This window comes from Propithecus coquereli, unplaced genomic scaffold (assembly GCF_000956105.1).
Source record: "Propithecus coquereli isolate 6110/MARCELLA unplaced genomic scaffold, Pcoq_1.0 Scaffold66, whole genome shotgun sequence".
In the NCBI taxonomy this organism is placed as follows: domain Eukaryota; kingdom Metazoa; phylum Chordata; class Mammalia; order Primates; family Indriidae; genus Propithecus; species Propithecus coquereli.
This window is the reverse complement of record NW_012152618.1, coordinates 7786490-7857645: the sequence shown is the minus strand read 5'-3', so window position 1 is coordinate 7857645 and position 71156 is coordinate 7786490. Positions and strand designations below refer to the sequence as shown.

Genomic DNA, 71156 nt, shown 5'->3' with positions numbered 1-71156 from the left:
GTAGTAGGTCCTGGATATGTAGTTGTTAAATTAATTAGTTGATGCTGTTTTGCAGAGGAACAGAGAGGTCCAGTGACTTGCCTCAGGTCAAACAGCCGGTAAGAGACAGAAATAGAACTCAAACTGAGACTCCCCCAACCCCCGCAACCTATTGTCCACATGCTTAAGTATCAAGCTATACTGCCTCTTGAAAAAAATAAGAATCTGCCTTTTCAGCTCATCCTAAAATTTAGAAACATTTTCATGTCATATTAGTTCTCTTAAGTTATACTGCAGCCCACAAGAGAGGAAGCCCAGGCACTGTTATTAGGCCCATTTTACAGATAAGCAAACAGGCAGACCCGGGCAGTCTGACTCAGGGGAGGTGCAGGTTGACCCTGGTGGGGGGCAGTGAGGGGCTGACCAAGCTAGACGCCCCCTGCCTGCCCCACTGCCTGCATCAGCCTCGCTGCTCCTTCTGATGGGAAGAGGACCCAGTGGACTCTTGGCCATTCTGACCCTGCTCCTCTGCCTGTCCCCTCCAACCCCAAGGACCCTAGGTCTGCTCAGAGGAAGCAGGAGGACCTGACCATGTTGCCCCACTGCTAAGGAGGAGCAGTTCCTCTGGGGAGACTCGGAGTGAGATCTAAGGGGGAGGCCGGGCCACCTCCAGATGTCTGGCCTTATGGGGGGAGAGGCAGCTTCAGTCGTCACGTCTCCTGCAGTGCACAGTCACTGTCACCCTCCTCGCTCCTTGCTCCCAAATGTGGTGCAGCCAGCATTTCCCCACCGCCTCCCGGAGGTCCCTAGCCCTGTCCTCCCAGCACACAGCTCAGCTGTATCTGAAAGAGACACGGTGGAGAGGGACCTCCTGCTTACCTTCCACTCCAGTCCCAGAACAAGGGCAGCCTCTTCCCCAGCTAGGCCATGGAGGCCCTATTTATAACTAAGGGGTGGAGATGGAGCCGTTCCCAGGCCACTCTGCGCACAGGCTGGAGGAGGGGGCTTGCATCACTTGACCAGACCGCAGGCTGGCCAGGGGGACGGACGCCAGAAGCCACTCTCGCCCTGGGACCCCTTCCAGGACGTCACGCTGATCGATGCACGGTTTCACTGCTGAACAGAACGAGCCAGTGCAGGGCTGGGTTACACATTTACTGACGTTTGCTGGAGCGAAGGCCACTGTTACCGGACACTAGAGGAGCATCCCCCGAGTGGTGTGGCCACCTGAGGCCAACCGCCCAGGCCTTCTGACCAAGCCCCCCTTGTGGTGTGCTTTTGAGAGGCCACAAGGACGGCCAGCTGGGGGGAGGAGGGAGCCGGGACAGGAGAAAGAGCCGTGCTCATGCAACCTGGGGCCACTTCTGACCCTGTCGCTTGCCCCTGGGGAATGTGACCTTGAGCAGCTCCAAACAGCCATTAGGTGCCTACCCTCTGTGAAGGCCTCTAATAGGCACTGGGAGAAACACACCACCGAGTGAAAAGCACCTTCTGGAAGCTTCCAATTTAGCTGTGGAGACAGATAAACTCCAACAACAGTGCAGCCAGATTGAAAGGCACAAATAAAATGCCTTCAGGTTGCAGAAAGGAGCAAACCGTGAAAGCTGGGGCAGGGCTGAGGGGGAATGTCATTGGAGCCACACTTTTTTTTTTTGTACATGAATGCACATAGCATCTTTATTTTTTTTATTTCTGCATATTATGGGGGTACAAATGTTTAGGTTACGTTGCCCTTGCCCCCGCCCCCCCAGTCAGAACTTCAAGCGTGTCCATCCCCAGACGGTGCACATCACGCTCATTATGTCTGTATATACCCACCCCCTCCTCTCCCCTCCCATCTGCCCAACGCCAGATAAATGTTATTCCTATATGTGCACTTAGGCGTTGATCGGTGAAACCAATTTGCTGGTGAGTACATGTGGTGCTTATTTTTCCATTCTTGGGATACCTCACTTAGTAGAATGGGCTCCAACTCTATCCAGGATGACACAAGAGGTTGGAGCCACACTTTGGAGCATAAGTAAGTTGACTTAGAAGTTGCAGGAGGGCTTTTCGGGGGAGAGGCTGTGGTGGTGGCCGCAAAGACCTGGCCAAATTGCTGCCGCCGGCCTATGCCTGCCACCCACGGGGACGACGGCAAGGTTGAGCTGTCACAGCTGTCTTTCCTACCAAGCCTCCAGGACCCAGAGCTCCAGGCCAAACTCTCAAGGAGCTGGGGCTGACACACATGGGGAAACCTGCTTGGCACCCAGGTCCAGGGTGCGGGGCCCTGATAACAGAAGCCCTTGAACACCATGCCAGGAGGCGGGCATGGAGGCCTCCTGCGGAGGGACTGATGGAAACAATGAATGAATGGAATAATGTCTTTTGCGGCAACTTGGATGGAACTGGAGAGCATTATCCTAAGTGAACTATCTCAGGAAAGGAACAACAAACACCTCTGTACTCACAAGTGGGAGCTAAGTGACAGGTGCACATGGTCACACAGAGCCGCGAATCGGGCGGTGGGGGCTCAGAAGAGGGGAGAGCGGGAAGGGGATGAGGGATCGAAACTTACCTGTCGGATACAACGCGTACTATTCAGGGGATGGGTGCACCAAAAGCCCCGACCTCACCACTGTACCACTCATCCACGTATCAAAAAACCACTCGTACCCCCTAAATCTATTGAAATAAAATAAATAAATAAAAGCACTTAAAAAAGAGTTCCAGGGTTGCGGTCCTCATCCAGCCCTCCTGGCCTGGGGGTCTACAGCATGAGAGGGAGAGGGTGACAAAAACAGAGATATCAGTGAGATTTGTTCACAGAGCCGGTGACAGCACCAAGGAGAATCTTCGTATGCACCAATTGGGCTGTGACAAATACGTAAGTACCCTTGTCTATCCCTTACTCTAAATCTTCATTTAAAAAAGATCATTATATCTCACATGGGCCTGTGAATTCTGTAATATGTTTTTTAAATGACTTTGTTCATATAGGCAAGGCTTTCCTGTCTGGGGCCCCACATAGCTTGGAGACCCTCCTAAGTGCCCCTCGTCTGAGTTGGTTCGTTGGGACCCCAGAGGCCTGGGTCCTGCGCCTGGCTCCGCCACCAGCTAGTTGTTTGAGGATCGGCAAATTGTTCCACCACAGTAACAAGCAGCCCTGGACACAGAAGGGGGACGTGAGGATCTAACATTCCTCAAGCACTTACTGTGTGCCCAGCGTTCCAATATTTCAGCTCTTTAAAGCCTCAGAGTTTATTCCATTCATTCACTGTTCCTGGTGCTCAGTATATATCAGGGAACAAAACAAAGGTCCTTGTCCTCGGGGCACTTTCATTGTGCCTGGGCCCCATGCTTCTGGCCTTGGAATGATCACCCCATTCAACAGCAAAGATAATAAAGAACTGATAAGGTAACATGCTGGAAGGTGGTGTCAAAGAAAATAAAATTTCAGGACCCTCTGAATTTATTATGTCAAGGAGGAGGCTCAGCCCTGGAGACTGGGTCGGGTAGTATGTTTGCAACTTCTGCTTTTTAGGTTATAAACACTCTTCCTCATTGTTCTTGTTCCATAAATGACTAGAAGAGACCGAGACCAGACTCCCCCCTTCCAGTCACTGATCTTTGCTATAGATTAGCTACCTCCTTTATTGTCCTGTACCTAACTCAGACCAGAAGGTGCCCAACACCCCGTGACTGTCACATCTTCTTCAGTGCGGAATGTTACCTGTGTCTTTCTCGAAGGAAAAAGACCGCCTCGACCAATCAGATTGTTCTAACTACGCATTAAGCCTTACATAGAAAGATGCTGAAGTTCTGTTAAATGTCTCTAAATTTTGTCCACATAAACGGCCCCAAACTTCTACACTTGGGAACACCGACTTCCACTCTTTGGAATCTGTGATTCCCGAGTGGCCTGTCCCCAAACTTTTCGCTTGAATAAACTCTCTTTAGATTAGATTCTGACCCTTTTGATTATTTTAGATTGACAGTGGTAAGTGCTGTGGAAATTGAATAAGGACAGGAACATGGGAAGGGAGGAGGACAGGGGACTCCTCAAAATCATAAAAGGATTGGTCCCGACGTTACTGAGAAGGCAGCAGGTGAACAAAATCGTGAGGAAGTTAGCTATGCCAGCAACCAGGCAGAGGAGAGAGATGCAAAGACGTGTCTGTGTGTGATTGTGGGGGGTGTCTGTGGGTGTGTGTCCCCATCTATGTACCCCAAACACAAACACAGACACACACAGAAAGGAGAGAGGAAGAACATATGTCAAAAAAATAAGTGTGAGATATTGAATAGCAGGATTATGGGGAACATTTATTTTCTTCTTTGTGTTGTTGAGATAGTTTCCCCAAGTATCGTTTTTTTCTTTAACAATGACTCTGGTTACTCGTGCAACATAAAAATTATTTTTTTAAATATAGATAAATGGACAGTCACAGAGAGTGTGAGATGTGAAGGGCTGATGGGAAAGAAGAGGACTGGACTGCAGCTCATGAGAGTTTCGTTGTTTGTTTGTTTGTTTGTTTTCTTTAGAGACAGGGTCTCGTTCTGTCACCCGGGCTAGAGTCCTGTGGCATCATCACAGCTCACAGAAACCTCAAACTCCCAGGCTCAAGCAACCCTCCTGCCTCAGTCTCCCACGTAGCTGGAACTACAGGCATGTGCCACTATGCCCGGCTAGTTTTTAAAATTTTCTGTAGAGATGGCATCTCACTATGTTGCCCAGGCTGGTCTCAAACTCCTGGGCTCAAGTGATCCTCCTGCCTCAGCTTCCCCAATAGCTAGACTACAGGTATGCGCCACCAAACCAGGCTAATTTTTCTATTTAGTAGAGATGGGGTCTTGCGCTTGCTCAGCTGGTCTTGAACCTCCTGAGCTCAAGCAATCCTCCTACCTCAGCCTCCCAGAGTGCCGGGATTATAGATGTGAGCCACCATGCCCGGCCCCCCGGGTACATTTTTAACACAAACTGGAACGACGAAGTCGCATGAAGGCAATCCAAAGGCAATGAGACTTACTGAGGAAAGCCAGCAGAGGCTCCTCCCAATCTCTTCCCAGCTGCTCTGTGGGGGCTGTCCCCAGGTTCCCCGTCCCTGCACTGCCCAGGAAAGGGGGTGAGCCAGGAGGGGGCAGAGGCCCACCCTCCTCCTGCTTGCCTTCAAAGCCAGGTCCTGCTCTTCTTCCCTTGTTGGGTTCTGGTGCAAGAGTGTGCCCTTCCCCCCAGACACCGTTTCTCTACAGTGTGTCCCCAAGCTCCATTCTGGCTGGTTAGCTCCCCGGGCCTTGCTGTCAAAGGCTAGTATCATCGCCTAGTTTTTGTTCCTCTGACATTTATCTCACGTTTATTGCCCACCTGTGGTGTGCCGTGCTCGCTAGCCACTGAACAGTCCCTCTCAGCCTACTGGGGACTCGCTTTCTTTAGTAAACTGATGGAACCACAGACCCATTCCCCAAAGAACACACAAACGCACTCTCGCATGCAATTTCACTCACAACTGCAGTGGTTTCACGCATCCCTGGAGGTCCATGGGTGTGCAGTTGAGAACTCCTGCACTGGACAGAGAGTTGAACAGGCATTTTCCCCCTCAGGAAAAGGTGTGTGTGCATGGGTGGTGGTGGCGTGTGTGTGCATGGTTTGTGCATGCATGCGAGTGATTGTGAAGTGGTGTGTGTGCTATAGTCTGGATGTTTGTACCCCCAAACCTCACGTTGAAATTTGATTCCAATGTTGAGGTGGGGGCCTAATGAGAAGTTCTTGAGTCTTGGGAACAGATCCTTCAGGAATAGATTAATGTCCTTCCAGGGGTGGGGGCGAGTGACTTCTCTGTTATTTCCCAAGAGAGCTGGTTGTTACAAGAGCCTGGCTTCTCTCCCCAAATGCTCTTGCTTCCTCTCTGACCACGTGATCTCTGCACACAGCGGCTCCTGTTCACCTTCCGCCATGAGTGGAAGTGTCCTGAGATTGTCACCAGAAGCAGATATTGGCACCATGCTTCTCGTACAGCCTGCAGAACTGTGAGCCAAATAAACCTCTTTTCTTTATAAATTGTCCAGCCTTAGGTATTCCTTTATGGAGACACTAAATGGACTAAATGTGTATGTGGTATATGTGTATAGTTTGTGCATGCATGCATATGTGTTGTGATGCGTGTGGTATGTGTGTGTGTGTGTGCATGTGTGTGGTGGAGGTGGTATACTGAGTGTACTAACTCATGTTTCCCGGCCATGCCCTGGTGCTCTTCTGTGGGGACACACACCTGTCCTGGGTGGCTGACCTAGACATGTGGGGCTCCCAGCTGCTCCCTCCTTCCTCTCCATAAACTAAAGGGGGTTAGACACACGTTGCCTGATTCCTTCCTCTGTCCTCTAGGCCTTCCCTGTCACCGAATGTCCCAGTGGCTTGCTCTCTCCTCTGGTCCTGGTCCCTCCTGTGCATCCTCATCCAGGACACATGGGCTCCCCAGCTCACCCCTGGATCAATTCCTTCCCGCACTGGCTGGCTCGCTCCCTGGGGCCCTCAGATCAAAGTTGTCCTCCCCAACCTCCCCTTTGCCATCCCCGCCTGCTCCTTGGGCCCAGTTCACCCCCCCTGGTCTGTTACCTTCTGCAAACTGTGTGCCCTTCAGTAGTGCTCCCTTCTTTCAAGTTCTCCGGCCCCGAGAGTTCATTCACACCGTGATACATCTTTCAGGACATTTGAGAGCAGTTCATCGGAGATTACAACACAGGTTAAAGTTCATTGCAAACTTTTTGCAAGGGGAGAGGCCTCTGAGAAAGCCAAATTTCCTTTAATAATGGCATATTATGGAGGAGAAAGTAAGGAAATAATCATTACTAGATTGGACCCAATAAAGAATGTCTGCTTAAATTTTTTGCAAGATTGGTTGGAAGTCCTCAGACTACTTCCAAAGCTATCAGCTGGGTGGATCTTCTCTATAAGACTTTTTTTTTTATTTCAGCAGATTATGGGGGTACAGATGTTTAGGTTATGTATGTTGCCCTTGCCCCCACCCAAGTCCGAACTTCAAGCGTGTCCATCCCCTGGATGGGGCGCATTGCACTCTTTGTGTTTGCATATACCCGTCCCCTCTTCCCCCGCTCCCGTCTCCCCCCTGCCCGACATCCAATAAATGTTATTCTTATATGTGCACTTACGTGTTGATCAGTTAATACCAATTTGATGGTGAGTACATGTGGTGCTTGTTTTTCCATTCTTGGGATACTTCCCTTAGTAGAATGCGTTCCAGCTCTTTCCAGAATACAAGAGGTGCTATATCACCATTGTTTCTTAAAGCTGAATAGTACTCCATGGTATACATATACCACATTTTATTAATCCACTCATGTATTGATGGACACTTGGGTTGTTTCCACATCTTTGCAATTGTGAATTGTGCTGCTAAAAACATTCGGGTGCAGGTGTCTTTTTCATAGAGTGTCTTTTGTTCTTTTGGGTAGATGCCCAGCAATGGGATTCCTGGATCAAATGGTAGCTCTACTTGTATCTCTTTAAGGTATCTCCATATTGCTTTCCACAGAGGTTGCACTAGTTTGCAGTCCCACCAACAGTGCATGAGTGTTCCTATCTCTCCGCATCCACGCCAACATTTATTGTTTTGGGACTTTTTGATAAAGATCAGTCTCACTGGAGATAAGTGATATCTCATTGTGGTTTTGATTTGCATTTCCCTGATGATTAGAGATCTTGAGCATTTTTTCATATGTTTTTTGGCCATTATTCTGTCTTCTTTTGAAAAGTTTCTGTTCATGTCCTTTGCCCACTTTTTGATAGGGTTCTTTGATTTTTTCTTGTTGATTTTCCTGAGTTCTAAGTAGATTCTAGTTATCAGCCCTTTATCGGATTTGTAGCATGCAAAAATTTTCTCCCATTCTGTAGATTGTATGTTTGCTCTTGTGACAGTTTCTTTGGCTGTGCGGAAGCTTAAGTTTGATCAGGTCCCATTTATTTATTTTGGTTGTTGCTGTGATTGCCTTTGGGGCCTTCTTCATAAATTCTTTGCCTAGGCCAATGTCTAGAAGAGTATTTCCAACATTTTCCTCTAGAATTCTAATAGTTTCACTCCTTAGGTTTAAATCTGTTACCCAGCGTGAGTTGATTTTTGTGAGAGGTGAAAGGTGTGGATCATGATTTAGTCTTCTACATCTGTAAGACTTTTAAGCCCATTAAAATAAATCAGAACATTACTAGAGCATTTTCATCAATAATGTAAATTATTCCCCAAAGGGGCAGCCATTCAAATAGAGCCCGGACTTTTGACCCAGCCCAGATGTAGGACAGTTTTCTTTCCAATAGGTGCTATTTCTTATGCATTCATTCCATCTGTGGAAGTCAGGGACAGAATTTATCTGTTGAACGAAAAGTCAATGCTCTGCAGAGAAACTAAGTAAGGCTTCACTCAGGATGGGGTCCGTGAAGCCAGACAAGGCTAGAGTCAGCAGGGTCCCCGTGCGACGTCTTGGTCAGTCAGGGGCCCTCAGGCTGGTCTCATCCGGGGATATTCTACTCTGTGGTTACTGAGATGAGACTTGGTCTAAACTGGAACTCCTACTTTCCAATCTCCGGTACACTCGCCTAGTCACAAGACAAACACACACAAACTCCCACTCTAAAGCAAAACCAAACCAAGCCAAGAAAGTAGATTATTTATGTACATATATGATGCAGTCTAACTTGGAATCATCTGTAAGGAAAGAACAAAGTGTAAACGAAAGAATGGGGTTTTCATTTTTGCTTCCAGGGCAAAACTAGTTGTTTCAAAGGGGACTCGTCTCTGCCCAGATGAGAGCTGCTGTCCCACAGTGTGCCTTGTGGGAGGCATGTGACCACTGGGCATCATTTACTGGAAAGCAGTGGGAGGGGAGGAGCCCTCTGTCCCGCATCCTACGTTGGGTCCCTGAAGTTCTAAGTTTTTCTTGTCTGATGAGGACACGTCCTACCATTTCTGAGTCCTCATTGCTGTCCATCTGCACCAGGAGGGCTGGGACAGGCCATTCGGACCTCTCAGTTTGTAGAACGGGCTCTTTAGGGAAAAGTCTATTTCTTTCTAATAAACAGCTCTCAAATACAAACAGAATTTTCTCAGTTGGCTCACCTCAGCTTTAGACTTCTAGTAAATAAAACAAAAGAGCCCCACCCAGCTCCCCTGTTTCACCAAGGGGAAACTGTTCCTTCTTTTTTTAATAAAATGTTTATTGTATTTATTTAAGGTACACAACACTATGTTTTGATATACCTATAGATAGTAAAATGGTTACAATTGTCCAGCAAATTAACATATTCATCTCACATAGTTACGTATTTTTTGTATGTGGCAAGAACACCTAAAATCTACTCTTTCAGCACAAATCCCAAGTACAATATTGTTGAGTATAGTTCGCATGGTGCACATCCGGTCTCTAGACTTGTTCATCCTACATATCTGCTACTCTGTATCCTTTGATCTGCATCTCCCAGTTCCTCGCCTTCGCCACTCCCAGGAACCACTGTTTTATTCTGTACTTCCGTGTGTTCACTTTCTATTTTTTAGATCTCACGTATAAGTGAGATCCTGCAGTGCTTTTCTTTCTGTGTCTGGCTTGCTTCACTTAGCATAGTGTCCTCCAGGTTCAACCACGTTGTGGCGAGTGGCACATTTTATTTCCATGCTTCTTTCTTAAGGCTGGATAGTATCGCGCTGTGTATATTATACTGGGCGCTACATCTTCTTCCTCCATTCATCATTTGGCAGAGATAGGTTGTTTTCCTATCTTGGCTACTGGGAATAATGGGTTAGCAAAAGAGATCTGTGGAGGGAAAAGGGACAGCTTTATTTTCTGTTTTTTAAAAAATCTGCAGATTGGGGAGGCACTGCCTGAATTCAGTACAAGTGAAAGTGTGCCCTCTGAAGAACAAAGAGAAGGTTAGAGGCTTTATGAAAAGGAGAAATGTTACATATTTTTATAATGCTTTGAGAAATTTTCTTGGCAATAGTAAGGTTTTGGGGAGCGGTGGGCAAAAGCATCCTGAGAGTTGCAGCAGGCTGTTTCGGTAGCCATTAGATAAAGCCGGTTCCCAGTTCCTGCGGTCGGTGTCAGCTGCCAGGCTTGCAGAGAGTTACACTGTGGGAGCAATGATGTGTGCCCTTTGCTCCCTGACTTAATGACTCTGTTTCAGTTGGGAGTGACAAGACTGACCCAATTTCTATGATCAACTTTCACAGGAAGGTGCTGACTTCATCTCCTTTGGGTGAATACCCAGAAGTCTGTCCCTTCTGTTGAACCCTTTTAGACACCACGTGATGCCTTCGGCAGTGCCCTGGGGACTGCTGTTGACTCAGATATAGTCAAGCATGGGCTGGAGGAGAGCAAGGATCTGAGAAAACAAAGTTCTGGGAAATTCTGTGATGAGAGCATGTTTCAGAATTTACAGCCACACTACTGGCTTCTCTGTCACCAGCTGCAGTTGTAGAAATGGGTTGTTCGCCTGTCAATTTCAACATTAGCTGCTATAATCAGTGAATCCAGATTCTTGTTCTTGTGGAAAGTGGTGATAAACTTCATGCCTAACACTGCTGGATGCTCACACACACACACACACACACACACACACACACAAACACACATACTTCTGATCCCTTTCTCCTTTTGTCCACCCCCACACAGAAATTGAGAAATGAAATACTCACTTTCCTATTCTCCTCTGTAGTCATTAGTGGTCAGGGAAGATAGTTCTGGCCAATGAGACATAAATGGAAATCTGGGAGGGCTTCTGCTGTCCCTTTATTGGCAGAGTCAGTGGCTCAGACTCAACCCCTTCTTCCTCCTTCAAATGTTGATGCAATGGCAGGAGACGGACCAGCCGTCTTGCAACCATGAGGCAACAAATGTAAGGACCAAAAGCCAACAAGCTAAGAATGATAGAAAACACCCGGGCTTTTGATTGGCATACAGAGCTATTTAAACTAGTATCGATGATTGATTATCTACCTCTGGACTTCTGCTTGTTTGAGCACTATTAGCATTTTCAGGCAATTGTGTGCAACTGAAAACATTCCTAAGTAACACAACCTTTATTCTCACTCAGACGCCAGAAGAACATTATTCAAGAATTCAATTCCATTATGTACAGTATATTTCCTGTTGAATTTCAACCTTTTTATAATGAGTTTTGCTTTTATGTTTGTTTTAGTTGCTTTTGTTTTTTAGGGGAGTCATCAAAGTACAGAGTGTAACATTTGCCCTGTTAAGTCCAGAGCTTGTCTGCTGTCCCCAGATGGGTTAATGACTCCAGGCCATGACTGGGCAACAAGGCTAATGTCATGCCTTGCTTAGCTATTAGCTTTTACTTTATTGTCTAACGTGCTCCATCCGTAATTAACCCTGTGATGTGGGTCTGGGTGATTTTTTTTTGCTTCCTTTTTCAGTAAGCTGGGAAAATAATTATCTTCTCTCTATCCAATCCTAAGAGGTTTTATGGTTCTTAAGTCTGCAGGGTGTCAAGCTCCTCTAAGAAAACCATATATGACCCCAGTGATATATACAGAGCTTTTTGTAACTAGGTAAAAAGAAAAACTTTTCTAACATGCATTCCAGGAGCTCTCTCTTTATGGTGGTCCATGGTCAATCCTGACAAGTAAAGGATAGTTTTATGAAAGAAATAATAGAATGAGTGTTCATCTACTCCAGGGATCGACAAACTGCAGCCCATGGGCCAAATCTGGACTGCCATCTGTTTGTGTAAATAAAGTTTTATTGCAACACAGTCGAGCTCACTAGTTTATGAATAGTCTATGGATGCTTTCATGCTACAGCAGTTGAGTTGAGTAGCTGCAACAGAGAATGTGCAAGTAAAGCTGAAAATATTTATTACCTGGCCCTTTACAGAAAAAGGTATGATCCCTAATCTGTTCCATTAATTCAGATTGTCAATGACGGAGGTGCTAGATATATGCTTGGATATTGTCCTTTCATTCAGAACTTAGCTTTAGAAACATCCACTGTATTTATAGCACTTATATAATGTATAATTTTATTATTACATTTCTATGTGAAGGGATGATTATCCAGGGAATTCAGAACATAACGACACCAAAATAGACAACATGTTTTATTAAATTCGTAATGAATATTATAGGCAGAAATAGTCCACCTACCTATCTGGACAATGGTTGGAATTGCACATTACAAACTTTGTCACAAACTAAAAATCAATTTAAAAGACTATTGTTGGCAAAATTTAGCCTGGGACATTGGAGTTGCCATAGGGAAAGAAACAAAACAAAAGGAAACTTTGGATCTAGCCAAAAAAGAAAATTCTCAGTGGCAGAAACTATAATCAGGAAAATTTGATGAGGACAAAAACTAATTGATTAATCAGATCTTTGTTATAAATGGATAAGAATTTATCCTGATGGAAATTACTTTCAAGGAATAAAAATGGAAAACATTTCATTAATTAACTTTTAGAAAAATAAAAATGATTTAACTAGACTGTATAAAAATTGATTAAGAGATTAAATTGGCTTAATGGATTTTATGCCAGAAAATAATTTTCCAATTAAAATTCATCATTAGTCACATAAATCTGAGTAAAATATTCTTATACAAAATGACACATTCTTGGGCATCCACAGTTTGTTGGGGCAGTGCCTCCCTGGTTCAGGGGTGGCCCTGGACCAGCCTGGGATACTATTTCTGTGTCAGTAGAGTGAGGCCCCATGAATGCAGAGCCAGAAAGTACTGTTTTCAAATCTGTTTTTTCCATTGAGACCTATTCTCACTTACGCTACTGCAGCAATGTGTCACTGATCCAAACTCTGCGTGTTTGCTTTGGCACTCATGGTTGGGGACAGTCAACAGCAAACAGTTCTGCTCACTGTTTAATAAGTTTAGATAAGAAATGGCTGTCCAAATGGAAAAATGTTGTCACCCTTTTCCCACCGAAGCCCCACAGTTGCAATGATATAAATGCTGTCCTTGTGGGCCAGAGATGCTATCTCTTGTGAAATTGAGTATCAGAAATAATATTGAGTTGATGTTCAGTTCGTCTTCTATGGGAGACATTGCAAAGAAATTTGGAAAGAGAAATATCAGTTAGTGCTTTTCTACTGCAAAGGAGACAGAGATGAGAATTCAGAGTGGAGCGGGGAGGCCAGGCCCGGCAGGACTGCTAGGAAAGGCTGCCAGCCAGAGCCCTCAGTCACCTCCAGGGCCTCCTGCCAGCCATTGCACAGGCACTAAACGACTGAACATCCTGTCTGCACATTGGTAGGCGGAGAAGTACCCACATCCATTGCTTTGTTCATATTAATGATAAGAAGGACTGGCTGCCTTATAAATGGTTCACCGGCAAATGGTAAAGCTAATTGGACATAAGCACTTAGCCTAATATATCACACTACTGATAAGGTGGGAGAGGGCTCTATCTGGTTTGCACTTACAATGTTTGAAAAGAAAACAAGAAATTAGCTGGATGGACTACTTATACCACTTTATTATATGCTTAATCAACAGTACCGAGTCCAATGGGTGAATGAGTATCTCCTATTATCGTTTCCAAACATCCGTGCTCCATAATTCAGTCTTTTATGTTTGTTATTGAAACTGAGAGAATCGGGTGGTTCCAGCCCCAGTGTCTTCATCTCATTCTTCCTCCTGTCTGCAGGTTTGTCTCAACCCCATGGCAGGACCTCGATGAGGAGAGCCAGACACTGTATCTCCCCCCACTTCCCTTCTCACCCACACTGTTCCCTCAAGTCTCCCAGTGCTTCCCAAGAAGACTCCTGGGCTAACAGGGTGAGGAATAGGAATCTGGGTAAGAAATCTGGAAGTTCTCTGTCTCCTTTTCTCCTAAGGGGTCATGGGAATGGTGACTTTCTGGAGTCAAGGTTGCTATCTCTGTTATCTACCCCAAGAATGATGAATGGTGCAATGTTCGGGTGAGGTGGCAGGAAATTAGCAGCCCAGTGGCCCTTGGAGAGCCCCCAAATCACACCAGTTGTGCTCAGGGTTGACCCTGATGCCTAGAAAGCACTCTCTCTCCTCCTAGAGTCCAGACTGGAGGAAAACACGCTCAGCTCAGCTCCCTGCAGCAGACATCATGACCCTTCTTTGCCAGGAATTGCTTCTTTTACCCCTGTTTGGGCTCCCCCCCACCAAGCCAGGGCAGGGAAACTGTCTCACAATACCAAGTCTCATGGCAAACTGTGCACACGGGGTGCCTTCCCCGGGGAGGCATACATGCACTCGCCCTCACGGGGTTATTCCGTGACTGTGACCTAAAACCATCAATCGGACTCAACAAATGTTTACTGAGCACATATAAACAGACCACAGTTACAGGGGAGATTAGAAATTAAGAGAGAAAATACCCTGTATAGCTTTATACCACTAAGTATGAAAACCTAAGTGATGTGCACTATTTCTAGCAAAATTTAAATAAGAAATACAGGCTTAAGAAAAAATAGAAACCTAAGTAAGTAACTAAGGAGGACACACAAAGTTTAGTCGAAGTTCTACCTCCTCGAAAGACCCTATGCCTAAATGGAAAAACAGTAAGTTTTAATCACTTCTAAGGAATCAATAATTCTCATCTTTTGTGAATAATTATTGGGCACCTACTCTGTATAAGGTGCTGACCCAGTCTGGGAACCACAAAATATCCAAAGTTTTCCTGCCTTCAAGGGTGTTAGTCACATTGAACAGGTACTATCTATACACGTGAAGATATCACCAGCAAAATAATAGCTGCAATAATAAAATGCTGCCACCTACTAAGGACTTTTGATGTACAGATTACCCTCCAAGCATTTTATATCTATGAGCTCATGTGCATTCTTTGTAACAGGGTAAGCAGCGCGGCCAGAGAAAGGGGAAAAGGTTAGTGTGTACTCTCGGCACATGCATTTATTTCACTCTTGCATTATAATCTCTTTCATTAAGTTCAGGGAACATATGACACATTTTTATATTCCCTGCAATCCCCAGTAGAAAACTTCCCGTCTCTGGGTGGTAGTGAGGGCTGAATTAGTTAACATACGAAAGCATTTGGAACAGAGCCCAGCACACAGTGAGCCTGTGCAAGCATTAGCTGCTGTCACTCCAGAAAGCTCTGCCAGGAACATAGTTGTCCCCGGGGGATCGGGGAAAGAGAGTCAGGTACCCATGGGGCTAACTTGGCTAGGCTAACGACAAACAAAAATGCAAACGTGACCTGACCCTCCACCCCAACACCAACCCCCAAGCATAAAGCTTCTGCCTGGTACAGTGTCTCCACCACCCGGCCCACCGGGCTCCACCCTGCCCTTTGGCCCCTCTCTCCACTCCCGCCCTGGACTTTCATCCACACTCAGCAAATAGCCTCCAGCCTTAGCTCCGGGGTAGTGTTCCCAGCACTAGTGCACACTGAAAGGACAAATGCAACTTAAAAACAAGTGGCTTAATTCTCCAGTTTGAAAGTGAGGGAAGAGGTTCCCTCCCCTCCTTTCTCAGAGCTTGGGAGACTTGTGATTATAAGTACTTTCTTCTCTCTTTGAAATATATACAAAATCCTTCTGAAGACTAGACAGGACTGTCTTTCTCAAGGACCTGGGGTGCAAACATTCAGGGAGATGGCGTCCGCCTGTCCTGGCTTCCGTGGGAGGGTAGGAGTCTTTCTCCCTTGGGCTCCCAGCTCCAAGCTGCAAAACTGCCTCCCGGGACAAAGATGTGGGAAGTTTGTTTTTCCTCTGGATAAAGCCGATGGACTAACACCAATGGTCATCCCAATTGCCAGGTAAAGTTAGGATGAACTATGTGCGACCAAGGGTGTTGTAGAGTCCTCTTACTTGAGGACTAATTATATGTAACAGAGGGAATGGCCTGGGCGGGGGAAAAAACCCGGCATAAATATTTTCTGTCTCTTTAACACATCCTGCACTCCTTTTCGAGAACTAAAGGCTGCATCCCTGCCTGAGGCCAGTGGTTGGGAGGGGCTGGGTCAGTCTTTTGTTATTGCCCAGGCCTGGTAAAGGGAGGTCCTGGGTGGAGGTCAGGAGATTGTCTTCAGCAGAGTTGGGACTACGAGAATCTCCAACTGTAGTTGAACAACAATTGCCTGAAGTTGAGAACCCATCCTTTAAAAGCTCTGTGTTTCTGCTTGTTATTAGGACGATGGCATTTCAGACAGGAGTCTCCATACTCCTCCTTTGCCAGCAAAGTAATAAAATGTCTCTTTCCTTCCTCCTCAAACCACTTGTCCTTGTTCTTCTTATTCAGCCTCATGGACAAGTGGCTGAGCTTCCGGTAACAGATTTGGCGTCCCTGGTTTGGGCCATTGGCTTCCCGACAGAATGGCACCCTGTGACATGTGAAGCCATGGGTAGGAGCATCACCTTTTCGGGTAAGAAAGAAAGGGATTCATTCCCAAGCACGTGCTGGGGTGCGATTGGCTCCTAGGAGCCCCACTTCTTTCTGGATGGATGGACGCATCTCCAACCAACCTGAACTGATTTCAGGGGAAGGAAATGGAGTTGGGAAGCCTTGCAACAGCCACAGCCATTTATAAGTAAAGCCCCCTCGGGACGCCAAGACCCTGTTTCCACCCATTTTGGGGGGGCTTTCGGACCTCCCTGTTGGTTTAGAGGTGCCATTTGCAGGTGGAAATGTAGCTGTTTAGGGGAACTTGGGGACCTGGTTTGGATGGAGCTCATTTGCGGTTCCCAGGGAACTGGGGGGTTGGGAGATGTTGGTTCTCTTGTCGGAGGAATTTCGTTCCCATTGGTCCTCTGTGGATTAGGAGATGCTGGTTCTCAGTTGAGAATTAGAAATGGTTAAGATGATAAATGTCAAATTGTGTGTGTTTTACCATAATTTATACATATAAATGATATCTATATATCTCTATAGAGACAGATAGATAGGTAGATAGATATAGATATAGATACAGATATAGATATAGATATATGGATCATCCCTATGTACAGGGCAAGACTACTTCCAGGGAAGAATTTAATTCACACCTGGTAAATCTAATTGGCCGTGTTTACCTTCTTAACAAAAGACAGAGGCGCCCTGGAGGAGAGCATCTCTAATCAGATAGATCATTTCCTCAGCAATTGCCCACTGATCACTTTGTGGGTCTCCCACCCTCTTGCGGGAGAGTGTTGCCGACATCACAACTGGCCAGCAGGACGCCTCCTCCACAGACTTCACCAAAGCCTTCCTCCACCGCCTCCCGGGTGGTAGGAATACTCTCACCCTGACTGTCAGGAGAAGGGGGCAGAGTGTGGTTTCTCCTTCCTCCTCCTTTTCTCTCCTTCTTAGAGTGGATTAACAACCCTGCTCCACCTTCCAAGGTGTCATTAGTTATCTCTAGAAGGGTTGTCAACTTCTCTTCAAACCCTCAAGCTAAATGATTTCCAATTCGTGTTTAATATTTTTACCTTATTGTTTTTAAATTACTGTGAAAACTAATACACCATCTTTTGTAAAAACTTGATACAGAAGTACGCAAAGTGGTATTCTTATTCTCCTCCTGCCCACCCCCTGCCCAACCTCACTTGAAGGAGTCCTGTTCTCCTTTTAGCAGCTGGGCCCTGCCTGGCTAATCTGGTGGTCCCTCTGGATCCACCTGCCACCTGCTCTGTCCGCTGGGAGGCTGGTGTATGTGGATGGTGGATGGTGTCATGGGGCTCCATGGCTTCAACTTCACAGCCTCTCCTTCCCCTTAAGGTGGCCTCAGGTGACTGCATCCTCCCCACCAGGTCTGCAGGGCTATAGGTTCTGGAGGGGCCATGCTGCACCCAGTCCCAGAAAACCACTCAATCTATGGTGGTTTTCCTGCCCACACCCTTGTAAATTGTTCATCTCTTAAACCTTCCTCAAATTGTCCCATTCAAATATACTGCCTGTTTCTTTTCAGAACCCAGACTACTATTTAAAAGAGAACTGTCCCACCCTACATTTGCAGAGGGAGTTTGGAAAATTGTGTCAAATCTCAAAGAAAGATAACATCCTAAATCCAAAGAGTTTGCATGTCTTACTGTCACTCTTGATGCAATTGAGAAAACACGGGTTGTTTAATAACACTCAGCTCTTAAAATCATTTTCTGTTTCCAAGCTTGTGAAACAAGTTTGTTTCTTTACATGTAAATTTTTAAGACAAAGTTTTGTTGACTTCGATTTTTTTTTTTAACTCAATTGACTTCTTTTCATTTTGGTCTTGATCGTAAGAATTATTTCAAACATTTTTGTATCCCCAGTGTTGTCACAACATCTGGAGCATGAACATAGTTCTCAAATAAAAATGGGGACTGAGCAAGGAAGAAATATGTTACTCTGGGTGTTCAGGTTTTGATTAAATATCTCCTCTACCCTAATTTATGTTTCCTAAATAGCCACTTGCTGCTATCCTATCTAATGCAATTCTTCGAGCAGTACTTTGCGGCAAAATATCAAACTCCTGAAGCTCAGTTTCCTGATGGGCTGGGCTTCAGTCCCTTAAAAAGATAGAGGTGGACACAAATGGATGCTTCCCTGGAGTCTGTAGTAGGCGTGTAACAAAGGGAATGGCCTGGGGGAAAATGCTCAGAGGATCCTCCCCCTCCATGGGAGAGGAGGAGCGCGGGGCCTAGCTGGCCTCAGACGATGTGGCTGAAGTTTCTCCACATTCATTTTCCAACCTGAGTAGAAGTGAAAGTTTGGAAAATTAAACTGAGAGACTCCACAATGACGTCTGCTTTCCCGAAGCATTGGCGCAACGTATATTCAGCAAATGTGCATCAGGCTCCTGCTCTGCCAGGGCTGAGCTGGGCGCAGGACCCGACGCTGAGACGCAGCCATGGCTGCGTCTACAATGAGCCCTGTAGGCGAGGTCAGCGAGGGGCTCTGTGGGCCACGCCCGGCAGCTGACCACCTATGGCTGGGGTCATGGACTTCCCAAGGAACAGGACCCGGGGGTTGGAAGGATGGCCAGGCAGTACCCCCTGGGAAGGTGCTCCCTCTCCCTCAGACGGTAGCAGGGTGCAGGGGAGCAGGGCTGCAAGGTGAGCACTAGCTCTAGCGCTGGAGGAGGCTGAACCCTTTCAGTGCATTTCTTACTCTGGGGCATTTTTGCTTTATTCAATAAATGACAGTGCAGTTCTCTGACTACCTAGCAACTAAAATGAGCCTTTAAATAAAAAGACTGATTCTTCCAAAGCCTAGGGGAGGCCCAGGCAGAAGGGCTGGACCTCTGCCTGGAGAGGCGTTTGTAACAGGAGTGGAATAACAGCATAAGTCCTGGAGCTGGGAGTGGGTCGGGCACTGAGCAAACCCTTCATGACTCTGAACAGCTCTGGATTTTAATTCAAGGGCCTTTTCCCAGTTGCTGGGGCATCTGAAGGGGACATTTCAGAAATCTGGGCTGGCGATCATTTCCCTGCTGAGGCGTCACCAGAAATGGATGGCCCTCACATTGTCACACCTGCCTCCCTTCGTTGCCCTTTTTAGTCACTCTGAAACAGAGCTGTCTGGCCGGGCAGCGGGCAGCAGGACTCTCGCTGGCAGCTCCGCCATCTCCAGCAGAGAATCGTCTGGACAGGCCAGCACGAGGGTTCCAAAGTCCTTCACTGTGGGGACAAAGAGACACAAGAGAACAAGAGCCTTTATGGGAGTGGGGGAGTGAGCTCAGGGGGGCCGTGAGAGCGGTGTCTGAGGGACAGGCACGGGGTGCAGAGAGGACGGGGGAAGGGGAGGCGTAGCAGCCCCTGACCCCATGCGTGTGCTGGACTCTGCGAGCCGCTGTTTCCATAAATCTCACCACAGCCCGGGAGGCAGCTCTCATTACCCTGATTCACACCTTGGAAACGGGTGCAGCCCACGCACAAGTAACTCGCCCAAGATCACCCCAGGCAAAACTGGGAGTTTGCCTTAGTATCTTCCAGCTGCTATAACAAAACACCACAGCCTGGGTGGTTTATGAACAACAGAAACTTACTGCTCCCAGTTCTGAAGGCTGGAAGTCCAACATGAAGGCGTCAGCAGATTGGTGTCTGGGGAGGGCCCGATTCCTGGCTCTGTGTCCTCACGTGGCGGAAGGGAGGAGGAGCCCTGTGGGGCCTAATCTTAAATAAAGCGATAATCCCCGTCACGAGGGCTCCCCCCTCATGACCTAATCACTCCCCAAAGGCCCCACCTCCTAATTTCATCACCATAGGAGTTAGAGTTTCAACATATAAATTGTGGGGCGGGGTGGAGGGACCCAAGCATTTAGTCCATAGCAGAGTTGAACCCAAACATGTCCAACTCTGATGTCTACATCTCCCCTGTAAAATACTATGCAGGACATACTGGACAGAAAGTGTCAGAGACTAAGCAAACATTCCTGGGAACCGTGCGGTTTTATAAAAATACATATCATGGTCTTTTAACTGTACCCATTAACTCAAGACCCCTTGCCTAGAGGATTACATAGAAACCATTGTAAAGTGCTTCAAGTGGTGGCTGATACTTTTATTAACTGCCTCCATCCTCTGACCTTCATTTTTTTCTCAAATGTGAGGTCTTATTTGTAGGGTCTTAACATGGCAAGGAACTTTTTTAATACGATGTCTGGAGAGGAGAGGCACATGTGCTCTAGAGAAGGCGTGGATGTCCTCTGTTAGTTCCCCTGTATCAGGAGTCAGGTTGGATGGAATCCGGCCCCCCACCTGCTTTTGTAAATAAAGTTTTATTGTGCCATAGCCATGCCCGTTCGTTTGCATGGCCTCTGTGGCTGCTTTGGTGCTACAAGAGCAAAGTTGAGCAGGTGCAGCACAGACTGCATGGCCCACAAAGCAGCAAGTCGTTACTATCCAGCCCTCTACAGGAAAAGTTGCCAGCCCTGCTCTCAATCAAAATGGGATTTTGCAAGACCCATGCAAGCTGCATTCACATAACACGTCCTATTAGGACTCCCCAAGCTCCCTTCCAATTGCAAAAGTCAGCCATCAGGAGCTGTGACTCAAGGCCACACAGCACACTCTGTCCATGCCACCTCCTGGACGCATTAGGTTTCTCACCATTTTTCCTTGCGAAGCAACCCTCTCTCCCCTGGGTGTCTCCAGTGCCCTCAGCAGATGTGCCACCTCTGCCCGGAACCAGCCGGGCCCCAGAGCTGCCTCTGGGTCTGCAGGAGCCCTGAGTGGGCAGCGGGCTCTCTCTGCAGTTTGCCATCAGGGCGTGTCCCATTTCAGGCTCACAGGGAGGTGCCTGCAAACAGGTGGAGGCGAGGGCCGCGCAGCCCAGGGGCCCTCGGAGCTGCTCCTTCTGGACGGCACACGCAGTCGCTCCTCCGCGTCCTTTCCCTCCACGGCCCACCCAAGCCCGCCGGCCAGGGAGCAGCCATGCCTTACCTCCACCGGGCCCCCGGGCCCCAGCCACACCCGGTCCCCAGGGATGCCCGGCTCACCCACTCTTCAGGCCAGAGCTTCGAGCAACTGAGGCAGGAGTGCCTGCGGAAAGGCACCCTGTTTGAAGATGCAGACTTCCCGGCCAACAACTCCTCCCTCTTCTACAGTGAGAGGCCCCAGGTCCCCTTCGTGTGGAAACGGCCAGGGGTGAGTGGAGCGAGTAGGGTGGGGGCCCAGGGGACGCTGAGGCTCGCTGGCCTGGGGAGAGGGCCGCAAGCTCCTGGGGAGGAGAAAGCGGAAAGAGGGGCTGGGAGGGGCGGGCTGTACCCTCAGTTTGACCGAGGCTCGGCGTCCGAGCCTACCGTTGAAAGCTTTGCAGTTTGGAGGCAGGAAATGATGTGCGGGCCTGGGATACTCTGGGGTGGGTGCCCGGGGCATCTGCTGTTCTCCCCACCCTGCGCCAAGCTCTCTGACTCCCACCGAGCCCAGGGACCTGGAGTCAGAGAGGGTCTTGTCAGTAGGCAAAGAGCAGGAGTCAAAGCTTTATCCCAAAGGACACCTCTCGGTTCAGAGACTGCCCCTCCCCCTGCCTGTGTGACGGCGCTGCGGTCGCATATGTGCAGTGCTCTGTAGCTTCTGGCCCAGAACCAAGGATGCTCAGTGTGGGCAGATGCTTGACTCAGCGAGTTCCCAGCAAATGTGTGATGAGTGGCATACAAGGGAAGCAGGATGCTCTCCCAAGAGCGATGCATCCCCCGTTCCTAGAGGAGAATCGGGGTGGGTGCCGCCCGCCCCCGGCAGTCTGGAGGTTACGGGCCTCAAGAGTCACCAGCTGGTGCCTGGGACACTATATCAATATTTGCGGTATGGATTAGTCAAAGCTCTACCCCTGACCCGGAGCTGGCTGGCTCCCTTCCTCTGGGTGGGTACTGGCCTGGGAGTGGCTCCTGTGGGGACAGGTGGTTTATGGGCCAGGAGGGGCAGTGCAGAGGGTGCTGGAGCCACAGGTGAGACCCTGAGTTCTGGTCCCATCCTGCTGCTAATTTGTCTCAAGACTCCAGTCACATCACTTAACTCCCCTGAACCTCAGTCTCCACACCTGTAAAATGGGAACTATAATGACTAACGTAGGTCAATGTCCAGTACACAGAAGGTTTTCAATAAATGACCACTATGGTCATTACTGCTATTACTCTTATTATTACCATCATTATTATTAGCTCTAAATCCCATCTTCCTTATAAGTAGCAAAGGATTCACCATAGCTACTTCCTCTCTAGCTCCTGAAAATAAAATAATGCTGATGTTTTAAATGCATAACATGTTCATTTTTAAAATGTGCATACACAAAACCTCTGGGCTCTTCTGGGACAAGGCCAAAGTAAACATAAGCTGTTATGCATGAGATGGTAAGGTCTTTAGGCTGTCTCCTGTTGTAGGCAGTGTGGGGTGTGTGCATGTGTGTGCATGTACTTGTGTGTTTGCATTCGACCAAGTGTGTGCGTGCATATGTGCATGTATGTGACTGCATGTGCATGTGCGTGCACACGTGTGTGCGCAGCTACATGCACATGCACACATTCACCTACCAGGTAATTGATCCTCACATACGGCTAGAACATCAAGTCCCAACAAGGTGCCCTACACGTGGGGGAAATCGCAATAAGCATTCAGCTGCCCTAGTGGGGCTGCAGTGGAAGCTCCCGGGCACATTTCTCGCGATAACCTAAAGCCTCTACAATGGGTTTTGATTCTCTGCGTATGGCTGGTAGCAGTGTGAGGTCAGGACACTGGCAGATCGTGTGGGGGTTGCACTTTATTGGCAGGATTAGTAGATCATGCTCTGCTAAGTAAGAAAAAGAACATTTCCAAAATAAAAACAGTTACAGTACACAAAATAGTCACCCCTAAGGGGCACTGTCCACACCCCTTAGGTCTTCCTGGGCATATTTCCATCCCTCAGCCCATGCACAAATGGCACGTGGGCAGCTGCCCCAGGCTGCAGGCTGTGGGTGCATTTGTAACTGAGATTCCCGCAGTTGCAGTCAGGAGCACTGGAAAACAGAGTTGATCCCCTTGGCCCCAGGCAGGCAGAGCCTAGTTGCCTCTGGCCACTGGCAGCTTTTTCGTTTACCCCAGGGTGCCATGCAAATATCGATGCATGGCATTGATGGGGGCTTTCTATGGGGGCTTGACAGGAAAAGGGTGGAAGCACCTACTTAGGGGCTGGGGTCAGTGACTTCGATGCTCGTGTCTCTTATTTTAAATGGAAATTGTCTTGGACTGTAGAACTTCTGCATGCAGCAAAGTGCACCTGTGTGTGTAGGTTCAGCAAGCAGCCAGGTCTCTGGGAGCTCCCAGCCAGTGCTCCTCAGGCCTGCATCCTGGCCTTGCTCTGACTCCTCGCCTGTGACTGTAGGCCCTCGTCTCCCAGCCTCCCCTGCTGAGGTCACCTCGCTCTTCCTGGGAATCGCCCATGACCTCTCCCAGCCAAGAGGAGGGCTGCACCTCCAGGAATCTGCCCAGTGATGCTCTCCCTCTCCTGCTTAGGCAGTGCCTGGCCTCAGGGGACAGTGGCCACGTACCTGTGAATAGTGATGACAGGAGACACAGGAGCTGTGACCTGGCAATTCCATTCTGTGCCTGGGGTTCAGGAAAACAGAGTCAGAGCCGCCACTAATGAGCATCAAGGGCTCCCGGAGAATGCTGGCCAGTTTCCACATTGAGGGCTGGCAAATCTGATTAACTTGCAGTAACTGCTGTGATCCATTAGTGATGTCTGCCATGGGCACATGACGTTGCCCTGGGAATGCAGATGCCCTGGGTCGGCTGCTCCCAAGCCTGTCATTGAGAGTCAGTGTCAAGGGCATAGTGGATAAAATTCTCGTGCTAGAGGAGCGTACAGTCTACTCAGAGTGAAATAAAATGCAGGAGTGAGAGCCACACGCACACAGCACGCAGCATGCTGCGGAGGACAAGACAGGTCTCCACTCAAACCTCGCCACTCCTGGTCAGCCGTGTGGCCTCCCTGTCCTTCCCCCATCTCTTCCGGTACCTTCTAATAGGTCCCCCTTCTGATAGGAAAACCTCACCCTCTTGCAGAGACCAGAAGCCTCCGCTCAGGCTGGGAAGGCAAACGGGCTCTGAGCACACAGGGAGATCTCTGCACAGAGGAGCCTGGCGCTTACTCATCCCAGCACTTTCCCGTAACCATGTACCATCTTTTCCAACGTGGTGGAGGGAAAAAATAAAAAGCTGCCCAAAAAGAAAAGTAAGTACTCCAGAGTCACCTGGACACTGGAATTTTAAAAATTTGAACGGCAAGTTATTAGTATGTATTAAAGCAGGTTCATGGGTAGGCGCAGTGACTCATGCTTGTAACCAATCCCAGCACTTTGGGAGGCTGAGGGGGAGGATCGCTTGAGGCTAGTAGTTTCAGACCAGCCTAGGGAGACACCGTCTCTACAAAACAATAAAAAAATTTTTAAAAGCAGATTCATACTTTACTTTATCAATCTGAACCTTTAAAATGGTTTAATGTTAGAGGTTCAAAAACTAAGTCTCAAAGGATTCAGGAAACTTGGGGACACTTATTTATGAAACCTATTGCTGTTGGGGGCCTACAGGGGCACAGCCCTGTTCAGGCACCAGAGGCAGCAGCTGACCTGGGGATAGAGGGTCTGGGCCCCAATTTGATGCCGTCCTGCCCTGCCTGGTCCGTGGGGAGCTGCCCCTGGTTCTGCAGTGTCCCAAGTCTGAGGGGCCATCACCAGATGATTCAGCCCTCCTTCCGAGAAATCCCGCTGGCTTCCTTGCCGCTAACTGGTCCCCCTGCCTGCAGATGCAGCTGGTCAAGCCACCTCCCTACTGCCTCCAAGGGTTCAAGCCACCCCCTCTGCTCAGCACCCTGGGCGGGCTCAGCACTGCTGAGGAAGGAAGCACAGGCTCCCAGCAAGCCCCGGCCTCGAGTGCAGCCTGGGGCTCCGTCCTCGGGGAGAGGGGACACCCCTACAGCATTCCGTGTCCCCCCATGCACACTCCCTTGATCTGAAAGGCTCTTCCGTGCCTGTGAAACTTCAACTCCATGGCCCCCCCAGCAAAACCTTCTTTGTTCCCCAAGCACACTCAGTTGTCTACCTCGGCCCTGCCGCCGTTGTGATATAACACTCTGTGTGTCCGCTGGTCCCCTTTTCAGAGCCTACCTCCTCCGCAAGGGCAGGGGGCTCATTTATCCCATTCCCACGGCATCGTCAGCTTCACCACCCCGTCTGGCACCCTCGGAGCAATGATGACGGCCAACAGTTTCTTGGCCTGGCAACATGTGTGCCTGCCAGGATCACCTCCTTACCCAGGTGCCCCTGAGAGCTGGGTGTTATTATTATCCCCTCCTACCAAAGGTGACACTCGGGCCCAGAGGTTAACGTCACACTGCTAGTCACAGCGGGCAGCAGTGCCGGTTCCGACCCAGGCTGTCTGCCCCTTTGCACTCCCTGGTGACCTGTGTCCCGGCTGGGTGCGGAGCTGCTCCCACTGGCCCTGCAAGCAGAGGGTGGTGGTTGGCAGAGCTGGGCTCCTCCTCTGCTTCTGTTCCTTCGGGCAGGGAGGGGCACCTCCACCCACCTGAGCACAGTGCTCCCTGCAGCTGGCTAAGCCTCTCTGACCCGTTCATCAGGGTGCTCTTAGCGTCACATCCGAGGGAGAGAAGGGGCTGCAGGGTGGTCCCGTGAAGGCCTCAGTCAAGCACAGGGGCACCCTGGAGCTGGGATGGTCCCTCAGAGTTGTCCGGAGGTGGGGTGACAGGGCCTCTGTGTTTGTAGACCTATGGATGTGTCATTGGATTCGGATACAGATGCCCTTGAGACGTGTGACCTTGAACAAGGTCGCTTTCTCAGCAAGTTCCAAAGAGTCTAGTGCTCCCAGCAGTGGGGACGCACCTTCCTCTCTGAAGGGGTCTGAGAGGTGAATCACAGCAGCCACCACAGGGACTCAGTTTGCTCTTCCATAAAATGGGGGCAATAGTGCACCTTACCTGTGGTGTCACTGTGGGGATCAACTGTGTTACCACACGCAGAGCACTCAGCCAAGAGCCTGGCATGTAAATAATAAGAAGTGTTAGTCCTTGTTCTTTCTGCTGCTATAATTTCAGACTAACACTATTTTCTCCCCATCACTCTAGAGGGCCTGCCCTTGTAGTCTGGCCTCACCTGGTTTCAGGTGTAACTCTGTAGCCCACAACTTATGTGCTTTTTGTCAAAGGTAGAATTCTCCAAGATAAAAGCTGGACGTGCAGACCAGGGTGGAGGGCACCCCTGTCTCCACTCCAGAGATCTCCACTCCTGGGACCAGGGTCACCGAGACCCGCCCAAGGACTTCAGAGTCTCAGGTCCCCACTCCGAGAGGCTGTCTGTCTTCTTCACCACTGACCCTCCAGCATTGCCCTGAACGCTGGGTGAGACCTTAAGCCACAGGTCCCTGCACCACGTCCCTCCTGCAAAGGGGCCCGGCCACCCGGCCCATGCCTCATCCCACAGCTCTAGCTGGGGCTGGACACTGCCTTTATTGGTCTTAACTTCGGTCTACCATGCTGCTGCCCTTCCCAGGGATTCATTTTCAGAATCTGTTCTGCCCTTTCCTTTGTCTGCACCTGAGACTGTCCCCTCAGTCTGGTCCGCCTTCCCTCACCCCCATCTGTTTCCTGTTCAGGGGAGCTGGGGGCTCTGCATTGTGTCTGTGACGTCTGGAGCAAAGGGGCAGGGGTGGGCGTGGAGCTTCTTCTTGCAGTGCGGACGTGCAGGGTCTCTGGTCGGCGGTGCGGGGGTGGCAGGGTAATCGAAAGTGTTGCCCGACTCCCTCCACAAAGCCCCGCTGCTCAGCATTTTCACACGCCTGTCTCAGCAGCCCCTGGGACCATGGGTGGGGCGGCCCTGTCCCCAGCACTGCCTTTTTGTCAAACACAGCTGTGCCTGGCAGGAGGGCGGGTGGAGCACAAGCCAGGGCACATCAGAGGGTGATGGGCAGCCAGACTTGCCCTCAAGGGAGCCCAGGGCGGGCAAGGAGCACACGGCGGGGCGTGACTCAGAGTTCCAGGGAGGGTGACAGATGCTGGCAGGGGTCCAGGGAGGGTGACTGGCAAAACATGGAGAGAAGGTGAGGTCACCACCAGGCCTCATGCAGGGGGCTGTGTACCTGAGTGCAGGTGAGTGCACAGAAAGAGGGAGGGTGTGTCGGGTGGGGGTCTCCAGGCCTATGGGGAGACAGCCACGTGTTTGCCGGGCCTCCCTGTCTGCACCCCTCTGCTTTCTGCCCTGCAATTCCTCCCTGCTCCTCAGCCTAAACCCAGGACACCTCCCCCCGAAGATGCCCCCATGGCCCCCTGGCAGCCCTGTGCACACTGTGGCACAAGGCCATGACGTCTCCTGCACAGGGGACTCCCTGCTCCCAGGGTTGCTCCCCCGACCCCACGAGGGGCTGTTGGCTGCTCCAGGACAGCTTCAGCGTCCCCATAGCCACCGCAGAGCTGGGCACATGCGGGGACCAGCACATAGCCATAGACTGCACCACCTGGCATCTCGGAGCTTCTTAGAAATACGGCTTTTCCCTTTCTAAATGGCTTACTGTACTTAGTAGGGGGAAGTCTTTGTCTTTGGCTGAGTCCCTGATGATGAACAAGGTAAACAGAACAGGCCCTAAGAGCAAACGTTCCGGGATGCTTGGCCCGTAGCCTCTGCTCCAGGAAAACCGCCTGCCTCCCCCGTGGCTCCCAGGGTCCCCCAGGGTCCCCAGGCAGCAGTCTGGGTTCACTTCAGGTTTGTCAAGACCCCTGTGATTGAGACCCTCTGATCATCCTGTACAGGACTGTGGGTAACCTCTATCTGCACCCCCAAAACAACATTTCACAGGAACAAACATACATTCAGGCCCCGTACACACATGCAGGACACACACACACAAACAATGCACATAAGCGCACATGCAACCAACATATATAATGTATGGAACATGTGCATGGGCACATGCATACTACACACCCAGGCAAGTCACAGTCATCTCACACACGTGGGACCACACGCTGGTCAACATACACTGCTGCACGGCACCCTGGTGTCTAACCCCCGCCCCCCATGGCACAACTGTCCCGCACATGCGTGCTCATTCCCCCCATGAGGGGCACACGCGTGCTCTGCTTTACAGAAACGCTGACCCACAGAGATGGCAGTCACACTCCAGGCACCTCCCCAGTTTATACCAGATGGCTAATTTGTGTTCACTTGGTGAGAATTTCGGAGTCTTCTCCTTCTGTATTTTTCTCCTAGTTGGATGCAATTTGATAAAACTCTCCTGCACTAAACAACCAATTGGAAGACGGGGGCTGGGAGGTGGTAGCAGCTGCAGTCACACCTGGCGCAGCTGGTGCAGCTGTCGGGGCCAGGCCAGCAGGAGACTGGGGGAGGGGAGGGACACAGCGGATATGAAGGAGGTGGCTTCCACAAGCACAGCCTGTCCCCAGGGGTTGGCACAGCCTGCTGGGCAGGGATCTGCAGCTTTTGGAGCTCACTTGACGCCCACTTCAGGATGAGTAGCATTGGCAGTGAGGCATTGCTTGTCAGGGTGATTCCAGTGGTAGGTGCCAGGCAATCGAGACAAGGAGGGCTTTGAGGACTCAGGATTCCCTTTGGGGAAGAGGCTCCAACACACATTCTGCAACAAGCCTAGCATGTCGGAGCTGGGGACAGAGGAGGAAACAGCCCTGAGAAGTTAAATGGCCTGCTCAGAGCCCCTCTGCTGAGCGGGGCAGGCTACCGCTGGGACTCTGGGGGTCCCCTCACATTTTCCCGGTTTGCAGTGTCCCTCCAAGCCACATGCAGACATCGTGCTAGCCCAGGCTGAGGGAGAACAGCAGCGTGCCTGGTTGTGCAGGTGGGAGAGGGTCCGCATGGGCGACCTTGGCACCAAGGCGCTGCCTCCCTACCCTCACTGCCTTTCCTGCCGCATTGGAGAGTAGGTCATTCAGTGAAAAGACCCTAAGGCTACCTGGAGCTGAGGGCAGGAGTGGGAGGACATGTGAGTCTCACAGAGGAGGGGCTGGCATCTGGGACGTCCTACCTCTGCCAGGCGGGGTTCGCGGTACGTCCAACGGCACAACGCTCTTCAGAAGCCCTCCTGACGCAGCTTGCTTGGATGTGGTAGAAACCAGTGTATCCATGCAGGCCTCTCCAGCGGGTGCTCTGGGTGTCTGTCACTCCACAGGCTGCCACACCTGGGAGGCGCACAGACAGCACCTTCGTTTAGCACTTCAGCTCTTTGTCCTGGGGACCCCTTGGCTTCAGAGAAATCTCTGTCCTCCCTTCGATCCTTTGGGACAGGAGACCCGGGAAGCAAGGTCCCGAGAAGCTTGAGGAAGACAGTTCAGGGCAGGGGTCTCTTGGGGGAGGTCGTGCAACTTAAGCTCCCTGCCCGGTGTGGGCCCAGATACTGCTGGGGACGTCCCACCTCCAGCCCGGGCCCTGCGCAGTCTCGGTGTCTGGACACAGGTGGGAAGAGCCCCTGTCTTACCTGCATCCGCTGATCCAGTTCAGTCAGGCACCTGCCGAGCACCAGAGCTGGCATCAGTGTTGCATGGGCAGCTGTTTCCTCTCCCTGGACCTTCACACACCCCCGCCAGCCCCTTGTTTAGGTCTCCGCTCACAATCTGCTTCCCCCCCAGTGGCCTCCCCCACTGCCTACGCCGGCTGAAACAGCACCCCCCACCCCACGGCTTCCCATCCTAGCGCTTCTAGCGCCTGGTTGTGGTCTGCTCCCTGGGCCACGTGGAGTTCGCAGCAGCTGCGCAAGGGAGGGGAGTTTCTCTCTGTTCTTCATTCCTGTAGCCCAACGCCAGGAGTGGAGCTTAGCACCTCGAAAAAATGGGAAGAATGTATGAACTGTGTAGGGTTGCTTTCTGACACTTTTTTGTTTAGTGTTTTATACTTATCCCTCCATAGTATATATGTAGATATTAATACGTATTGGTGATTATGTTAATACAGGTATATGAAATGTGTACTACATAATAAATATATATAATGCACTTAGGTAAGGCTATATGAGAGATATGTGCATATCTCTCTCTGCATATGGTATAGATATATAAACTTTTACCAAAATGCATATCTAAAAAAATAAAGAAGCTGGGTGGATGGGGAAGAGGGGTGTGTCTAACCCCAGGCCCCAGCCCGTGGTGGGTGCATTACTCACCTCATGTTAAGAGGAGGAATTGGAAGCCCATGGAAGTCACAAAGCTCACAGGTGGGGGAGCCAGGATTCGAACACTCAGCCCGACTCCCAGCCCAGTGCCCAAGTGAGGGCAGGAGTCCTCAGTACATGGCCAATGTCCCCCTTTGCGGCCAGGCGTGGCGCGAGGCTCTTTGGCCAGAGGACCACACTGGGTGCTGCTGGGGAGGCAGAACCTCTCCCCACGGGATGGGATTTATTAGAGACGAGCCCAGGCTTGTCCCAGTCATAGGGCCACGGGGCCTTTCCCCTCCACGTGGTCCTCCTCAGGGAAGAAAGCCCAGCACAGGGAGGAAGTCCTCTGCTCTGGGAAAGAAGAGCGACCCTGAGCCTGCCTCCTCCTGTTGGCCCACGGGGTGAAAGGCCTCGTTCTCATCACACTCTTGTTCCTCCAGGAAATCGTGAAAAACCCAGAATTCATTCTTGGAGGGGCCACCAGGACTGATATCTGCCAGGGGGAACTTGGTGAGTGTGAGGGGATGGGACATGGCCAGAGGGAGGTTGGGGCTGGCGGGATGGGACAGTCACAGCAGCACGGGGTCCCTGAGAACCCGCGGGGCACAGGGGTGGGGGAGACAGCACTGCCACCACCTTCCGCTTCCTCCCTCCCTCCCCAGCCTGCCGCCTGCCCCCTCTGAAGGGAGCCCAGTCAGTGGCCCCAAGCTCGTTGTGTGCTTGTTCCTCTAAAGGCAGATGTGCCTGTGATCTGGAGCTCGTAGCCCGTGGTTTACAAAGGACAGTGACACCCAGCAGCGTGGGTCTGGCCTTCCTACACCATGATGGTAGCTGACGCCTACACACATGAACTCAGTCACCTGCCAGGCACTCTCCTAAGCACGCATTGCCCTGTCTCATCTCCCCAGCCACCCTCCTGATGTCACGGATGAGAAAATGGAGGCTACGGAAGGCTAAGGAACTTGTCCAAGTTCACGGAAGTGATTGAACCTGGATAGTCTGGCTGCAGAGACTGTGCTCCTAACCACCATACACACTGCGCCTAGGGGCTCATACCCCAGCCGCCCAATCAATCTCCCTCCTGCTGTTGACCTGAAATGTCCCAGAGCCAGTCAAATTGGGTCCTGCATTTTAGGGTGTAATCCTGTTGGGCTGGATTTACCTTTATCCCACCTATGCAAATAGAGAGAAACTGCCTTAAACACACACACACACACACACACACACACACACACACACAGTGAGATCAGCCAAGAGAGCAAACTGCTGCAAGCGTGTGCAGACCCCAACTTGTTTACAGCTGAGGTTATCACTGTGGTCTAATGATTCAGGCAGTTCATGGTGGAACCTCCACTCTGAGTCACTGAGCCACTCTAAACACAGAATCCCAAAGTCACACACCTAGATCGATGACAGCTAATTAAATAGCCAGATATAGATGGATGGGCAGATGACAGTGGTGAGTGGTCAGATGGATAGATACATAAAGAGATGACAGATAAATAGACACGTGACGGGTAGGAAGGTGGTTACATGGTGATAGATTAATAGAGGTGGCTGATAGACGATAGGATTACAGTTGAGCAACACAGGCTTGAACTGCACAGGTCCACTTACACACAAGGATTTTTTCAACCAAATGCAGATTGAGAATATAGTATTCATGGGGTGTGAAACCTGTGGACACGGAGGGCCGACTGTTGCTATCTGCGGGTTCTGCAGGGCCGACCATGAGACTTGAGGATGAGCAGATTTGGGTGTCCTCGGAGGTCCTACAACCAGTCCCCCGTGTATACCGAGGGAAGGCTGTGTATATTCTAGGTATAACTTAGACTTTTCAAAAACGTCACATGCAGATGGTCTGCCTTTACTGAGGTTGAGCCTTCCCTAGGAGATTCTCCCGCCGCTTCCTGCCTATCCTGCACCTCCCCTGCCCCTGGTCCCGCCGCCCAGTCCGCCATTGCTGCTCAGTGGGAAACCGTTGCACCCACGGGCTCCTTTGCCTTTCAAGGTTTGGCTTGTCACATTGGTGTAACATGTATTTGGAGTTATAATCTTATATTTAACCTTAGTGGATGGTCGATGGTAAATATTATTTTGTTACACTTTTATTGCACCCAAATACTGCACATAGCATATATTATGAAGGATAACAGTAAAACGAGCAGCTGCGCTCTGTGCCACCCATGACAAGAATTAGAACTTGGCCAACACCGTTGGGTGCTGCTCCTGCTAGTGCCGACGCCGAGCACCACGCCGGCCTGCAGAGGGAGGGCACTTCTCCCGGCACAGCTGGGGAGGCCAGCCCCACCCCGCCATCCAGGCCCAACAGAGAGAAAAGCAATTTTATTTGGTCGCTGAGTTTTTCCATTTCTTTTAAATTGTATAAATAACATTGACTTCTGAATCTTCCCCTCCGAAAGCTCAGCAAGTTTCTGGCTGGATAGACACGAGATGTTGTGCTCTCAGGCCAGGAAAACACACACATTGTCCTCAATTGGGCAAAGCTGACACTCGGAAGAGAGGGTGGAAGAGATCAGCCCACAGCAGGGGTCACTCTGTTAGACTCCCTCAGGCTGAAAGCAGAGACTGCGTCCTTCCTCATCTTTGCCTTCTTGAACAAATGGCCCTGCAAGCCTCCAGCAGTGTCCCTTCCTCATAGCATCTCCCAAAGCTGACCCCAGGCTTCCCCAAACCAGCTGGTGCATTAGAAACGACTCCTCCTGTATCCCAGCTCAGGTTGGGGTGCCATGTGCCCTGTTGGTGACACCCTTGGGAAAGCCAGAAACAGAGCAGTTCAGGAGCAGCTTTCCCGACGTCATTCCCTGATCAGTCTCTCTTGCCTGTGAACAACCAGAAACGGGTCATATTACAATGCCCCAAGTCCAGCAGCACACAGTATTTTCCAGAAATGTGACCTCTGAGGAAGCCAGGCTGAGTACGATGGGTTCTTAGGTTCCAGGGATGTTGACGTTTCTACTGAAAACAAATACCATCCGGATAAAGCTGAGGGGTCTTGTCGGGCACATGGATGCTGCCAAACATCTGCTCACACGTATTTCACAGGCAGCGCCTGAAACGCTGTGAGTGAGGCACACACAGAGGCCGGGTCCATCCATTCTCCACACGGGTAAGCGTGGCAGGACACAGGTGACATGCCATTCGATGTTTGGCCTCACGTTTCAGTTTTCCTGAGGTCAGACATGTGTCCATGTGAAGACACAGCTGGGGAGTTCCGTAGGCGACTCGCTCAATCTTGAAAACGAAGATAATTTAAAGCACGTGAAGCTACCGCTCTATAACCAAACCGAGTCTGGGCTGCAGAGAGGTGCGCTCCCCAGGCCCGACAGGGGCCGTTTCTGAGCACCCCCTCCAAGCATCGCAGAACCGGCTGGGGCTGCAGCTCTGCGACACCTGCTCACCCAGCCCGCTCTGGCGCTCGCGTGCACAGCGTGCTGCCCCAGACGGAGAGTCGCTGGGACTCCGCAGAGCTGGCGCGTGGCGGAGCTGTGTGTCGGAACCCGACCTGAGCATATCTGTAACAGTGCCAAGAAGGCCACAGCTGTTCCTGACAGACGGGGCAGGAGGAGAGCAGGCCAGGGAGGCGGAAAGGGAGGACAGAGGTATTTGTTGGTATTCTGTCCGTTTTTAAAAACGCAGAAAAGATGTGGCCACATCTGGAACTCCCCCCATCCCCTCTGGCACAGAGCTTTCCCATTTCCTGTGAATTAGCAATGAAAACTGGGATTTCCGGCTTTCCCCCTGCAGGAGACTGCTGGCTGCTGGCCGCCATTGCCTCCCTCACGCTGAACCAAAGAGCACTGGCCAGAGTCATGCCCCCGGACCAAAGCTTCGGCCCCGGTTATGCCGGGATATTCCATTTCCAGGTAAGAGGGAGCCGGGGCCAGTGGTTTTACTCCTCTGGGGCCTGGTGTGACACCAGGTGCGTCTGTACCCGGTAACCCTGGAGACAACGTGACCGCATCTGAGCGAGAGCTAGGTCCTAACCCCGCTGAAACCAGGCTTTCTCGTGGAATCGCATCTATATGCACTAGAAAAGCATTCAAGGCATTGGAGGGCAACTCCTTCTGGAAAGTGTAGCGCAAAACTTTAAGGGATGCTTTGGCAAGTCTGGGGGTCCATGCATTAAGTGTTTCATTACTTGGAATTTCTTGTGCTTTAAGTATCAGTTACCTAAAACAGTTATACCTCTGGGGAACTGGATGATTTCTCATAAACAGGGAGGTTCTCCCTATGGAAAGAAATGTCAGTGTGGAGATCTTGAGGGAGTTTGGCAAATGAAAACTGAGAGAAACGCAGAGACCACATCTGCTGCAGTCCTGTGTGGCCTGCAGCCGAGCCTTGTCCCCGGGAAACTGTTTCCATGTCCCTACCCTCCCCCTCCCATCTGCTCTGTCCTGCATCACCCCCTGCCCAACCAGACAGACAGGCCTCTCCCGACACTCAGGCCACTGCTCAGGGCCAGCCCTGCGCCTGCATCCCCAGCGCCCTCACTCTGATGCACGGATGTACTCTCAGGTCCAGTAACCCACAGCACCGGAGCGTTCCTAAAGCAGAGCTGGCAACGTGCAGCTCAGGGGGTTCATGTCCACTCACAGGGTCAGGGCCTCCTGTGCTGGCCGCAGACAGACCTGCCTTGGGGCCGGGGGGGTGGGGGATGGAAATTCTACTCCCAGGGACCTGCCACCACCTGGCTCTCTCCCCTCTATGCCTCCGACTTCTTTCCACGCCACAGCCTTGGCTTTATGGCTTCCCCAGGCTCTGTCCCATCACTGGTCCTCTTGAACACACCAGGGAGGTAGGGTTGGGGATATTTGAACTCAGCACATCCAACAGAACTGCTAAATCACAACCACCACCATCTGATCTTGGGCTTCCCAAGGGAACCGTGTCCTCTGCCCCATGGAATGTCACAGCTGGGAGGGGCCTTAGCAATCCCCAGATACAGCCCCCTCATGTGACCTCTGGGGACGCTGAGTCCCAGAAAGGGGAAGTGGATGATCCAAGGTCACAAAACAGTAAGTAGCCAAACCAGGCCCAGCACCCAGGAGTTCTGGCTATGGCGTCCTTGTGGTGCTCCCCTGTGGTGCTCCCCTGTGCTGCCAGTGCTCAGGCTGGGGCTGGCCTGGCTGGTGACTGTAGGTCCCACACTGGTGACACTCCACCCTCTTCCCACCTCAGCCTCATGGGAAGTGGAACATTGGAAATAAATCTGCCTCTTTCACACTCCTCTCCTGTCCCTCAGCCACAGGACAGGTGTGTGGGTGCCGGAAGCTAGCAGAGCGTCTGGGCTCTGGACCCATTTCTCCTGAGCTGGCCCCTGGTGAGGAAGGCCAGTCGGAGGCTCATCCCACCCCTCCCCTGCTCAGGAAGCCTGAAGCCCGGGCCTGGCCATTTGACACCTGTCCCAACAGAGCCTCTGCTCAACTTGAAGCAGCAAACGGCCCTGAGAGCCTGAAGTGACCAGGTATCAGGAGGCGAGGTGGCCAGTGAAGCCCCTGAGTGGGGTCCAGCTTGGGCAGGGGCAGGAATCTTCCTTAAAACATATACACACAACCTCAGCCATGCCCGGGCTGGCCGGGTCGGCTCGGGATTAAACCCTGGTGTAGAGAGATAGGTGCTCAGGGTGCCACCGCAAAGCTGTAACTCATGGCTACTGGAGCCGCTGTGCCCGCCCTCCTCTTGACCTTCTCTTCCTTCTTACTCCTCGAGGTTACCTCTCTCAGGTAAGTGAGCCAGAGGAGGAGGCAGGTCCCTGTAGGATACAAGGAAGCGCAGAGAAACTACACATGATCCTTAACTTATTCCTGCCTCCTCTCCTGTTCCCTGCAGACCACACACAGGCTCACACACGTATACCTGTGCTTAGACAATACACACATGTGCATACACATGCACACATGTATGCAAACATATGTGCACTCTCATGCACACACTTGTACATGTGGGAACAAATACACACACTTGCATACTTGCAATGTATAAATGGACATGAACAACACACATACATGTGCACACCTGCACACACTGGTGCATACATGTGTCCACACATATGTAATCACGCACACTCACACTCCCTTTATGGCACCACATCTGGCATGCAGGGAATACCGAGTCCACCTGCCTCTCTTTATGTGAATGTCCAAAAAGTCAGTCTTAGGGGCTCCACCGATGGGCCAGGAGGAAATAAAGGTTAAGGAACATCAGAGCGAGATCCTGAGACTGGGAGGGAGAGAATAACAGAGAACTGGGCTGCACAAGAGCAAACCAAACCCTACACTATCATCCTCCTCCCTGCCTACTAAGTCTTCCTTGTGAAGAAGAAAAATTCATTCAAAGCACCATGGAGTGTCTTCATGTGACTCCTATCCTACTCCCCACTCCACGCCCCCGCTGTGACGGGTTGACAGAGTCTTCGAGCTGTTGTCAGTGGTGAATAGAGTGCGCAGCACATGGTTTGGTGGACAAAGTGCAGGTGGCCCCATCATGGAACCCACGTGTGATCTTCCTCAAGACTATAAGGGCAGTTTGGTTGTGGGGGTGGAGGGGAAACAACAGGATGAACACTTACAAACGGAGCCTGGACCTCCCATGTGACTGACTCCCCCATAATTTCTGTCTCCACCTTGGGCAACAGTTCTGGCAGCACAGCGAGTGGCTGGACGTGGTGATCGATGACCGACTGCCCACCTTCAGGGACCGCTTGGTTTTCCTCCACTCTGCCGACCACAATGAGTTCTGGAGCGCCCTGCTGGAAAAAGCCTATGCCAAGTCAGTGCCAGCTATCCTTAACCCCACCTTGGGCGGGCCTCCCAGCACAGCGCAGGGGACATGAATAGGGCATCTACGGAGTGGGGAAGCTGAGGCTCTGGGTTTGCCCGTGAGGCGCAGCAGGGCCCACCCGCCTGGGGGTCTGGGCGTGGGGAGGGGTTGGAGGTGGAAAAGGAGTAGCCAGAACAGCTTGACTGTTGTGGCCTAGATGTGCCCACCTTTAGGCACAGTGGCCACACATGTCTCCCTGAGTCACAAATCTGGCCTTGGAAGAGCTGGGGGGCCCAGCAGAGGGGAATTCCGGCTGTGCCAACCACGCTTGGTGCTGCGACTTTCTGCCAGATACTGGCGTGGCTCAAACATCTGGCCTGTTACCCATGTGGATACAGAGACAACAGTTGTCCCCCTACAAGATGCTCCTTTTTTTTACTTTTAAAAAATTGTGATAAAATATACATGACATAAATTTTACCATTTTAACCATTTTTAAGTGTGTAGTTCAGTGGCATAAAGTGCACTCACATTGTGCAGCCATCAGCACCACCCATCTCCAGAACTTTTTCATCTTGCAAAACTGAAACTCTGTCCCCATTAACCAATAACTTCCTATTCCCCCTCCCCCAGCCCCTGGCAACGCCATTCTACTTTCTGTCTCTATAACTTGACCCGTCTAGGAACCTCATATGAGTGCAATGGAGACATTCACTTGTAATCACCAACCAATGACCGCAGCTCCCTCAGGCTCTCAATTTCCAGCCCACCAGCTTGTCAGCAAAAGGCCACAGTGGCCTGAATTTCATCCTCAAATGATGGCAGAGCTCCTAGGAGCCACTCTGGGGCGCAGCCTGGATCTTAAAGCCATGGGAATCCTGTTCTCAGGGACAGAAGCAAGGATGATCTTACTCCTACCTCCAGGTGGGACCATAAAAGTTGCAAAATAAAGTGAAGGTGGACTGCCATTAAATCAATCCTGAAATCGACAGGACAGAGTTAGGGCCATCAAAGAAGAACCAGAGATGGTTCCCTTTGCCTCCTGTCCCACCCAGGGCTGTGCAGACACCATCAGAGCCACCAGGCAGGCTTGAGGTGGGCAAAGAACACTCTTTCCAGGTACAGGGGTCGGACCCAAGCCCAGCTCTGCCCCTTGGTGAGTCCTCCAGTCATCAGGATGCACGAAAGGCAAGAGAAACTACACATCATCCAGTTTCTAAATATAAACGAAGAAACATACACACTCTAAACATAAAGAAAATCTTTATTTTGATTTGGGGGTCATTAAAAAGGACCAAACATGGTTGGGAGAACACCCCACCAAAAAAGACATGCAGATGGTATGACAGTTTCATGTGTCAACTTGACTGGGCTAAGGGCTGCACAGACAGCTGGTGAAACACTATGTCTGCATGTGTCTGTGAGGATGTTTCTGGAAGAGATAAGCATTTGAATCTGCAGATTGAGCAAAGAAGAGTGCCCTCACGTATGTAGGCATCATCCAATCCATTGAAGGCCTAAATAGAAGAAAAAGGCAAAGAACGGGCAAATTCACTCTCTCTGCTTGAGCTGGTACCTCCAAGCTCTCCTGTTCCTGGACACTGGAGCCCCTGATTCTCAAGCCTTTGGACTCAGACTGGGACTTGCATCATCAACCCCCCGAATCCTCAGGCCTTCAGGCTCAAACTGAAGCAGACCACCGGCTTTCCTCTTCTCCAGCTTGCAGATGGCAGAGTGTGAGGTTTCTCAGTCTCCATAACCACGTGAGCCAGCCCTGTAATCAATTTCCTTTTCTATGTATCTACATATTCTATTCGTTCTGTTTCCCTGGAGAATCTGACTAATACAGATGGCAAATAGGTACAAGAAAAGATGCTCAACGTCCTTTGTCATTAGGGAACTGCAGATTAAAACAATGAAATATCACTGCTTACCTGCAGTACCAACTGCTGATGAGGCCGTGGGGCAACAGGAACTCTCGTCCACTGCTGGTGGAATGCAAAATGGTTCAGCCACCTTAGAAGATAATTCAGCAGTTTCATACAAAACTAAACATAGTCTTACCATATGATCCAGCAACTGTACTCCTTGGTATGTACCCAAAATTAGTTGGGTAAAAACTTGCGTCTACACAAAACCTACACATGAATGTTTATGGCACTGTTGTCCATAGTTGTCAAAAACAGGAAGCAGCCAAGATGTCCTTTGAGATGCATAAATAGAGAAACCATGGTACATGCATACAGTGGAATATTATTCAATGAAAAGAAGAAATGATGACTCTTAAATGCATATTGCTAAGAAATAAAGAACCAAGCTGAAAAGGCTCTATGCCATATGACTCCAATTATATGACATAATGGAAAAAGCAGAACTATTGAGATGGTAAGAAAGATCAGTGGTTGCCAAGGATTAACAGGGAAGAAAGAATAGAAAGAGGGATAAATAGGTGGAGAACTGGGGATGTTTTTAAGGTAGCGAGACTATTCTCTATGATACCGTAACGGTCAATATATGACACCATGCATTTATCAGACCCATAGCACTTTACAGCACAGAGAATGAACCTTAATGTATGCACAATTTTTAAATCATCTAGGAAGACGGGGACTCCCTAGGTGTAAAGAAACAATCTAACTGTATTACAAATGTGTGAAACAACCTCACTGAAGGGTGGGAGAGAAAGGTGCTGACTTTAGTAACTTTGGAAATGAATGGGGGCTGTAAGACTAAAGGCAAAAGAAATTGTACATGAGCATTGTGCTCTTGTGCTCTAGTTGATAAAGTTGTTTCTCTTAGGGGAACAAGGGAACAATTCCAATACAATCATACATGAATTGGACAATCAAGCAAGCGGATGGTGGAGCAGATTTCTCACTGTTAGAGTGGGAGGTTGCAGACAGGCAAGGGGAGGAGGCCAGAATGATGCACGTGATGATGCACGAGAGGCGGAGGCACCAGCAAGAACTTGGTGTGGCTTAATAGACATGTGACATACAGACATATGCATATGCACATGGGTTATCATACACACATATGTCTCTTTGCTTTGCCAGCCGAGAGGACCTAGAAGTAAGGACAGCTCCATAGCAACAAGCACACCTACCTCTCAGGTCTTGGTTTCTAAGATCACTCTCCTTCTTCTTGGAGAGAAGGCTGATTCTAGGACAGGGACAGGAAAGACATAAAATGAGACTAGAGCATCTTACAGTGCCAGAAAGTGAGAACTCACACACACAGCATGCACACACACACAGCACACACACACACAGAGCACACAGTGCACACACACAGCACACACACACAGCACACAGTGCACACACACACAGCACACACACACGCAGCACACACACAGATGGGGTTATGTCAAGGGGACACAGGAGCCAACTGAAGGAGCTTCAAACAGCCAAAGCTAGAACAATTTGACCAACAAAATAAATAAAGCAGTAGGGGATTATGAACCCAAGTAGAAAATAAATACCAATAAGTTTACATTGATTTAAATAAGTGATTGAATAAATGGAGGAGAAGGGACAAATGTCCTGTGCAGAATAATCCCAAATAAATGATGTATACATTCCATCCTCAGGGAGGGGGAGCATAATTCCCCATCCCCTAAACGTGGGCCACACAAAGTGATCTCCTTCCCAGGGGTACAGTGTGGAAAGGGGAACGGGGAGCAACTTTTCAGTGGAGAATCTGACAAACACAGCCCTAGCCAGGTGATCAAGGCCAACATCAACAGTGGAAAGTCATGTGGATAGGATGTACCACTGATGTGGTACGATGAGGAGGCACTTTACATCTTTGGTCTTCCTCCCCCAAATGGATAGCCATGAGAAAAATGTCAGACGAATTCCAAAAGAGGGCATCCTGCAACATGCCTAATGGGACTCCTTGAAACTGTCAAGGTCATTGAAAACAAACAAGGTCTGAGAAACTGTCCAGCCATGAAGAGTCTAAGGGGACAAGACGACTTCGTGCAATATGGTGTCCGGCGTGGGATCCTGGAACAGAAAAAGGACCTTGGGCAAAAACAAGGAAACCTGAATAAACTATGAACATTAGCTGATAATAATGTATCGGCTCAGTCATTGTAACAAATGTAACCGTACTAAGGTAAGATGTTAAAGGGAAAGGAAATTGGGTGACAGGTTATGAGAACGCCGTACCATTTTTCCATAAATCTCAAGCTGTTCTAAATTGAAAAGTTTATTTAAAAATTCAAAAAGAGCGCATATATATTAAAAAACCAAAATGCATGTGAATAAAAGAGATGACTGTGAACAAAAATGAGTGGCTGGGAGTATGTGAGACCAGAAAGGAACAAAAAGGCCCTTGACTCTAACATCGTCATCGTGGCCAGCCCCATTCCATGTGAGACGACAGGGTGGGACACGTGCGTTAAACCTCACAGCATGTTCATTTGCTCGACTGTAGTAATCATTTCATTCTGTGTATGCATATCAAAACAGATTATACACCTTAAATACATACAATTAAAAAATAAAGAATTGTGGCTCACACCTGCAATCCCAGTGCTCTGGGAGGCCAAGGCGAGAGGATCGCTTGAGTTGAGGAGTTCAAGACCAGCCTGAATAAGAGTGAGAGTTCGTCTCTACAAAAAATAGAAAAATTAGCCGGGCATGGTGGCACATGCCTATAGTCCCAGCTACTCGGGAGGCTGAGCCAGCATGATTGCTTGAGCTCAGGAGTTTTGAGCTACAATGACACCACTGCACTCTAGCCGGGACAACAGAGCAGAAATGTCTCCACAAAAAAGAAAAAAAGGAGTTGTAATAAATAAATAAATTCATAAATATGAAGAGCACACCAAATAGGTAGATAGATAGATACATACATACATACATAAAATAAATCTCACAGCAGTCCTGGGAGGGAGAGCACAACTGCCAGCCCCATTTTGCAAAGAGGAAAACTGAGGCACTGAATAAGGCGACTTGGCCCAAGGTCTTTCAGCCTATAAGTGACAGCCCTAGGATTCGAATCTGCAGCCCATCAGAGCCCAGCTTCCTGCTGTGTACCAGCACACTGCAGGGCCTCCCTCAAAGGGAGCTCTGGGTCTTTCACTTCCTCAGAGCACCAAGCAAACCCTGATCCTTTCTCTCCTCCCTGTTCCTTCTGCACCTTCACTGGGGAACGGTTTGGGCTCGGTTGGAAAAACGTGTCTGCAGGGCGTGCCCTGGTGGCCTGCCCCGGCCCTGCCGCAGCCCCGGCTCTGTTGCCGCCCCTGCAGGCTGAACGGGAGCTATGAGGCCCTGAAGGGCGGCAGTGCCATTGAGGCCATGGAAGACTTCACTGGCGGTGTGGCCGAGACCTTCCTGACTAAAGAGGCCCCAGAGAACTTCTATGAGATTCTAGAGAAGGCCTTGCACAGGGGCTCGCTGCTGAGCTGCTCCATCGATGTAAGTGCTAGCTGGCGCACTCCAGGCAGGGTCTGCCCTGGTGCCCTGGCCACACCCGAGGAGGGGAGTAACCATTGGGGGGGGCATGTCTATTTCTTTTAATTAAAACACAAATGTTTATTTACTGTTTTTCGAATCACAAAGGTAAGATATGGGCAAATCCTGAGACATCTAAAGGCACGTTTTTATCTCCCCCCACCACTTCCTGTGCGGCTGCCCCTCCGGGGCCACCCCTGACACTGGGACCACCTGGCCCGACCTGGCACAGCCCCCTCCGTGCTCATGCGGACACACATACACACACACAGGGGAGGTTGCTTTGATTTTACTAAAATGCAATCTCACTGTACAGTTTTCTGAAAGGTGGTTTTTTTTCACTTCATATACCATGAAAAAAATCTATCAAATCAGTAGATAGAAATCTAACAGTATTTTTTTTTTTCAAATTTCTCTATGCATACAAACGCACATATAATTTCACCTCCCTCTGTTTTTTTGAAATCTATTCAAGTTTTCTGTTTCCTGTTGGATTAACCTTGGGGGGGGGGTCTATTTTTTTGGACGGGGACTTGCTGTATGTCACTGCTAAACCTCCGAGGGGAGTCCCGTGAACCGGATTTACGTAGCCGTGCACATGGCCATCGTCTGAGGGAGATGAGGGTGCAGGATGTGACGTGACCAGCGTGGGGCTTGGGCTGGTCAGGTCGTGGGGCCTGACTTGCACATGCTCTTGATGCTGCCCTTTTGACGTTTTAGACCAGAAATGCCACAGAGTCTGAAGCCCGGACGCCTTTTGGTCTCATCAAGGGTCATGCCTACACCGTGACAGGAATTGACCAGGTAGGCGAAATACACCCCATTGCAGGGGACAGGGAGGGACTTGACAATGCGGGTCCCTCAGGCACTTATTTAGTGCCTGGCAGTTTAAATGTCTGTCTTCCAGACACTTCGGTGACTATCTCATCTAAAGGAGGCAGGCTGGAAATCAAAACAGCAAGAGAAAGGGAAAGAGAGAAACCATGTGCTTCTACCACAGCACCAGACTTGTTTAGCAGGCTTGGGAGCCTGGTCTTTGTTTTGTTTTTTTGTTTTGGTTTTTTTAGTTCTTTTCTTGCCCAATTCCACATCAGTCCTATGCTAGTCAGGATTTGTCAGAGAAATAGAACCACTAGGAGGAGATAGAGAGAGCTGACTCTTGAACAGCATGGGTCTGAACTGCACAGGTCCACTTAGAGGTGGATGTTCTTCCGCCTCTGCCACCCCTGAGACAGCAAGACCAACCCTCGTCTTCCTCCTCAGCCTGCTCAACTTGAAGATGAGGAGGATGAAGACCTTTATGATGATCCACTTCTAATTAATGAATAGGAAACATATTTTCTCTTCCTTATGATTTTTGTAATACCATTTTCTTTTTCCTAGCTTACTTTATTGTAAGAATACAGTGTATAATACACATAACATATAAAGTATGTGTTAATCGACTAGTTATCATTAAGGCTTCCAGTCAACAATAGACTATTAGTAGTTAAGATTTGGGGAAGCCAAAAATTATACACAGATTTTTCAACTGTGCAGGCGGTCAGCACCCCTGACCCCCACATTGTTCGAGGGCCAACTGTGATGGACTTACTACATGGCATTGGCTCACGCCATTGCAGAGGCTGAGCAGTCCCGTGATCTGAAGTCTGCAGGCTGGAGACCCAGAGAGCCCATGGCATAGCTCCAGTCTAAGTCTGAAGGGAACAACTGGGGACCAGGGTCACTACAGCAGAAGTCCCAGCCTGTGGTCCGGAGAAGACCAATGTCCCAGCTGGAGAGTGACTTCTCCTTCCCTCGGCCCTTTTGTTCTGTTCAGGTCTTCGGCAGATGGGATGGGCCCACCCACACTGGGAAGGGCAACCTGCTCTACTCAGTCTGCCAATTTAAATCTCATCTCACCCAGAAACACCCTTGCAGACACAACCAGAACGATCTTTAAGCAAATATCTGGGCACCCTGTGGCCCAGTCAAGTTGACACATAAAATTAGCACTCACAAGTCCCATTCTCTGCAGCTGAAGCCTGGGGTGGAACTAATCCCTGGGGCCACCCAGACCCCACACAGCACCACCTTGACCTCTAGCAAGTGGCTGGTTAGAAGGGGAGATCTTTGGGGGGACATGAGGGAGAGAGGAGGGAAGAGAATGGGAGGAAAAAGGAAGACAAGAAGCCTGAGCTTCCCCCTCCCAGGCCCAAGCTCAGCAAAGCACAGAGGCCCTCCTCTTCCCTCTCCACCCTGGCCTGGCAAGTCTTCGTCCAGTCTGCAGAGGGCACAGGCGCCTCTGGCCTTCTGTCCCCACCCACATTTTGAGTGACATACTCCGAATGCATGGGGAGCAAAGAGCACAGAAGGGAGGCCCTGTCCTCACTGGGGCCAAGGTGTGAGCTGCAGCTGGATTCTTTGGGATCCTTTAGAATTTCAGCTATTTGTACTGGAATATTTCCTTTCTTCTTCCTTCCCTGTCCATAGATGCCTTCCCACTCACTCACTTGAGTGGGCGTGTGATTTTTCCTGTTAGATTTTCTAAATATCATTCCAAGTAACAATAGAAACCTCCCATCATCTTGGTTTAATTGCCTTTGTTTTCTCTCCACCTGCAAGAAACTTACCTTCCCTGAACACTTCAAACCAATGAGCCTCTTAGCTGGTGAACCATAAGCCACACCTTGGACTCTGCAGAGTTGATATTACTCAAATTATTTTTACACATCAAAAATACAATTTATGCCCAATGCATGAGGATAAAGTGTTCTGTTAGCTAAAGTTTCTGGTTAGTGGATGAATAAAAGTCTTTTATTTTCATTCTTTCTCCTCCCAAACCTTTCTCATTGGCCCTCTTGCCTGCTCTGGGGCAGAGCATGAAGGTACCCTGCCTCCCGGGTTATCCATTCAGACAGCAGGGATCTTCACAGACACCTGAAACTAAGAGAATATTGAATTTAGAAGACTTCGAAACTACTTTTATTTATTGTTTTTAAAATTCCCAGCATGTGTTTATTTTCTTATCATTCACCTGTGAGTAGGACACTAGGATGAAGGAAGTTCCATGATAGTTCCACGCACTTTTGAGGACTACCCTTTACTACTGAGTGAACTATATACTGGGGATACGTAGATAAATAAGACTTGGCCCTGCCTCTGGGGAGACCCCAGTCTAGTGAGAAAACTCTTTTGTTTGAAGATTCATGTGGACTAATTTCTTGCTAATTACAATCCTACTTTATTCCTCAGATATGGCACAACCAATCTGGGGTGATGTTAATAATATAATATCATTGGCAACGCTTGCATTTATATTCAACAAAGATTAGCAAGTTCCAAGGGCTACTTAAGAATTGATGAACGTTTGTGTATCTCCAGCAGTGTTTTCGTTTTAGCCAACAGGGTTTTGGTAAGGCCAGCCCTGGATGGAGACGAACCACCCTGGATGACTGTGGCCAAACCTCCACCATATTTGTCCTTTCACATGTCCCTCATGCTTTTTCCCTTCCAGGTAAACTTCCGAGGCCAGAAAATTGAGCTCATCAGAGTCCGGAACCCTTGGGGCCAGGTGGAGTGGAACGGGTCATGGAGTGACAGGTCAGTGGCCCCATCCTGTCTCTCTGGCTGGTTCCCAGCTCGTGGGGGGCCAGGGCTGGCCTACGCAGACATGTGAGGGAGGAGTGGCTTGTCTGCAATTCTCCCCAGCCTCTGATTCAGGGTCCTGTCCTGCTTCGGGGTGGCCTTACTTCCTCCCCTTTCAGCCCTCGGGGCCCACCTTGCAGCCAACCTTGATTCTCAAGAAAGACTTTTGCAACAGCTCCCTAACCTTCTTTAACCTTCACAGACTTGTGTTTATGTCCATCAGTGTACTGCCTCCCGGGGCGATATTCTATATCCCCATGATACCGTGAAAGGCTTTATCGCCAGGCACAAGTAGCTCCAGTAGTCAGTGTGTGTTCACATATGTACATGTGTGTGTGTGTTTTGGGTGGGTGGAGTGGCCATGAGTATTTCGGAGGTGAGAACTCCTGCAATACTGCCAGGCAGGTAGGGCTCTCTCTGACGGTCACTGACCATTGGCTGAGGCTCCGCAGCCCAGCAGAGAAGTGGCGGCGGTGGGATTGGAAATGTCCATTACAGAGCCACTAACCAGGGCCATTTGCTTGGCTCCCAATTATAAAGAAAGGTCTGCCTTTTCTGTGTATGCCCCCTCACCCCAGCCCTGGTCCCTTGGTAAGTGGCCCAGGTGGCTGGGAACTGCAGATGTTTGGGTGGGTGTGTGGCAGGGCCCACCCAGGGCTGTCACGCCTCCCCTACTGCCTTGGGCCCCTGCAGTCCCTCCCTGCCCCACCCAGGGCTCCTGCGATTCTGGGGAGGTGTCTGAAGCAAGTCTAGAACTTGGGTAAAACTGAGCCGGTGTCTGTCCCCAGTCCAGACAAAGCCACCAGGTCACCAAACATGGGCACAACCCCATCTTATTGACCGAACCTGCTGTGAGGGCAGTGCACACAGGCACGCACTTTTCAGGCTGCCACCATCCCCATCGAGGCTCTTGTCCCGCCATGCCCAGCCTTGGCCTCAGCTTCCACCTCAGAACCAAAGTGCACTGGCAGAGACGGATTCAGACCAGAGCTGGGTCAAAGGAGGGAAGAGATCGGTCTCCGTCTCCTGGCAGAAGTGGAAAGGACAGAAATGCTGAAACCAAGACCAATGGGACTACATCGTGTCGTAAGACATGTGGTGGCCCTCGATTTCGAGACAGCAGTCTATAAAAGAAAAAAGGGTCACCATTTTCTCTTCTTTGCTGGAATTCACACAGAGGTAGACATGAAGAAAGTGCATTTGGACTGGGAGTCAAACTGGCAAGAAGCTTGTTTCCCACCCACGAGGCTTCCGGGCTGCTGGTCACACGCAAGCAGGGCAAAGGCACCGTGTGGCCAACGAAGCTGCCACCTTGGTTGTAGCACCACAACAGCGGTGACGTAATTTGAACTATTTGGAGACAACTCTGGGGGTTATAGAAAATGCAGAGAACTTTGAGTCACAGCTCCTGAGTTTGGAGGGCGATGGGTGGCCACTCACTTGTTGGCCCTTCCTTGAGCAGGTGTCCACGGCCTACCCGAGCCCCCTTGTCAGGACAAGTGTGCCCGGCTCACGGAACCCTACCTGACTTCCTAAAGAGGCCACGTAAAGAAGGTGCCTTGACATAAAACGTCAAGCATGGGCAAATACTAGGTATTGTTGTCACTTTTCACAGTGTCGGCTTATACACTGAGAGAACAGGTGTCAGGCACTGCTCCAGGTCACCTAGCAAGTTGGAGGCTAAGGTACAAAAGTCAGTCAATTTGTGTCTTCCAGCTGGGCTCTTCTGCTACTCCACCGGCATTCAATGCCTTGCGATTGTCCCATGACAATCTATGTAGGTGGTTCAAATGGTTCCAAGGGATCTTTTTTCCATCAGCAGCACTAGGACATGTATTTTCTGACCAGTCCTCATCTCTGGGGACCAACAGCTCACCAGCCTCTGCATCGCTGGGCGCATTTCTGGGGCCCAGTGAGCAGTCACTGAGCAGGACCTATTTCCTCCGTCGCTGCAGACTGTGGATTCCCGGGGACGGCCGTCCCCCCGCACCAAGGCCAGTGTTGCTCTTCGCGACCTCTGCCTAAACGCCAACTTTGTTTCCTCCTAGTTCTCCCGAGTGGCTTTCCGTCAGCCCAGCTGAGCAGAAGCGCCTGTGTCACGCTGCTCTCGATGACGGGGAATTCTGGTACAGTGCCCGTCTCTGCTTTCACCTTTGTATTAACTGCGTAACAGCTGTGAGCCCCGTGCCCCTGGGGCATAAGGAGCACCACGTCTCTTTCGTTCTTTTTTTGGCAGATCGAATACATCTGCCTCAAACCCCTCCTATCCACCTTGGTTGACAGGAAATTTAATCTCAATCATGCTTTGGCAGGGACTCACCCCTTCTCTAGGTTTGTCTGAGTCTCGAGGGAGTTAGTGTAGTCCAGGCAATGTAGGGCAGAGCCCTGGTCTCCATCCCAGCATCCCTCCTCTGAGCCCTCTGCCACCCGCATTTGCATAGTGAACTTTAAGACAGCCCTGCTGCCCACAGGGTCCATGCCCTCTGTGCCCAACGTGGTGGCAGGGGCTTTTGAAGGCAGCTTCCCTGAGAGTACCTGAAAATACAGACCGAAGTGGGGAGGAAACAAGCGAGTAGAGGGGAGGTGTAGCACAGAAGAAGTCAGGTAGAGGAAACTGAGAAATCCAGAGCGGGAGGCTCAGCAGAGAAGAGCGTCCCTGTGGATGGCCCACTGCCTACCCCTCTGCCCCTGATGCCGGGCCCGAAACCGCACGGGGGCCTGTGCCGTGTGGCCGGCACTCCGTGCGTAGAGCCCTTCCTCCCAGAGTCTGGACTCCGAAGCCCCTTCCAGTCTCTTTCCATCTTTCACCCCCTCTCAGGCGTGACCCTTGCAACTCCCTGCTCTCCCCTTACTTACGAATTCCCCTATCTTCCGAATCACCCACCTCAGTGTTCCAATGCTATCATTTCTCCTACCTTCAAGGGGGAAAAGAAAGCCTCTCTTGACCCATTCACATGACTGATCCAGCCCCTCCTCTCCTCCCTGCTCTCCCGACTCCACTCCACTGTGGGTGGCCCCATCCACCCTGCTCTCGCCCGGACACCACTGACTCTCGCTTGGCCACATCTAATCATCTTCATCCGTCAGCAGCATGAGACACGCTGGCACTGTGCTCCCCGGATTGCAGAGAACTCATGCTCTGGTGGTCCTCCTCCTTCCCAGGGCTCCTTCTCAACGTCCTGGCCCCTCCTCATCCCCCTGACCTGTTCCCGTTGAGGTGCCCCAAAGCTCCTCACTATCTTCTCCCACTCTTTAGGTGATTTCATCCGGTCTTGTGACTTTAAAGACCATCTTTACATGGATAATTCCCAGGTTTCTGTCTTTGGCCCCTTTCCCTGGAATTCCGGGGAATTCAGCTGTCTACTCGGCACCTCCCCTTGGATACCTAACAGGTGTCTCAGATGAACGTGTCCAGACCTGCACCCCCAAGCTTCCCTCCCAAACTTCTCCACCACAGCCTGCCCCGTCTCTGTCCTTCCAGTGGCTCAAACCGAACATCTTGACTCCTTTCTTTCTCTCGTTCCCTACATCCTGTCTGTCAGCAAACCCTGTAGGATTTACCTTCAGAAAATGTCTCAAATCTGGCCTCTGTTCCCCACCTCCCCTGCCACCAGCCTGGACTGAGCCATCCTTATGTCTCACCTGGATGATGGCACTAACTTCCTGGCTGTCTCTCTGCTGCTACCTGGGCCCCTGATGTCTGTTCTCAACACAGCAGCTATAGATCATGTCATTCTGTGTCACACCTTCCAGTGGTTCTTGATCTTCCCAGAATCAAAGCCAAAGTCCTTATACCTACCTGACCCACCCTTACCCCTGGATCTCATCCAGACAAGATCCCTTACTGATGCTTCATGCCAGCCTCAATGGCCTTCTTGGTGTTCCACGAGCACATCAAGCACCTGTCTGCCTCAGGCCCTTGCTGTGCATCTGCTGGAACCCTTGGAGAGCTGCTCCGCCCAGTACCTGGTACTTCAGGTCCCCACTCACAACGGGCTGCATCAGTAAGGCCTTCTCTTACCTCCCTGCTTAAACTAACACCCACCTCTACACTCCTGTCCTTCAGCCCAATTTGACTTTTCTTTGTAGCTATTATCATATACAATCAACATATATTTTTACATTTTTACAACATTTTTCACCTTTATTTTACCTTTTTTAAAAAAATTTCTATCTCCCACACCATGAGGCCTCCCCACTCCTTGAGTACAGGGGTTAGATGATTGAATGGATGGATGGATGGACGGATGCTTGATGCCATCGCTGTCGACCCCCCGTGTATTGTGTCTCTCTGCTTTGTTACAGGATGGCATTTAAGGATTTCAAGGCCCATTTTGACAAAGTGGAGATCTGCAACCTCACTCCCGACGCCCTGGAGGAGGATGCTGTCCACAAATGGGAGGTGACGGTCCATCAGGGGAGCTGGGTCCGGGGCTCCACGGCCGGGGGCTGCCGCAATTTCCTGGGTAGGTAGTCTGTCTGTCACTCTTTCTGCCATTCCCCAGTGTCCAGTCTAAGCCGGAGACATCAAAGGATCCGGTCCAGGACCCTCAGGAAAACCTGAAACATAAACTCAGACAGTAGGATTCCAAAAACCACTAGGAAAAGAAGGCTGCAGAGATTTAGTAGGTAATTGAATAAGAATTGCTCAAGGAAACTCCTTTGTTTTACCACTTAGGTTATTTTCTATTACAAATAATAGAAACACAACTTACCCCAGTTTAGCAATAAAAACGATTTATTGTCCTACATAATTGAAAAGCTCAGAGGAAAAGCAGGGTGGGATTCAGGCACAGTTCTATTAGGGCTCTGGCTTCATTTCTTGGTAATACTCTGCTCCGCCTTCTTTTCTGCATTGACTTCTTCCTGCCTCTGGCTTTCTTTGTTATCACAGGAAGGCTGCCGGCAGCATTTAGGGTTTCCTGAGGTTCATTCACATGAACAGCAAGAGCTCCTAGGGGTCATCAAACAAAAGTCCTCCCTTCCCTCTAATTGGAAATTCCTTGAACCAGTATTGCTGGTGCATGCAGTGGGCCAATTAGCTTTGTTCCAGTGCTCTGTGGCAAGAGGGGCTGATGTGGACCAGTCAGAGTTCGCCCTTGGAGCTGGGAGTGAGGTTCATTCTACTCAAGTCACCCATCATTAAATAGATGCTAGCAGGACGAAGTCCACTACACTCTCCTTCAAAATACCAATGGAAAAAAAAATAAGCTGGAACAAACTTGAGTAGACTAGACCCAGAAAGAATGTCTTCAAAAGGCTGTGTGGGAAATGGTTCAAAAGAAGGTAGAAATGAAAGCGAGGACACTTGCATTCTCACTGGGGCTTCTAGAAAGTAGAGCAAGAGGTCTGAACGGAGCAGGGGGAGAAGAAACTATTTCCTCGTGTTTGGGTGACAGGTGTGTGTGTGTGTCCTTCGTGTGTGTGTTTGTTTGTTTAAAGGAAGGGAAGATAATGTACCTCTTTCTAATGGCAGATACCTTTTGGACCAACCCACAAATAAAACTGTCCCTCACTGAAAGAGATGAGGGGCAGGAAGAGTGCACCTTCCTCGTAGCCCTGATGCAGAAGGACCGAAGGAAGCTCAAGAGATTTGGTGCCGACGTGTTGACCATCGGCTATGCCATTTACCAGGTTGGTGGCAACCAAACTGCACCTCAGAGTCCTCTGTCTGTGTTCTAAATCCTCCGCTCCTCCTCGGCCTCATGCCTGAGACGCAGTGGCCAGTCCCCAGCTGTGTCGGAAAAGCCGAGACGAATGGCCTCCCTAGAGATCCCTCCCCACTCTTCCGTTGCAGTGCCCTGGCAGAGACCAACACCTGGACAAGGACTTCTTCAGATACCACGCTTCCCAGGCCCGGAGCAAAACCTTCATCAACCTGAGAGAGGTCTCCGACCGCTTCAGGCTGCCCCCTGGGGAGTACGTCGTGATCCCCAGCACTTTCGAGCCCCATCAGGAAGCTGATTTCTGTCTGAGAATCTTTTCGGAGAAGAAAGCCATTACCCGGTGAGTCATGGGAACAGGTTTCAGAATCCCTCTTCATTTGGTGGCTTAGTCACACAGAAGTCACCTGGGGACTGCTGGAGCCAAGACCCCATTCTTCTCTTTTCCTCGATCTACCTGAGAAACAAAGCAGGACAGGTTGGTGGCTTGTTTGCAAAGCAGGGCACACTTCCCTTGTAGCTCAGCTCTTCCCTCCCTCAAGCAAACCACTAAAAAAAAAAAAAGTCACTCTCTCCTCCTGGTCCCAGAGTCACGCTCACAAGACACCCTGGGGTGGAGCCTTGCATTTTTCAGACCCTATTACCAAGAAGCTTCTGGAGTAAGAGCTGCATGTAGACTTAATTCTGTGCACGATGAAGGGGGTGGCTACTGCAAATTCCAAGAATGACATGTTCTTTCAGCTCCGGTTTAAATAAATGTTTTTAAGTCTGCCTATCATTTTACATACCCAACATTCTGCCAGCTCTTCCTTGCTGTGTCTGAGCAAAATTATTTTGTATGAGTAACTTCTTTGGAAAGGATTTCTCATTATTGCCCATTCTCCACTGGTTGCTCTGTGGTGGAGGGAAACCATGGTTCGGGACAGAAGAATCTGTTTCTTTCCCTAACAATGGTATTCTAAAGATTGCAGAGCATGGTAAAAATCTACTCATTCTGTATTTAAGCAGATAAATCCCTAACAAAGCACCAACCTACAAGAGTTAACAAGAGAAGAACAGCTGTGAACACATGGCCTGCTCTAGTTTTTTTTTTTTTTTTTTTTTTTGAGACAGAGTCTCACTGTGTTGCCTGGGCTAGAGTGCCGTGGCATCATCCTAGCTCACAGCAACCTCAAACTCCTGGGCTCAAGTGATCCTCCTGCCTCAGCCTCCCGAGTAGCTGGGACTACAGGCATGAGCCACCATGCCCGGCTAATTTTTTCTATATATTTTTAGTTGTCCAATTAATTTCTTTCTAATTTTAGTAGAGACGGGGTCTCGCTCTTGCTCAGGGTGGTTTCGAACTCCTGAGCTCAAACAATCCGCCCGCCTCGGCCTCCCAGAGAGCTAGGATTACAGGCGTGAGCCACCGCGCCCGGCCCCTGCTCTAGTTTTATCTCCTGTTTGGTGAGGTAGAGCTGGGTGGAAGGCCTGCATTCAGAAAACTCCCATATACAAACTCTGCTTGGGTTTCCAGGTTATTTACAAAGGCGTGGTTCTTTCTCATGGCTAAATAGAAGCAGTAAAGTCTTTAATATTTAAATACTCTGTCGGAGAATTTTTCTCCAGCCTTCTCCCAGATACAGCATAAGTTGAGGATGAATTTTCCAATAACTGTTCACACAGCACACCCCATGCGAGATCCATGCAGATGCCATCTCTCACGGGTGGCAAGAACTAGAGAGAGTACAGCCTATGCCAGTCCCGTGCTTCCTGTTCTCTGTTCCATTAATGGGGTGCATTCAAAGTTCTCAGCATTTATAGGGTGGCTTATACATGGCAAAGCTAACTCCATACCCAGGCTTGCCCTGAACGAGATAATCTGCTATGATATAAGCATAGAATCAGCTCTGCAGCTGGGCAGCAGAAAACCCACACCAAGCTCTGTTTTCCATTGGTTTGGCTCTCTGCGAGGGACCTGATCAAACAGAAGTTCCAAAGGACTGTGCTGCGTGTGCTGCGTGTGCCCGTGGGGATGAGGAGGGGAAGGAGGCTACCCTGGTTCAGTCTTAGCGTTTGTTTGTTTGTATTCCCTTTGAGTTTCTATCAGTAGTTCTTTGGGAGTGCTTAGGTTTTAATCCATATGATTAGATTCCTCCAAATGTTTTTAGCATCAGCAAAAGCTGAAGCCTGCTCCTTTTACTATTACTGCTCTCCAAACACCGCGGGTACCACTAACTATGTGAACAGCAAAACGAACACGTTTCCATCATTTTCCCTCTCTTTCCCAAACCTAAATGCACAAACGCCTGGCCTTCCCCCACCCTCCAGTGGAATAAGGGATTTACCTCCCCCGGGAAGGGCCAACAGCTTCAAAGGGTGGTCTTTTGGGTTCTGACTCAACTTACTCTGAAATCTTTAAAAACTCACCCCCTCCCAGGGATTACCACTCAGCAGGCCGAATGAATGGTGTCCAGGGAATGCGCAGACGCAGAGCTCGTGCAGGGCAGGTGCGTAATGAAACCGCCCTGTCTATAGCACGTCAGCAGCAGCCCTTGTTAAAGGGCACCAAGGAAAGAGGGAGCTACTGCTGCTTTAACGTCTTCTAGTTCTATACATCCAGAACTTGCACGTTCTCTTTGGTGGTGTCTACCCTTGTCTCCTTCTTATGTGAACGCCAGGCAAGGTCTGAGCGATTAGGGGCGGGGGTGTCCGTGCATGGGGTCTGCAAACCCGCGAAATGTCAGCAGCACTGAACAAGAAGAGCTTCCGTGGGACAGACCCTTCCAAAGCTCTGGCTCTTTAGTGCCGCAGGTCCCAATAAGAAGTGAATCCGCAACTGAGGCTGTGCGTTTTCCTCCCCTACAGGGATCTGGATGGAAACGTAGACATCGACCTTCCTGAGGTGAGTCTCCCGGTGCTGCGTGGAGGACAGGTTTCCGCCGATGGTGCGGGCACCTTCCTTCTAACCGCACTGCCATTTAAAACTGTGAAGGTCAGGAAACGGTTAGTGCGACCAGGTAAGCACCTGTGATTCTAACCTCCTGGTGCCCAAGATTCGTGTGTGCCAGTCTGTGTCCTTCGAGTCCCAGCGGAAGCTGGCATGGGAACAAGGTTGGTACTTGGTGTAAAGCTCTGATTGGTTCATCTCTCTGTGCTGCCAACTCCACCTGAGAGCCAGCTGCTGCTTCTGAAGGGGATGGCATATCTTCTAAATGTATTTTATTTAAGAAAAATAATCAATAAAAAGAAAATGAGAGAGGCAGGTGGATTCTTTTACTGTGGACTCAGGGGAACACATTATGTCTCCCACATACTGTGTCTGTGTGGGGAGGAAGAGACAGGGTTGGTTTTGTCCTTGTCCAAGGGCTGTAAGACCCCCAAGAGGTACTGGGAGGTGGCCAGAGCAGTCTGACGTGTCCAGGGTCTCAGAGACCTGTTTTTAGAAAGAAAATTGCTGTTCTGTATTAGAATGCAGTTTATTTAATGGTGCCAAAAAAACACAAAAATTCCCCCCAAATCACCCAAAACATTTACTGAGCTCTTTCCATAACCCAGGCCCAGGGCCAGGTACTATAAACAGACTCCTGCCCTCAAAGATTTTACCACCTATCAAAACTGATGATTAAGCAAGTACTTCCGATCCAAGGTGGTGAGAGCTAATACAGAGGAAGTGGGGGAAGCATGACAACCTCGTGGCAAGGACCCCAACTTAGGCAGGGGTCAGGCTTCCTTTAGCCTTCTCATTTGCAAGGCAGGAGGGCCCCGTGAGTCCAGCTGATGAAGTCTCACTTTCTTTTTTTTTTTAAGACAGAGTCTTGCTCTGTCATCCCGGCTAGAGTGCAGTGAAGTTATTATAGCTCACAGCAACCTCAAACTCCTGGGCTCAAGTGATCCTCCCACCTCGGCCTCCCAGAGTGCTAGGATTACAGGCATGAGCCACGGCACCTGGCCTAGGTCTCACTTTCTAAAGAGCCTTTACAAGACTCCTGCACACCACATCAAGAGGGTGACATGGTCTGGGCACAGGACCATGTCACCCTTTTCTGCTATTTTTGTCAGGTTTCTTTTTTATGTGTCTTTTTGTGCAAGTTCCTTTGGTTATTTTTCAGCCTCCAAAGCCAACTCCACCTGCCCAAGAGACAGAGGAAGAGCAGCAGTTTCGGGCTTTGTTTGAACACGTCGCTGGTGAGGTAGGGTGTGCCCGGCTTTCGTCTCCCCACTGGGCCTGGCCTCTCAGCAGAGGATTGTAGTCGTGGGATTGGTCAGCAGTGGCTCTCTGAGGCATGTTGGAACCGTAACACCAGCCCTGATATTAACAGAAGAAAACCAAACTCTGTAAAATAACTTAAAGGGGTTTATTCTGAGCCCAACGTGAGTGACCATCAGCCCAGGGAGCCACACCCAAGAAGCCTTGAGTAAGTGGTCCCTAAGCAGTCGGGCTACAGTTTGGTTTTGTACATTTTAGGGACAGGAATTGCAGGTAAGATCATAAATCAATACCTGGAAGGTATACATTGGTTTGGCCCAAAAAGGCAGGACATCTCAAAGTAGGGGCAGTGCGGGCTTACAGGTTATAGGTGGGTTCAGAGACTTTTTTGTTTGCAGTTGGTTAAAGAAATGAAGCTTTGTCTAAAAGTTTGGAATCAGTAGAAAGGAATGCTTTAAGTTAAGTAAGGAAGTCTGCTAATCATAGAACAAGCCACAATCTACTGACTCAAAGTGATCTGTCAAGCAAATTGATGGCCTACATGTGTGACTTAACCTCTGCCTTATGTGGCCTTGCATCTTGTTTATAATTTAGTACCTTATTGCCACACAGAGTCTGTTTTGTCGGTCTCATGATCTCTATTTTAACATTAACGCTGGTCAGTTGTAGTAGCTAAACTACCAAAGGGAGGTATAAGGAAACAGATCTGACCTCCCTTTTCTTCATGGCCAGGAACTCAGCTTTAAGATTTTTTTAGGTCCCCTTTGGCCAAGAAGGGGCCCATTCAATCAGCAAGGGGGCAGGGGGTTAGGATTTTATTTTTAGTCTACACTGGTCATTGGAGGCCCAAAGACCACCTTGTTCCCAGCATCCCTTCCGCAACACCAGTCTGCCTCTGCTGATGGGGCAAGAGAGCCCAAAGGAGCTCAGGTCCAGCCCAGATGCTTTCTTTGGGAGGCTAGACAAAGCCTTGAAGAGGTGGCTTCTTTGGACTCTGCCCCCAAATCACTGCCATTAGGATCTTGTCTCTGCTCTGGTCAAAGGTGGAGATGTCCAGGGAAGCCACTCTTCAATTGCAGCTTTCTGTCCTTGGCCCCTAGCTCATTCCCAGCCCTCTTTACTGCTCAGCTTCTTTGTTGGGTGCCCTGGTGCTCCTGGGGGACCTGGATGGAGCCCTCATATAGCTCCAGGGTCTTCCTTCCCCTGGTGGGGGATGGGGCAGCCTCCTTCTAGAAACTGTCCCTTAGGTCTGCAGTCCCCAACTCCCAGGCCACAGACAGGGCCTCAGAACTTCACTGGGACCCTCTGCCCCCAAGTCCGTGGAAAAATTGTCATCTGTGAAACTTAAGAATGGGGCAGGGGCCTGGGGCGGAGGATGGGGACCCCACACAGCAGGAGGTGAGCAAGCAAAACTTCATCTGTATTTACAGCCGCTCCCCATTGCTCGTATCACTGTCTGAGCTCCACCTCCCCACTCCCACCCCTGTCTGTGGAAAAACTGTCTTCCATAAAACCAGTCCCTGGTGCCAAAAAGGTTGGGGACTGCTGCCTTAGGTGGTCCCTTGGAGCCATAAATAAAATAAGCCTGATAAACTAACTCATGTTTAGGGTGATACCTAAACCTGGGGGTGAATGTCTGATGGTAGCATTTCGGGCACTGCAATAAACAGGTAGGGCAGGGAGATGTGGGGACCACAGGGCGGGATGGAGAAAAGTGGGGGCTCATGAGGCCTGGGGAAGGCCCGAGACTCTGCATTTCCAAGAAGCTTCTGTGCTGTGGGTGCTGAGATTTAGTGACTCTGAAATTCACTCCACTTTTAAACCTAAATAAACCTCTAGGTTTGAAAAACAATCTGTGAGCCATATTCCCAGGTCTGATTTGAGGGGTCCCTGGGGCAAGCCCCAGATGTGGAAATTTTTTGAAGTTCTCCAGTCGATTCTACTGTGCAGAGGCTCAGAAACTCAGACCTGTTTTCCCAAAATTCCTCTAACATTAGAACTATCTGGAGAACTGTATGAACAATTCCACAAGTAGTTCTTATCCTCGAGAATGTTGGGCAAGTACTGTCTTGACCTGCCCAATTTTCCATGCACTTTCCTGGGCTGGGCCCTATCCTGGGAGAGTTGGGCTCGTGCCTGGTTGGGCTGGCCTGTCCCTGAAACGTGGGGCATACTGAGCCATGTAGCTGCAGCGACACAGGGGACGGGCGCTTCTGCCCACAGCAGGATCCTGAGGGCCAGTCTGTTAGTGGAGACAAGTCAAGCTCAGAACTGATAGAAACTCCAAAAAAGGTGCCATAGGCCATAAAAAGCAATTGTCTCCGCTTCAACAGGACATGGAGGTGACAGCAGAGGAACTTGAATATATTCTAAATGCCGTGCTGCAAAAGAGTAAGTGCTGCACCCACTGGGGATCCCAGGGCCCCCATGGAGGGATGAGTGACTACGCTGCCTGGGTCCCCTCCAGCCTTCCCCGGCCTCCTTCTCCTCAGAGCCGCAGACCCACTTCCCGGGGCCGACTTGTAGGTAGACTTTAAAATAGCTTTCATCGTTTGTTTCCCGATTACAAATATGATGAAAGTTCATGGTAGAAAATTCTAAAAAATGCAGAAAAGCCTAATGACAAAGATAAAAATCACCAATAATCTCACCACCATAAATCACCACTGTCGACGTGTGTGTATCTGTACGCGTATGTCATGTGTAGTCTGCGTGTATACACACACATCAACAATTTTAGAACATTGCATCACTCCAGGAAGAAACCCTGTATCCATTAGTAGTCACTGCCCATTGCCCCCGACCCCAGGTAACCGCCAGTCTACTTTCTGTTGCTGTAGATTTGATTTATCTACTCTGAACATCTCTTATACAAGGAATCACGCAACATGTGGCCCTTTCTGACTGTCTTCTTCCACTTTGCGTGATGTTTTCGAGGTTCCTCCATGCTGTGGCATGTATCAGTGTTTCGTTCCTTTCTATAGGCAAATAATATTCCATTCCATGAATATTCCTCATTTTGTTTATTCATTCATCCATTGATGGGCATTTAGATTGTTGCCAGTTTTTGGCTATTTTGAATAACACTGCTGTGAACATTCGTGTATAAGTTTTCTGGGTAGGAACGTGTTTTCATTTCTCTTGGGTATGTGGTAAGAGGATTGTTGGGGTACATGGTAACTCTGTGTTTAATGTTTTAAGGAACTGCCCAGTTGTTTTGCATGGTGACTACTGTACATTTCCACCAGCAGCATAAGGGTGTCCAGATTTTTCTGACAATTTTAAATGCTACCTTTAAACTTAACTTTCATGAGCATTTCCCCGGGTCATTAACTATGCTTCAAAACATGATTCCTAAGCGCTGTGTAATACTCCATTGTGTGAACACAGCCCAGTGTACTGGCCATGACCTTCCACTGGCTATTTCTAAATTTTTTGCCATTATAAATAGCCTGATGATAAAAAAAAACTCCATGTGTAATTCTTTACTTGGGATTCTTAAAACTAGAATAAATGGATGACAGAATATTCCCATTTTTATGACTTTTTTCACATTTTGCCAATTTTCCTTCTGAAAGGCCATGTTAACTTCTACTCCCAGCAGCATCGTGAGAGCAGTCCCATCACAGCCCCCACCACCCCAGGTTTAGCCACACTGTTGGGCTTTCAGCAGGTGGGGACATTCATCTTATCAGGGGTCCACTCAATTCAGCTTTCATGTGTGATTTCAGAAAAGAACATCAAATTCAAGAAGCTAAGCCTGATCTCCTGTAAAAACATCATTTCCCTAATGGATGTATCCTTCCACGTACTTTCGCAGAAATAGACATCAATGCTGGGCTTTAAGTATGGGAGAGTGATGTTCCCTAGCACACTTTCTGAGAACGTGACATCCTTAACCAGCAGGATAGTCGTCTTCACAGAAGAGAACCAAAAGCTGAGGGGCCCCAGTGCTAGAATTGGATCAGAATCAAAGAGGCACAGGACTGTCCAGTGGGGGCAGGGTTTTCGAAGGGACTTGGGGATCTTGTTGCCACTTTCGGGTCCCATCCAATGGAACCAAGAGTTCTGTTTTTGTGAAACTTCTGGTACCACGGCAAGCCCCACTGCCATTTCCCCTCTTCAGAGATTCGTGGTTTAGTCACTAGAACCACCTCCCTAGGTCCCCAGGTCTGTGTCACCCAGGCCAGCCCATCAGCCCTCCCCCTCTGAAGTCCCAAAGCCGAGGTCCCACGAAGAGCCTCAGGTTGAAATGCTGCTCAGATCTCCCTTAACCCGGGTGGCACAGACCAGCGGCAGCGGGAAGCTGGATTTCGGGGACTTCAAAGTGTTCTGGGACAGGCTGAAGCAGTGGATCGTATGTAACCGGCACAGGGCTTGGCTTCTGGGGGCCCCACGAGCCTAGGGCAGAGGGGATTTTAAAAGGCTGAAGTACGGCAGGACAGAGGAGTTGTGTTCCAAGAGGGGAGAAGGGAAGACATCATGACATAATTCTGATACTCACAGAAGTGGTACTGCCAGGCTTCCTCCCAAAATGAACAGGAAGACAAAAGAGAGACCAAATTCTTCTGGAGGGCCCCTGGGGGGTCACTCCTCCCAGGCAGGCTGTCACAAGTCACTGCCATAGATGTTGCCTTCCAAGCACTCTCCTTGTCAATGCCTCTGTTTCCCCTGCAGAACCTTTTCCTTCAGTTCGACGCTGACAGGTCCGGCACCATGTCCTCCTACGAGCTGCGGACTGCGCTGAGAGCCGCAGGTAAAGAGAAGCCTGGGACGTAGGCAGCTGACTGTGCCCGGCCAGCCCCAGGTGCTGCCTTGGGCAACCAAGCAGGTGGCAAGGAAGGTCTTCTCCCCACAGCCGCAGAGGTGGCCTCTGAGCTGAGCTGATGTTTCGTGATGTCACAGCCCTTTGAGTGGCAATGCCAGGACTCAGACCCAGGACTCGCTTGCTCACACCGGGGCCCTGCTCTTAAACCACCTCGCACATCAGCGGGAATTTTTTAAATGTATCCACTAAGAATGAACTGGGCCTGCCCCATCCCCACCCCAGGGGCCTCTTGGCCTCTGGCCACGTTTTCTGGCCCAGCAGAACTATGCGTGACTCTCTGGTGACAAGCCAGTGCTTCCAAACCTCAAATTTCTGCTCTCAGAGGGTTGTTATCACAGATGATACAGGACATCCCTGTGCCTGTAGTATGGGGACTCCATGCTTCCCTCTGCTGCCTGTCCCTGGCTTTGACAGCAGCAGACTCTGCATCCAAACTGGGTGACGTTGTTGTAGTTTCTACCCTGCTCCCTTCATGCAGGGTGGGCCCCAGGTGGCATTTCTGGCCCTCGGTCAATGACCGCCTTGGCAGTCTGAGTCCCTGTGACTCAGTGTCCAGTGCACACAGCCGTGGTCGCCCTCCCCAGGCTGCCCCTGGCACAGTAGCTTTCCCTGTGGGAGGTGCATCCCTTCCGAGAAACGTTTCTAGGGCCTCCAGTACGTTTGGGTTAAAAATGCCCTTGAGAAATATCCACCTACTGTGGGTGCCACAGCTGGAATCCTCCAAGGCCCATCAGGGACGTGTGCAGGCCGGGAGCCCAGACAGCGTGAGGGAGGCTGGCGTGGGGATGAGTGTGGGGCTCAGACACCATCCAGCATTGAGTTCCCTCAAACGAAGCTTCCCGAAAAGCCAGACCCTGTGGATGATGTTGGTGTCAAAAGCAAGACCACAAACTCATTCAACTCAGAAGCCATTAAATCCCAAAAGTGTTCTGTGAGTTCACCAGCACCCTTGCCCCGCCAACACAGACACACTCCCACACCGCATTCGAACCTGACAGAGGCCCCGGGCCTGGGGACAGAGGTTTTGCAGAGTGGACAGTGGCTCCCTTGGTCAGTTCCCTCCTAGCTGACTGGGAGCTTCCCCGGAGGTGCAGACTCACCTAGGGGCTCAGATGCGGTACCCTGGGTCTCCCCACTCCTCCCACAGGCTTTCAGCTGAGCAGCCACCTCCTGCAGCTGGTCGTGCTCAGGTATGCGGACGAGGAGCTCCAGCTGGGTTTTGACGACTTCCTCAACTGCCTGGTCCGGCTGGAGAATGCTAGCCGTAAGTGTCTGGTGAGGCTGAGATTGTCCTCAGCCCCGGGTGACAGTTCACCTTAGTGTGGTATCTTCACTCATCCTTCACGGGCACATAAGCAGCAACCTGGCAAAAATTATGGCAAAGGCAGACCACAGAGAGCCATTGTCGGATCCCGTGAATAGCCGTGTCTGTGTGGTTAGCCAAGGGGCAGGATGTGTGAGTCTTCTCTGCAGTGCATTCCTCATCATCGCCACTCTTTTTGCATTCAGAGCATCTCTGCAGAAGGATGATGGGGGTCAGGGGTCCCTCATATCAGGAACTGTTTGATTTCAAGTCAAATCTCATCGTAGCATATAGAATCAGAAGATCCTCATCCTTCCCCAACCCACAGCCTCTGTAAGCCCTAGACATTGGCCCGGTTATTGCAAACGAGATTTGTTACACCAAAAATAGAGAATGTGTAGGTGCTCCTTAGAGTTTGCAGTCTATTATTACATGCACCCCTCCCCTTACAGGTGGTTGTGAAGGTGAGGCTGAGTGAAGTGTGTCCAGGGCCTAGAACTCAGCACCAGATGGCTACAAGGCTCACCATCTGTGCAGGTGCGAAGGGACCAGCGCCCCCAAGGGTGCCCCATGCTTGGTTTAATGTTCTCGTGTTGCCATCTTGAGAGTCTTAATAATTTTTGAACAAGGGGCTTGCATTTCCCTTTTGCACTGGACCTCACGAATTGTGTATCTGGTCCTGCTTGGCATTTTCTAAAATATGTTTGATAGGCCACTTCGAGGTACTTGGTAAGGAAAGGCAGGGTCTGTGATCCTTGGTTACACCGTGCAATGGCTCCCTCTACTTCCTTGGTGACAGGACACTGTAATTGCCTCGTAAAGCAGGTCTCCACTGCACTGTGAGCTCTAAGGAAGCTGCACTTACTGGGCACTCAGTGAATATATGTGGACTAAGAAGTGATGAGAGGGATTTGGAGAGAGGTGAGTGGGCCCCAAAGGGCCTTGTATGTCCAGCCAAGAGGCTGGGCTTTCTCTAGGTGGACACCAGTAGCTAGTGAGAGGTGCAGTCTAGAAAGACCCCTTCTGAAAGAGAATCACTTATTAGACTTACAGGGTGGCCAAAGCTGACCCTAGGCATCGTGAAATTTGATCGTTTCTCTTCTCTCAATTGCTCTTTCCCTTTCTAAATCCCCCCAGAGCTAATCCTTCACAGTTTGGGGTGGGAGAGGGATGGCTCTCACCTTGCTCTCATAGTGGAGGAATATTAGGGACGAGGCCATTTAAGCTCAACACCGTCTGCTCTGGGAGCCTCGCATCGCGTGCACCTGGAGAACTTTTGCGACTACCAAGGCCTGAGCTTTACCCTACTGTTACTTTAACTATTTATTATGGAAATTTTCAATCATCCACTTAGATAGAAAGGATCGTAATAGGTCCCTACACACCCCACGCCAGTGCCTCTCAAACTTCGCTACACATTACAATCCCTCAGGGTTGCTTAAAGAAATTTCGTGACTGAGCTGCACCACAGACCAGTTAAATTAGAATCTCAGGGGTGGCGCGCAGCACCGGGATTTATAAAAATTCCCAGGCGATTTCCAGAGCTTTACGCCAGCCTCAACAATTATCATCTCGCTAATTTTTTTTCTTATGTTTCCCCAACACATACTGTTTCCCCCTGAAGTATTTAATTAAAGGTCTCAGATATTCTGTCCTTCCATCTGTAAGTCTCTCAGATGGATAGCCTTGTTTTTAGCATCAGCCTCGTGCCATTTGCACGCCTGACAAAATTCTCGGGAAATCCTCGACGTCCTTGAATGCCTGGTCCCTGCTGACATTTCCCAGGTCACCTTTTACAGCTGCCGGGTTGACGCGGGAGCCAAACAAGGCCCATCCCCTTGGCTGTTGGGCCTCTTCCATTCCCTACGTTTGGTGACAGCCCCTTTGGTTGTCTCATTAAAATGCCCACGGTGGTTCTCTAGAGAAGCCAAGGTTGGCCGCTGGCCTTCGTCCTGCCGAGGCGAGGAGACTGAAGCCGGAGCGGAAAGTAACTTGCCCAGGTCACACTGACGCGGCACCCAGCTCAGCGCCGGCTCTCTCTCCTACGCCACCACTGGGCCCTCCTGCCCTCTGAGAGCACCTACAGCCCCTTCCCGTATGGGACTCTCAGAGAGAGACTTAACGGTTTTCAGATCCATGCAAAACTTTACACACATGTGCATTTTTTTCTGGGCCCATGGATTTCAAGGGGTCTGTAACCCCCAAAGGGTTAAGACAGGGGAGATGTTTCTGACCCGGGAGCCGCTCGCCAGCTGACTGGCATATTGCAGGTGACAGCACCTGCTACCACTCCTAAGGCCACTGGCTTGCTGCAGGAATGAAGAGGCTTCCTCCAGTAGACAGAAGTCCCCTCTGCCAGCCGGGGTCCTCCTGCTGCTCCCAAACATCCTTGTTTACCGCCAGAGGGAGCAGCTCGCTCACAGGCGCCACAGAAAGGCCCTTCGGTCGCGGGGAAACAAGGAAATCTGTTAGAGCGGCTGTCTCTAAAGGATGCCTTTCTCCTGTCTCTCCTACCAGGGGTGTTCCAGGCTCTCAGCACGAAGAACAAGGAGTTCATTCATCTCAACATAAATGAGGTACGGCCAAGCCAGGGCCTGGCAGAGCCCAAGCTCCGTAAACGTTTCTGAACGCACGATTTCATGTGAGGGTTAACATTCAGTGGAGAGACTAGCTAGTGTGTTTTGAAATACTGTTTATTTAGTAATCAATTGAATCATTACAGTAATCCTGTGAGCCAAGTCCCAATAGTATCCTCATTTTGCAGAGGGGGAAACAGAAGCAGAGAGATTGGTCACTTGAATGGGGTGAGGGAGCGAACTCTGCCTTGTCCTCGTCCTCCCGTAGCTGGACAGCTCAGCACCCCTGCCTTCCAGCTTCCGACCTGTCCACCTCCCTTGCTCGCGTTGTCCCGTGGTTCCCATGATGCGTGTGTGTGTGCATGCATGCACGCGCATCAAAAGCCCTGAGAAATGCAACACTGAACCCGTTACAGGGGCTGTCACGGCAACGATGACAGAGGTGGGAGAGTGTGGATCAGGGTTTCAGAGGCGTGGAAGCAGCGTTCCAGGGGATTTTGATAATCTTCTCCCCAGAGGATCATTGCTGACCCTGCTGCCCAGAGGGTGGTCCACGGCCAGCAGTCGCGGGAACATCGCCCAGAGAGCTTGTCGGAAACGCAGAGGGCCAGGCTCCCCCCAGTCCCGCTGAATCACAATCTCCTTTTAAAAGGACCCCAAGGATTCCTCTGCCCATAAAGTTCGAGAACGCTGGCTCGACATCCTCCTGCCCAAAGGCAAAGGGGAAATGGTAGAATGCTTTCCTTCAATGGTGTCTATAATTTTTATTTCCCATTTTTTTCTTTCTCTCCCTGTGTCTTTCGGTCCAGCTCTGCTTTCTCTTCAACCTACCCGTGCTCACGCCAGGCAGCCTAGGCCTCCTCCCCAATCTCTGCCCACTTCCACACTCACGGCTCACATCAGTTCATTCCCAAACTCAGTAGAAACCTTGGGTTTGGAGGACATTTAACTGGCTATTCCAAGATAAAAAGGCCTAGGTGGGGGTGGAATCTCCCCCCCTCTTTTGCACTCTGATTTGGACTGATCAGCCTGCTCCGTGCCTCAGTTTCCCCATTTGCAGGAAGAGATCTAGGCCTTAATCTCACACCAAAGTTTGGTTTACAATAATGTCAAAGAATCCGGCAATTTATTATGTTGACTTTTCTCTAATTTTCCCATGTGCGCATCTCAGATGCCTGCACGTGTCATAATTTCATGGAGAGCAGAAACAGGACGTTTCCCCTGCAGTGCTCTCTTTCGCCTGCAGCCTGTAGGATGCAGTCAATAAATATAACTCCTTTGACTGATGACTGTATAAAACACCCAAAAAAGATGTGCATACTCAAACCATTCTATTATGAAAACCAGAAGGGACCCCTAGGCCCACCTTTATTTCTCATGTACTTTAAAGTTTGCCACTAGTAAGCATGAAGGAAGTGTGACAGTTCCCCTTGTGCATGGTGGAAAGGGGAGAGGACAGGTTTGTGGCCTCCTGGCCAGCCCGGGCGCAGGTGCCAGCAGCATGGAGGAAAAATTCACCTGCTCCAGGTTCAAGGTGTCATCACTTCCAACCCCGTGCCCACAGGTGTAGGGGCTGGAAAGAGCTCCTGCTCCGCCCACAGCTATCCCTCTCTGAGACAGCAGGGAAAACCTTTGTGTTCTCTGCCCCTAAACCCACCATCCCCACCTCTGGCTGCACGTTAGCATCACCTGGAGGATCTAACAGTCCTGATGATCCAGCCACACCCCAGGCCGATTAAATTCTGAATCTCTGGGGATGGGACCCAAGCACTGATATTTTCTAAATCTCCCTGGTGAGTCCACTGTGCAGCCAAGTTGGAGCACTCCTGTTTTAAGGCCTCCCACCCCACCCCCTACCTAGGAAGCAACGGGAGCTTTCCCTGGCTGAGGTTGCCTCACCTGCAGTCCCTCTGCTGGAGGAGCCTGCGTGTCCCCCATTTCTCTGGCCCCTGCACCGCACATGCTGTACCCAGGAAGGTGGGAGAGAGGAGAGAAAAAAAAATCCCACGTAATCGTGTTCCCCCCAAGTCTCCTTGCTGTGACAAGCAAGCTGGCAGGAAGGAGAAGGCAGGTTGCACTCAGGAGAGGAACTGAGGAATTCAGTGCCTCTTCTCCACCAGCTCGCCTGTCACGAGCCCCGACCACGGATCCTGTTCCCCTGCCCCTTGTGATGGATGGAGGGTTACCTCTGTCCCAAAGGTGAGGGGACCCCTCACTAAAGAGGAAACAGCACTCTATGCCACCCTGCCTGAGGCGCCTCAGTGAGGCTGTGCTCTCGAAAGGCAGAAAGCACATTTGCTCATCCCTCCGTCTTACCATCTGTGCTAGACACGAGCACACTAAGGAAGGGCTCAAGACCTGCAGAAAACTCCAAGTGCTAAGAATTCATTTCTTTTCTTTTTTTTTTATTTCAGCATATTATGGGGGTACAGATGTTTAGGTTACGTATGTTGCCCTTGCCCCCCCGCCAAGTCCGAGTTTCAAATATGTCCATCCTTCGGGTGGTGCGCATTGCACTCTTTGTGTATGCAAATACCCGTCCCCTCCTCCCCCCTCCTCCCTTCCCCCTGCCCAACATCCAATAGATGTTATTCTTATATGTGCATTTATCATTTATTTTCTTAAGAATGCTTTCCCGTTGAGGTGGGAGTTCAGATTTGCAGGCAAAACGATGAAATGGCAGATTTCTTGTGATGTAGACAAACTAAGGTCACCCCTGAGGCTCGGGGGTGGGGGGTGTGTGGAAGGACAAGCCCTCATCTCTCTCTTTCTATTCCCAGTTCATCAACCTGACCATGAACATCTGAGGCTGCCCCGGTGGGGACTCAGCCTGTGCAGCTCCTCGCACTTGAGAACTTCTCCCGGGTGGAGCCACCAAGCCAGAGCGCTCTCCTCTCCCCGTCTTGATCTGGGAAGAATGAAATGGACCCAGCCATACTCTCTGATTTGTGCTACTTCTTTGTAAAATTGCTGCCATGAGGTGGCGGGTGGCACCCTGTGCCTTATGTCCAGGTTCGGACCTCGCTCACTTCTCCTCCCTCTGCTTTCCCTCCGTCCTCCCGTAAACTGTCACTCAGAGTTCTAGTGCACAGAATCCCGGCTTCAATCACTGCACCCAGACGTCCTTACTATTAATAAAACAATGTTTTTATAAATGCATACTTGGAATGAGATGGGAGGAAAGGCATGAAGTCATAATTAAGCATTTTCTGCATCATTAGCATGTTTCATTATTGGGAAAGACATCAGGACATTCCAGATGCTCTCTGATAAGAGTGGATCAACATGAAAATCTCTGCCTCCTCCTAGCAGAGTTGGTGACTAAGGCGGTTTCTGTCCAGTCCAGACGTTCTTTGTGTCTAAAGCCTTTGGGTCAGAAAAGCCAAATGCTATGTTACTTCTTCTCTGGTAGACTTGATTGTACTCATGCCCACCGAGAACAGAGTGGCAGAGCCTCACTATAGCTCACCAACACTGAGCAGGAAAATCCCACCGACCTGGAAGAATGGGAAATAACACGATAAGATATTGGCTCAATAAATGCCAAATCCCACATTCTTGCTGGTGTACTTGTGGCAGATGCGGGGTGGGGTGCAGAGCGTGCTGAGAGGGAAGGGGAGAGAATGGTTGGGATGAAGATCAAGTTAGAAGTGGAGCTTCATCAGAACCCTGTCCTTGACTCATGGTCAAAGATGCCAGGGCACCATGATCTCATCCCTCACTCCCCAGCCCTTCCCTGGACCTGCCCCACAGAGGAAGCAGGACAGGAGCTCTCTGTCCAGGGCAGGCTGGGGACCAGGGCTCTGTGGTGGGGCACACCACACGGCCACATATGGCACCTCTCATGCTGAGTCTGTGCCCACTCTTACCGGTTCATGCTGCTGCCACAAGAGTTGTTAGCTGTCATGAACACTAACTTTGCTCACAAGCAAAAGGAAGGGGCTTTGTTGTACGAGCTCAACTGACCAAGAAAAAAGAGAGGAGACACAAATGAACAAAATCAAGAATCTAAGAGGGAGCTTCACTGCTGACTGTGCAGAAATGAAAAGAATGATAAGTGAATATTAAAAACAACTGTATGCCAACAGATTAGACAACTTAGATGAAATGAAAAATTCCTAGAAAAAAATAAATTACCAAAGCTGACTTAAGAGGAAACTGGAAATCTTGAATAGCTCTATAGAGACTTACTTTTATACCAAGTAAAGAAATTGAAATAATAGTTTAAAAATCTTCCCCTGAAGAAAAGCCCAGGCCCAGATAACTTTACTGATTAATTCTATGTAATATTTAAAAAAGAGATAATACCAATCTTACACAACAGCTTTAGAATACAGAGGAAGAGGGGAGACTTCCCAACTCATTCTATGAGGCTAATTATTGCTTTCACAAAGCCAAAGACATCACAAGAAAACCACAGACCAACCTTATATTGCAATAATTCTTAACAAAATATTAGCAAACCAAATCCAGCAGCATATAAAAAATATTAAACACCATGACCAAATAGGATTTATTCCATGAGTGCAAGGTTGGTTTAACATCCAAAAATCAGTGATTACAACATACTAGTAGAATAAAGGACAAAAACCCCATGATCATCTCAGTAGACACAGAAAAAGTATCCAACAAAATCCGACACCATTCATGATTAAAGCTCTTTAAAAATCTAAGAATAAAAGGAAGCTTTCTTAACTTTATAAAGGGTATCTATGAAAAACCTATAGCTAACAGCATTCTTAATGGTAAAAGACTAATTGCTTCCCCCAAAGATCAAGAATAAGACAAAGATACTGGTGCTCACCACTTCTATTCAACATTGTACTGGAGAGTCTACCCAGTGTATTGGGGCAAGAAAAGGCAAGGAAATGCATGATGATTTAGAAGAAGGAATGGAAGAAATAACCTGCCTTTATTCACAAGTGACATGACTCTGGATAAAATCCTGAAGATACAATATAGGAACTACATAAAGAACAAAGTTGGTACATAAAAAACCAAGTACACTGCTTGATTTCAAAACTTACTGCAAAGCTATAGTAATCAAATGAGTTTTATTAATAGCTTAAGAACAGAAAGATCAACTGAATAGAATAAAAATGCAGAAATAATCTCTTACATTTAAGGTCAATTGATTTTTTACAAAGGTGCCAAGTCAATTCAGTGGAGGAAAGATAGTCTTTTTAACAAACGGTGCAGGAACAAGCAGATATCCATACATCATATGCAAAAAAAATGGACTCAGACTCTTATTTCACATTAAACACCCCCCAAAAATTCAACTCAACATATACCTAAATGTAAGATCTAAAATTACCAATTTTATAGAACAAAACATAGAAGTAAGTCTTTGTAACCCTGGATTAAGCAAAGATTTCTTAGCTGTGACCCCCAAAGCACAATTCATGAAAGAAAATTTTGGTAAACAAGACTTCATTAAAATTTAAATATTTTCTTTTGCTTTTCAAAAGGCGCCATCATACAAAAAAAAAAAGAAGAAAAGAAGAAAACCCACAGACTAGAAGAAAATATCCCCAAATCATGTGTCTGATACATACTTTGTATCCAGAATACATAAGAACTTCTACAACCATATCTAGATTTAAATAGATCTGTCTCCAAAAAAGATATACAAATGGCTAATAAGCACATGGAAACATGCTTAACATCATTAGTCACTAGAGAAATGCGCACGCACACACACACACACACACACACTAAAACCACCATGAGATACCACACAGACCCCCCGAGGATGGCTGTGATAAAAAGGCTGCCAGTACCAAGTGCTGGGGAGGATGTGTAGAAACTAGAACTTTCTACCATTGCTGATGAGAATGTAAAATGGTTCAGCCACTTTGAAAAACAGTTTGGTGGTTTCTTTAAAAGTGAAACATACACTTACCCTATACATTTGCAATTCTGCTTCTAAGTATCCACCCAAGAATAATGAACATATATCCATATACAAAAACTCGTGTGTGAATACAAGCAGCAGTTTATAGCAGCATGATTTACAAAGCCGAAAACAGAACGCAAGTCACTGACAGGTGAATGGATAAATAAAATCCCTTACAATGGAATTATTTAGCAACAAACTACTAATGTGTGCTTACTCCATTTACATAAAACTTGCAGAAAAGACGAATCTATAGCGACAAAAAGCAGATCACTGGTTATTGA

At 49.5% G+C, this 71156-nt stretch overlaps 2 protein-coding genes across 2 annotated transcripts in view; one reads left to right on the top strand and one right to left on the bottom strand.

The window, feature by feature from the left end:
- Positions 1-883, bottom strand: part of AGT (angiotensinogen (serpin peptidase inhibitor, clade A, member 8)) — a 9827-nt gene extending 8944 nt beyond the window's left edge. Inside the window, exon 1 of the mRNA XM_012660344.1 lies at positions 859-883. The gene's annotated coding sequence lies outside the window, so the exon portion shown is untranslated. The remainder of the gene's footprint in view (positions 1-858) is intronic.
- A 20154-nt stretch (positions 884-21037) lies between these two features.
- Positions 21038-68089, top strand: CAPN9 (calpain 9). Its single transcript, XM_012660378.1, has 20 exons — positions 21038-21524; positions 30983-31052; positions 34311-34429; positions 37201-37334; positions 42583-42751; positions 43508-43591; positions 46284-46369; positions 48463-48540; positions 50720-50880; positions 51891-52048; positions 52212-52420; positions 54925-54961; positions 56169-56249; positions 58600-58657; positions 59998-60062; positions 60555-60623; positions 60944-61022; positions 62242-62358; positions 64915-64973; positions 67754-68089. The coding sequence occupies exons 1-20, from the start codon at positions 21045-21047 to the stop codon at positions 67778-67780; spliced, it is 2340 nt and encodes a 779-aa protein (XP_012515832.1). The 5' UTR covers positions 21038-21044; the 3' UTR covers positions 67781-68089.
- The last annotated feature ends 3067 nt before the right edge of the window (positions 68090-71156 follow it).

Coding starts and splice junctions, on each gene's coding strand:
- CAPN9 (XM_012660378.1), top strand. CDS start 21,045: ATGTGCCACCTCTGCCCGGAACCAGCCGGGCCCCAGAGCTGCCTCTGG. Junction 21,525..30,982: donor TCGTGTGGAAACGGCCAGGG/GTGAGTGGAGCG, acceptor TTGTTCCTCCAG/GAAATCGTGAAAAACCCAGA. Junction 34,430..37,200: donor CCGGGATATTCCATTTCCAG/GTAAGAGGGAGC, acceptor CTTGGGCAACAG/TTCTGGCAGCACAGCGAGTG.